The sequence below is a fragment of the Peromyscus leucopus genome, chromosome 2, assembly GCF_004664715.2.
Source record: "Peromyscus leucopus breed LL Stock chromosome 2, UCI_PerLeu_2.1, whole genome shotgun sequence".
Taxonomy (NCBI): Eukaryota; Metazoa; Chordata; class Mammalia; order Rodentia; family Cricetidae; genus Peromyscus; species Peromyscus leucopus.
Window position 1 is genome coordinate 40393861 of NC_051064.1, and position 72089 is coordinate 40465949.

Below are 72089 nucleotides of genomic sequence, written 5' to 3' on the forward strand. Positions count from 1 at the left end.
TCATATACCAGGGATGGATCCTGATCCTACTGCCAGGGGGCCTCTTAAGCAAATCAACAGAGGGTGCCTGAACTGGTTTATCCTAGTAATCAGATTGGTGAATACCCTGCCATCATAGAGCATTTCTCTAGTAACTGATGGAAGTAGATGCAAATGTCAGTGATATCTTAAGGAGACATTTTCTCAGTTGAGATTCCCTCCTCTCAGATGATTCCATGTCAAGTTGGCATGGAAACTTGCCAGCACACCAGTATATTAAACTTTAGACAGTTAGAATCAAGAGAATTTTCAGAGGGTATAGAAGCAAGAGGGGAAATTAGTGATTAGAAATTTAGAAATTAAAATCAACAGTTAAATTGTTTCTATTGTTTGATGGTAAATAAGGAATGATTTAATATCCACATATATGTCAGCAATTAAGTGGCAGTGGCTCTGAATTATTGACCCACTAATTTCAGCTTCCATTGTACTCTTCTTGTTAGAATTCTAGCAAGGATGAAAAAATTGGCAGTGGGAAAAACATAGCTAAAGGAAGAATAAGTTGTATCAAGGATTAGCAATTTTTAATTTTTTTTTTTTTTCTGAGAGTTGAGGTGTGGACTCAGTTTTATGACCATTTAGGTCTGAGCAGTAATTGTCACCAATAAACAGCATTTCAATGTGTAGTTTACAGTACATATTTTTTACAGAGATGAAGCCAATATTGCTCTTTTTAGCAAATTTCCTAGTAGTAGTTGACATGAAGTATGTTAACATCTGTATGAGTATATTAAAGAAAGTTTGCAAAGATGTAAACAAGTTTACTTCCCAATCTAAATTTTTTGGGTTTTTTTAAAGTAATTTTCTAAATAGTATAATATAATGACTTCCATTATTTAATTTTGAATTTATTTAAATAATTGATTTTATATGGAAATATGATTAATTATTCTATTATGATGTTCTAAATAACATTAAAATATAAGTTAAAATATCCTCTAAGTAATTCTGCCAATTTATCCTTATGTTAAAATTCCTGAGCATTTTAATACTAGCTTCAGGCATTCAATGAGAAGATTAATTACTTTTAAGTGACCACAATATTGTAATGTATTTGAAATGCAAATTATTTTGATACTTATGAATTTGGCAGACATCATTCTCTTTCTGTTTATATATGTCTTCAGTTTTTCCCCATTGCCAGAGGCTTGGGATTTTAAGAGTTTTACAGTAGTGAGAGTCTCCAGAATGTAAAGTAGTAAGGGCTGGGATTACAATAGCATGCCTAATTTCACCCCATGATAAAACTAGTGCCCTTTAAGCACAGGGCATAACAAGCAGCACTGAGTCTGTCTAAGAGAGATTTTAGCCATCTAAAAGATTCCCTCAGTAATGTCTATTTTGTTGCCTAGTTAGTATTGCTGAGTCCCCCAGGCTTCCATAGGGCACAGACAGACTGGGTTCGATCAGTGCAATACTTTGCACTCTCAAAAGACTTTGAGTATGTTGAGTAACATTTTGAAATTTGAGTATTTTAAGATCAGGTTTTTAAAATCCCTTATTAGTTTTTTTTAATCTTTTTTTTTTGAGGACTTTTTTCATGATCATAGTATTTACACTACTCTTTGCTATCCAGGGCGTCTTCTTCAATTGTAATTATATATGTGTGTGTGTGTGTGTGTGTGTGTGTGTGTGTGTGTGTGTGTGTATGTTTGTGTCTATGCATATATGTATATATGCATAACTATATACATATTTATGCAAATGTATATACAACCCACTGAGTCCATTTAATATTGCTCCTATGTGTATGTGTCCAGGGTTAACAAACTGGAATTGAACGTACTATAAGAGAACACACCGTTGCATAAAAGTAATTTTGCTTTTCTCAGAAGTTATTAACCACTTTTTCATCTAGGGATCAGGCCATGGGGAATTTCCCTTGTCCATGTTGGCATATCAGCAAGTGTTTCCATTATGCTCTTGTTCAGGTAACCATATTGTTGAGGTTTCAGTGGGGATGATTAATTTCCCAGATTAACGACGGGACACGATCAATCACTAGGCATCCTGGGATACTGGCTCATATAGTCATATTTTTTCTTTTATTTTTGAGATAATTTAATTATAATATTCCTCCCTACCCTTTTCTCCCTCCACAACCCTCACCTTGCTCTCTTAATTCATGCTCTCTCTCTTTTTTTTTAATAGTGAAATATTTTCCCTCCATTTCTTGAACTGTTGCCTAAGCCTTAGGTGTAGAGGTTACATTGCAGACGTAACAGTTTCAGTCTGGGGTCACACATGCACGTAATCTCTGTATTTTGATGAGTTGATCTGTAACATTCCATCCTGCAGGGAAATGCTTATGACAGAAGGTAAACAAATCTAAAATGGTTTCAGTAAGACCCTGAAACTGATCAGAATCACTGGGCTTCTCTGCTGTGAAATGTTCTTCTGTACTCTGTGAATGGGTATTACTCTCATTTGGTTGATAATAAAGCAGTTTTGGTCAATGAATAGGCAAGATAAGGATAGGCAGTACAATCAAACTGAAAACAGAGATGAAGAAGGGCAGAGTCAGGGATATGCCAGACAGCTACCAAGGAAGCAAAACATGTAGAAGATGAGGTAACAAGCCACAAACCACATAGCAAAGCATAGATAAGAAATATAGAGTAATTTAAATGTAAGAGCTAGCGAGTAATAAACCTGAGCCATCAGCCAAGCATTTATAATTAATATAAGCCTCTGAGTGGTAATTTGGGAAGGAAATGGAGAATGAAGTGGGACAGAAAAAGACTCCATGTACACTCCTCCCTCCAAAAAGAAAACAATAAAGACTGCAAACTGTCACTATCAGGCAAGCCAAGCCTCAAAGAAGACTGACACGGAACCAGATGACTGGAAAAAGCAGAGACGAGCCAAGTTGCCTTGAAGAAGTTTAGCCAAACCTGAAAAGGACTGTTCATTCTGTTGAGCTGCCTAGAGGTTGTGGAATATACTTCAGATTTTTCAGCTTCTGTATGCTCTCATCCATACTGGGATGGGATTTGATGATACAAATATCTTTTTAGTCATTTCGGCTCCTGTAGGTAACTCCTCACCTACATTCCTGTAAGTAACCCAATACAACTCATTGATTCACTTTGCTTGGACTTTGGTGGTCTCCCTTTCTATGGTGAGTAGACATGTAGTACGTCTGCCCGTGAAAAGTCTTGTCACACAATACAAAACAATATGGGCTATGGTGTTTCTCTTAATATACTCCCAGAATCTGAAAGAAAAGCCTCATTGCTGAAGACACCATATACTTCTGATACTTGGAGAAATAGAGCTGTAATTTACCTCAAAGCTAGCTCCCTTAAGGAATGGCTTTCATGGTATTATAAGTTCTCATGGAAGTTACAAAGGGAGAGGAGCAATCAATAGTACTACACAGCTATAATAATTGTGAATCACAGAAATGGCTGTATGTGCAAAATATTCACAGTAGTTAAATAGTGGCTGTTTTATCTTAAGGGAAACCGACTGCTGTCTAATTGGACTCAGGGGCCATATAACACGGGGAATAATGCCTAGTACTGGAAACTTAATCTACTATCTATTTTTGCAAATTTTATTTTTTTTACAACTGAATAGAATTCAGTCATGATTGTAGACTACATTTTTAGCACCCAAATCTCACTTTAAAATCATTTAGGTCATTTCTATTTCCTAGTTGTGAAAAGAGTAGCAGTTAACATTGCTAAACCAGGTTCTCTATTGCAGGACACCTTTGGGTGTATGCCAAGGAGTGGTCCAGCTATATGGGTGGAAGGTCCTATTTTAACCTTTTGGGAATGATTCACACTGTTTTCCACAGTGATGCACCCCTTTGCAATCCCACAAACAGTGAATGAGGTCATATCTCATCTCATATCTTCAATAGTTTGTTGTCAAGTATTTGATGAGTTTTTGTTCATTCATTCATTTAAATTTTGAATTTGTCACTCTAAACAGGGCAACATAAAATATCAAGAGTAGTTTCACTTGTATTTCTTTGACTGCTAAAGGTGATTCTAAGATAACTCTTAGCCACTTTTTCCTTCTTTTAGAACTCTCTGTTCAGAGACATATCTCATTTTTAATTTTGGTATAGTTTGTAAATAATCCCATTCTGCAGGCTTCCAATTCCTGATAGATTATTTTCTTTCATATACAAAAAGTTTAAACTTTTGTGAGCTTCCATTTGCAAATTCTTGACCTTGATTCCTGACAAAATGGAGCCATTACCAGAAAGTCCTTTCTTACATGTATACCATGTATATTTTTTCTAGCAGTTTTAATATTGTAGATTTGATATAGAGATGTTTATACAGTTTGGAGTTGATTTTGTGCAGGATGAAAGATGTTGACATAGTTTCATTCTTCTACATGGGGACATCTAGTTTTCCCATGACAATTTGTTGAAAATGCTGTCTTTCTTCCAGTGTACATTTTTGTCAAATATTGGATGTCTGGAATTTTATACACTCATGTTTAGGACTTCCATTTTGTTTCACTGAACTACATGTCTGTGTTTGTGCCAAAACTGTACTGTTTTTAATCACAATGGTTATGAAATGTAGCTTTGAATTTTATTTGCTAACCTGTCTTTTATTGTCCTTTTTAGTCAAGATTGCTTTATCTGCAGTTTTTGGTACTTCCATATGATTTTTATAAGTTTTGTTTTCTATTTACATGAAGAAAGATCCAGATATTTTGATTGTGAATGAATTATATATGTAAATAACACTTGTAGGATAGCCATTTTCACAATAACAATTTTACTAAACCATGAACATGATTGGTTTTTCTGTCTTCCATTTTTCTTTTCAGTCTCCTCAAAGATTTCCATTTTCCATTATAAGATCTTTGGCATTCTTGGTTAGGCTTATTCCTAGGTACTTTTGAATGCTTCATGATCTTTCTCTCATTGCCAATAATTAACATATATAAACACTACTAATTTTTAAGTTGATTTTTTTTATCCTTCTATTCCTGAAAGTGTTAATCATTTCTGGCAGTTTTCTCATAGAAATGAGAGAGAGGGAGAGAAACTTCTCATGTACAAAGATGAATAATCTCTTTTCCCCTTTTCTTATTCTGTCTAGCTAATTGCTTTCACTTACCTTATTGCTATAGTAGGGAATCAAGTACTATATTACAGAGGTTTGGGGATAGTGGACTATCCTATCTCATTTCTGATTTTAATGGAATTGTTTCAAATTTTTCTATATTTGGGATGATGTTGACTGTGGCTTTGTAATATAGAGCTGTTTGTTTTTTGAGACAGGGTTTCTCTGTGTAGCTTTGTGCCTTTCCTGGAACGCACTCTGTAGCCCAGGCTGGCCTCAAACTCACAGAGATCCACCTGGCTCTGCCTCCCAAGTGCCGGGATTAAAGACATGCACCACAACTGCCCGGCATATAGAGTTTTTATTATGTTGATCTATGTTCCCCACACTCCTGTTCTCTTCAGGATTTGTATCATGAAAATGTGTTGGAATTTGTTATCGGCTATTTATAAATCTAATGAGATGATCATATGATGTTTGTCTTTAATTCCATATTAAATAATTAATTATATCGAATTACTTATATTGTACTTCTATGATAAAACTAACTTGATTGTAATGAATGGTCTTTTTTGGGGGGGGTTGACTGTGTTCTTTTTTCTTCTAATAGATTTAGAAGAAACATTTTTTAATGTTATAATTTAATTTAATTTTACATATCAGCCACGGATTCCCTTGTTCTCCCCCCTCCCCCCCAGCCCACCCCCTATTCCCATCACCTCCAGGACAAAGACTCCCCTGAGGATTGAGTTCAACCTGGTAGATTCAGTCCAGGCAGGTCCAGTCACCTCCTCCCAGGCCGAGCCAAATGTCCCTGTATAAACCCCAGGTTTCAAACAACCAACTCATGCACTGAGGACAGGACCCGGTCCCACTGCCTAGATGCCTCCCAAACAGATCAAGCTAATCAACTGTCTCACTTATCCAGAGGGCCTGATCCAGTTGGGGGCTCCTCAGCTATTGGTTCATAGTTCCATGTGTTTCCATTCATATGGCTATTTGTCCCTGTGCTTTATCCAACCTTGGTCTCAACAATTCTTGCTCATACAAACCCTCCTCTTTCTTGCTAATTGGACTCCTGGAGCTCCACATGGGGCCTGGCCTTGGATCTCTGCATCCGGTTCCCTCCGTCTTTGGATGGGGTTTCTAGCATGACAATGGTCTTTTTGATACACACATATTCAGTTGTAGATATTTTATTGAGAATTTTCATCTATATTCATCAGTCTATTTAATGTTATAACTATACCTTGGCTTCTTTTGAGATTATAATTTAATTAAAACTGAGGTTTAGAACTAGAGTAACAGTTGCTTCATAGAAGAAGTATACAAGTATTCCTTCTGTTATTATGTTTTTAAATAATTTAAGAATTCTTGGTTGTAATTTTTCTTTGAAATCCTCACAGAATTCTGCTGGAAATCTATTTGGACCTGGGTACTTTTCAGTCAGAAGGCTTTTTATTAGTATTTCCATGGGTCTGCTCAAGTTGCTGATCTCTTCTTGATTGAACTTTGATAATTTGTATGCACTATGAAATTCTTCTATTTCCTTTATATTTTCTAGTTTAATGGTCTATAGTCCCTTTTAATATTCTTGATATAGATTGTGTGTGCTATAATATTTGCCCTTATGTATCTGATTCTATTGAGTTCCCATTCTTCCTTTTTTCTTTCTTCCTTTTTTCTTCTTTCTTTCTTTCTTTCTTTCTCTCTTTCTTTCTTTCTTACTTTTTCTGAATAACTGTGCTAAAAGTCTTTACTCTTGATTTTGCTTTTAAATAACAAGCTCTTGGATTTGCTGATTCTTTGAAGTTTTCTTTTTCATTTCATTAATTTTTCTTCTTATTTTTAATTTTTACTCATCTATTTGATTTTGACTTATTTTTCTTGATATTTAAATTTATTGAGTTTCATTATTTATCATTTATTTGTGCTCTTTTGACTATTTAATGTAGGCTCTTTGAACCAAAAATTTACATTAGAATTACCTTTAATGTATTCAAGAATTTTCACTGTGTTGTGTCTTTATTTTTATTTACTTATGGGAACTTTTAAATTTATTTCTTTAATCCATTCATCATTCAACAATGTGTTGTTTGATCTCCATGAGCTCATGTGCTTATTTGATAACCTTTTCTGTGAACCAACAGTTTTATGATGATATGATCAGATGTCATGCATGGAGTTATTTCATTTATTTGATATTTGGTGTGATTTATTTTGTGTCCCAGGCTTTAGTATACTTTAGAGAATCTTCCCTGGGCTGCCAAACAAATGTATATTCTTTAAAGTTGTGTGGAACAATCTGTAAATATCTGTTCCACTCATTTGATGCATGCTCTCACTTAGTTTATGCTTTGTCCAGATAGACTGTCTATTGGAGAAAGCTGGGTATTGAAATTACCTACTATCAATGAACAGAGGTTAATATGTGTCTGGAAGTCCAGCAGTACACTTTTCCTTAAATTGGGAGTATCAGAGTTTGGCTGATATATATAATATGTATATATATATATATAATATTATATATATATATAGTAATTTCTTCTTGATTGATTGTCTCCTTATCCTTGATGGTGAATGTATTTTTTTATACACACACACACACACACACACACACACACACACACTAAATAATTAAATAAGTATAAAAAGGGGTTTGTTTCTTAATCCATTCAGATAACATGTGTCTTTCTTTGATTGGGTATTTCAAGTCATTAATATGTAAAGTCATTATTGAAAGCTCTGTGCTCTTTGCCATCATTATTTTTCTGTTTGTGCTTAGTTCTCTTTTGTATTTCAGTAATAACTTCATTTACTTTTATGCCACCTCCTGGCTATACTTCTCCCCTTTTCACTCCAAAGTATTGCTTACAAATATTCTATGTACAGCTTCTCTTGAAGACAGGAACTATTTTAGCCTGTGTATATTACAGAAAATTTTTCTTTCTCATTAATTTTCAATTATGGCTGATGGTTCTGCTGGGTAAAAAGTCTGAGTTGGTACCTATGGGCTTTAGAACATGGAACACATTGCTAGAGGTGTAGCAGGAATCTTAACAGTTCTTATTAATAAAATCAAACCTGGGGCCAGTTATTGCGGTGAATACTGGAAGATCAGAGAGACAGAACAAGCCACAGCTAACCTCACCTGGCCAACTTCTCAGCTGATCTTGTTTCCTCAGACTGGAAGCCTCTGTGTCCTCATATCCAAATGGCTCTCAGCTGAACTGTGCTGCTCAAAACCTAAAAGCTTAACCAGCCAAATGCTAGACCAGCCAAATGCTTCTAGTTTCTGGTCTCCATGTCTTATATATCTTTCTGTTTTTTCCATCACTCCCTGGGATTAAAGGCTCACTTCTTGGGATTAAAGGCATGTGACACCATGTCTGGCTGTTTCCAGTGTGGCCTTGAACTCACAGAGATCCAGAGGGATTTCTACCTCTGGAATGCTAAGATTAAAGGTGTGAGTGCCACCTTTTTCTAGCCTTTGTATCTAGTGGCTGTTCTGTCTCTGACCCCAGATAAGTTTATTAGGGTGCACAATATTTTGGGGAACACAATACTACCACATAGAGGTCATTCGAAATTTTCTTTTTAACTTCTTATTAATTCTTTGTGGATTTTACATCATACATTCAGATCCCACTCATCTTCCCATCCTTTCGAATCAGCTCTCTGCTCTTTCAAGCCTGACCCAAATAAAGTTAAATTTAAGAGAAAAACAAACAAACAAACAAACACAAAATAAAACAACAAGAAATTTCGGCATGGAAGTTGTAGTGTGGCCCAGTGAGTCACACAGTAAAACCTTTAGTCTATACATCTTTACTTACAAGTGTTCGTAGCAGCCTGGGCCTGGATGCCATCATGGCCCTAGTTGGTATCACAGGTCACTCAGATCGGCATGGCCCAAGTGGCAGCATGGACCTCAAAGACCAACATGTCCCCAGGTGGCAGCCCAGACCCCAGACATCTGCTTAGTCTTCAATGGTTACAGGAGCCACAGACATCAACTCAGACCCCAACTGGCATAGGATCATGGACAGAGACATGGCCTTTGGCCGTAGTTTGGTTCCAGACTTTACCATGGCCTCAGGTGTCAGCCCAGAATACAGGTCTCTACATGGTCCCCTCTTGCAAGAGAAGCCACAGACATCAGCACAGAACCCGGCTGCATCAAGGCCATGTACCCAGACATGGCCCTCAGCAGCAGTCCAGTACCCCCAACCCCCAATCTCACCATGGTCCTTGTTGGTAGCCCAGATCTCTTAAATGAACATGGCCCCTGTAGGGGCACATCTCTTAGACATTGACATGGTCACAGGTGGTGGCCCAGACTCCAGGGAACCTCAGAGCCCTCAGTGGTAACAGAAGTCATGGACACCAACATAGACCACCATGGCTTTATCAAGAAAATGGACCCATACATAGCCTTTGGCAAGCCCAGGTCCAGACATCACCATGAACCTGGGTGGTAAGCAGGCCATCCACATCAGACCATTCCTCACGACCTTACCTCTTCATATCTGCCTCTTTCCCCAGCCCAAGAACCATTCTGCCTCTCTCTCTCCTTTCCCCCTCATACACTCGCTCACCACAATGGTGCCCAGTCACCTGGTGCCAGCAATTTCCAGGCAGCTTGTGATTGGTTTCTGCCTGCCCCGGACAAGTGGCCTGGGGCAGAGCTATGGCTGTCCTCCGGTGCCCGCTCCTCCCTTCTGGTTCTTGAAGTTTCCACTGAGAAATAAGTTATTATGATTTTTTTTCAATATGCTTTTCTTCTTTGGTCTAATTCTTGTATCTTATCTTCAAGTTCTGACATTCTCTGTCTTCCACTTGATCTGTTAAACTTGTAAGGCATTCTCCTGAGGTTTCTAATAGGTTATTGTGTGTTTTAATTCCGTATTGATTTAAGCTTGGGTTTCCTTCAGTATTTTTCTCTCTTTACTAAATTCAGGTTTTCTGGATTGTATTTGTCACTTCTCTCAGCTGTACATTTGTGTTTTCTTGAACTTGACTTGAGTTTATTCTTATTTTCTTTGAATTCACAATGTGTGTATTTGTGAGTGTGTGCCTGTGTGTGTGTGTGTGTGTGTGTGTGTGTCTTTTTCAAACACTTTGAATTATTTCATCATCCTCACAATTATTATTATCTTTTTGAATTCTGTGTCCTGGGGTTCATCTGAGTAATTTTCATTGGAGAACATTTCTATAGAAAAATGTCATAATATGGTCCAGGAATGGAGTTGTATGATTAGAATTCTAAGTGCTGTGAGAACACTCCTAAGAAAACAAAACAGGAGTCTTATGACCTTCAAGACACAAAATTGTTCTCAGAATGTATTTTTTGGGCTCCTCCCAGATGTAGCACATGGGAGTGAGTTTACTTCAAATTACTTACTTGCTGTTGTTATTCAATTATGCTTTTACAGAAAAAACATTTGCAGCTCATCCTTGTCATTGAACTCATGAGAAGTTTACTCATGTAATCCATCTTAGCCCTCAGAGTATAAATTTTCTGAGGCTCTGACTAAAGTTGGCCTGAGACTTTAGTCTGCCATTTATTGGCTTCATTCTCCTAGGTCCAGTCACCTCTAGAGTGTTGACAGGACTGGTGGGCATAGGGTAGACATCCTGTCTTGTTCTTTCATATATTTTGTGGTTTTGTGACCTGGGCTTCTGAGCTTCTTTTATTGCTTGAGTGTTACCCAGGGAAGGCTGATTGCAAGACAGGTCTGAGGGGGTAGTAGCTCAGTCCCTCAGATAATCAGTACCAATATTGGATTGCAGAAATGAGATTGATTCCAATTCACAGGAAACCAAGAACGCATGAAAACGGGATAGATAAGCTGGTCTATTGTGCAAAATCTACTGACTAAGCTATGCTTGGAAGTGTAAGGATGAGAAGGTTGTGCTATGGTTTTGGGTAATCATCAGGTTAGACTAGCACCCTGGGAAATAGGAATGGTGAACATGGACAGAATCTCAGAGAACGTATCAGGCTCACAAAGTACACAGGGTGTGTGTTCTACCCTGCTGGGGGATAATGCTCTTGTACACTGGTTTAATAAAATGCTGGTTGGTCAGTAGCCAGGCAGGATGTATAGGCGGGGCAAGCAGACTAGGAGAATTCTGGGAAGAGGAAGGGTGGAGTCAGGAGTCACTGTCCAGACACAGAGGAAACAAGATGATAAGGCAGAACTGAGAAAAGGTACCAAGCCATGTGACTAAACATAGATAATAATTATTGATTAATTTAAGTGTAAGAGTTAGTCAGTAATAAGCCTGAGCAAATGGCCAGGCAGCTATAAATAATATTAAGCTTCTGAGTGATTATGTTATAGGCAGCTGTAGGACCGCAGGTGAGAGTTATTTGTCTGGACCATGTGGAGCCAGGCAAGACTGGAGAAAAGATCCAGCTACACTACCCCAAACCTGAATCTTGAGAACAGCACAATCTGGGTAGGTATTAGAGAACTCACCAGAGTTTGCAAAAATTCCCTGCTAGTTTTGAGGAAAGATAGCAGTAGAAATCAAGGTGAAAATCATATTAACAAATATGCTATTTTCTCTAAAAACACGTCACGATGAAAGCATAAAAATATTTTCTTAGCCAACTTGTATCTATGTTAGTGTAGAGAACTGAAATTTTCCAGGTTTGTATATTCATCCAAAGCAATATTATTTACTTTTATTTAAAGTATTAAAGATAATTCAACAAAATTTAAATCAGTGGAAGTTTTATGTGATGTATATAAAATAGGAATTATACACCATTTCTAGGGCATATATGAAAAATGTTTGTTCACCTCTAAAAAGATAGAAATTATTCCACCCAACTCTAGCTTGGTGGACCAGTGAGTTTATTGCAGTTATGTCTATGTGTATAAATTAGGGGCTACTTAAGAGAATCATTGCTGACTTAAAAACAAAACAAAACAAAAAGGACCCCCTATGATTGTCAATGATGCCCAAAAGCTGCATCCCTAGGTCCTCCTCCTACATAACTTGGAATTAGCTTAGGATGTCATAGCATCTTCTTTCTCTCGCGATTTGTGGCTGCTTTCATAACTTTGAACATGGGACTTGTGAACATTATAGTTTATAGAAGGTTCCTGAGCCTTGCAAGTTCATTTTCTGGGGCATATGAGTCTCTCTTCTTCCTCCAGGAAGGAATGTTTTAATTTGGATAAAATTGCTACACAGACATCACACCTTCTTAAAGTTCTTTTACTATTCTACTCTCTCTTCCTCAATATGGCAAGATCGAAGAGCACTTCATATAGAAGTCTGATTCTTTTCTTCTATTTGTGGCTAAGTCTAGGTTAATTATTTCAGAGTAATAATCTTTATTCTTATGAACTTGAGAAGTTATGTGTCTCCACAGTAACCACCACCTACTGAAACAAAAAAGAAGTTTGTTTTCATCATCAAGGATGAATCCAGCTTGGGCCAAAAACATATTGTACTGTAACCAGAAGTGATTACTGATGAAGTGTACTCAGCTCACCAATTCAGATAGTTTTCAGGCCATTATCATGGTTCTTTCCATCAGCCACACCTGGCTGCTGAAAAGGCCAAAGACTAGGTGAGCAATGTTTACCTCCAATGTCCTTTTCCTTTTCTCATAGGAGAAATATTCATGGCATACTCTGGAGGAATAACTTTTACCCCTCAAGAGAAGATTCATCTTTTTATCTCTACTGTTTTACCTTTTATGTATTTCCAAGAACTGCTATTCCGTCTTTAAAGCCTTCCAAAAACACATTAGCATAACATTTGAATTTCTGCTATTTTTTTCCCTGAGAACTCTAGGTCAACATAAATCTACCCCAATTTTCTGTCAAGATCTGGACAGACCATTTTGTCTAGTTTGCCTTTCTCTTGTCCTGTTTTTCTTGATTGTGTACTTTAGTAATCAAATTCAATGTCATTCTAAGTCATTCAGATCTTCCAGCCACTCTCCTGCCTCACATCAGCTCTGATTTTCCCACTAAATCAAATAATTTCTTAATTCTCCTGAGAGCATGGACATATGAGGCATGGTGAAATGGGCATCCAAACAGTACTTCTTATGTTCAGCTTCATCAGTAGTCACACCTGTCTTCTCTGCTTCACTCCCTGATATTCATTAGGACTCCAGATGTTGATAGTAAGAATCCATAATACCTAATTTGAGCAGGTTTATCAAAGATTTATGTTCTTGTGATGCTTCAAGTTGTACAGCCTTTGATATAATATGTAGTTTTTCTAGATCAATAATACTCAGAGTGATCTCATCTGTTTCCTTGCCCCAGAGTCTCACAAACCAAGCTGTGAGACATTTACATTCATTGTTTTTTTTCACAATTCCAGTATTTCATATGCAGAATATTGCCTGAGTCTCATAATTTCCTCTACCAAACCATTACTAAGGGCCATGTCAGCATGCTGTACTGTGGGTTTTTCTCTTCCATTGAGTTACAAGTCAGACCTGAGGGTTTACCACCTTCTCTATCCCTAATGTTGAATTCTTTGCATGATTTCCATTTTTTAGAACTAAGGAAAAGCTCTTCTGCACGAATATTACTCGAATATTTCATGCCCCGTATGGTGGTATTTTATTTGTACTGAAATGTGATTTTAAATGTATGTTAATAAACAAAGTTGCTCGGGGGTCAGAGCTATTAGAGCCATAGCAAGAGCGTGGCGGTGTTGGCGCATGCCTTTAATCCCAGCACTTGGTAGAAGAGCTAGGTAGATCTCTGTGTGTTCAGGAATACAGCCAGCATTGGAGACACACGCCTTTAAGACCTGGAGGGCTGTACATACAGGCAGTGACAAGGCAGTCACGTGTTTGGGTTTACAACCAATGAGCAGGCAGAACAGAAAGTCTATGTAAAGACATACACACAAGAAGTAGCTCTCTTTTGGAGAGCTAGGAGCACCACAGGAGGAAGGGTAAGATTTTAGCTCTGAGCTCTGACCTCTTGGCTTTCTCTTTTACATTGGTCTGTGTTTCTTATTTAATAATACGGTTGGTTACATCTACAGACCTGCCCACTGTACGAAACAGAAAACTAACAACTCTTATTCAAACCTCCTTTTTGTACATTTGTTATCAAGCCCAAGGCTAAAAGTGGAGGATAGCATCCACTTGTCTTTTTCACATATGCATGCAAGTTGTGCTTGCTAGTTTTCTGTCAACTTGACACAAACTAAAGTCATCTGAGAGGAGGGAACCTCAATTAAGAAAGTATTTGCACAAGATTGGAATGAAGGCAAGCCTGCAAGATATTTTCTTAATTAGTGGTTGATGAGGGAAGGCCCAACCCATTGTGGGTGCCTGAGTTCTATAAAAAAGAAGGCTGAGCAAGCTACAAAGAACAAGTCAGCAAGCAACACCCCTCTATGGCTTCTGCATCTGATTCTGCCTCCAGGTTCCTGTCCTATTTTAGTTCCTGTCTTGATTTCCTTTTATGATAGTGTTGGAGTATCAGCCAGATAAACTCTTTCCTCTTCAAGCTATTTTGGTCATAGTCTTTCATCATCGTAGAAACCCTGACTAGGACATAAGATATATTGAGGAAGCAAGTTGATCCCCATTTTCATGTCTTAAAACCATCAATATATGTCATGCAATTGACATCACAGCCTGCTCATGATTTTTGTCTCATATATGCTACTTTCAGAAATTGCAATATGTTTTCTAGCCCATCCACCATTTGGGGGCATTGGAAATCTATATAGTCATATGTTAAACTCACTTCATTGGACAGAAGTGCCACCCCACATTAAACAGAGGAATCTGGCCAACTAGAGACCCACCCCTAAAGGATATTTTAATTTTAGATGGTTTGGTTCAAATCCTGTCACTCATAGTAGGGAGTATACAACCACTAGCAGAGCAACTAAACACATCAGCTTATACCATACAGAAAAAAAAAAAAAAGCAGTGTTATCAGGAGTCACCCAGCAGATGCTTGCCAACGTGTATGGGGCAACTTTTGCACATGTCAGCCCCCTTTGCATATCCCAATATTTGTGGAGGTCTCTGCAGGTGTCATGGAAGGCAGGGAAATTAACCATATATGGGTGAGAATGACAGCTTGGTTCAGTTTGACATAGTCAAACTTCAGGAGTCTGACAACAGGTGGTTTGCCGCCAGCATATTTAAACACAGTACAATTTGAGAAATACTTTCCTGATGTAATACTGTACCTGGTGTTCAAAGAGACATAATTACGTCAAAAATAAACTCACAATGCATGCCATTTCTTCCAAGAAGACAGGTTCTAGAGATAGGCTACCTGTATTAATTTAAAGGCCTAGGAAAGAATCTGGCATGGTTTCAGTCCTACAGATAGCATAAAGGTCCTTAGGTCTATTAACCAACTCAGGTCCTAGTTGAGGGAACCTGAGGAGTCTCTGGTTAAATGGATAGTGTAGATCACTGTTATTATATTATGATCTCCAATTCCCATATTTCTGGATGGGAAAAAAAGGTTATACATTCTTCCCTTTTAAACTTGTATGCTGAACATTCCTGGCTTCTCTGGTGATCTGTAGGTGTAAGGACCCAAAAAGTATTCATTGTATGGACCACCTCTCCCTGAATTACATTTGGTTCTTTGGAAACCATTTGGGCACTAATTGGGAGGCACGAAGAAACAACTGTTCATCTCAGATAGGGCACTATAACAGGCAAAAGAAAGGATTCCACCCAAGTCTGGCTTAGTGAACTGGTAAGTTTATTGGAATTATTTATGGGTGTATGCATAAAAAGTTACTTATGACATCATGGGTGATTCAAAGAAGCTGCATCATCAAAATGCTGATTAAAGTCCTGTGAAAATGCACAAAGACTGTATCTCTAGAGCTATCTGCAAAATTGTCAGGCAACTCAGACTGCCTGAGAGTCTCCTTACCCTTTCAACTTCTTATTGAATTTATAACCTTGAAAGGAGACCTAATGAGTCATAAATTTCATGAGCTTCTTAATCTTAGTGGACTTTATTTCATGTACCTCACTGTCTCAAAAGACTGTTCAAATTCAGAAAAAAACTAACTACACAAAATCATGACTTTTAAGTTACTGAAGAATCTTCATGAACATCAGCATAAATATCACCCCATAAGTCAAATAGTAAATATCCACTTCCTTTCTTTTCATTTTGAGTCTTATTAATATTAGGTTAATTAATCATTAAGTCATTTCCCCTCAAAACACTTCAAAACCACACAATGGTGATAGAAAAGAAATTTATTTCAATATTTATGCAAGTGAAATTAAATATATGAATACACTCATTTCTAATTTTTAGTTCCCACTTTTTCTAATATCATAGTGTTTAATGTGTATAGAGAAAGCATATTCATAGCAAAAATTATTTGAGACATGTGGTGATATTTGTAATCTAAGAAATAAAGCTTGTCTGAAGATAGGATAGAGTCAGCCACAGAGTTAAACATAGACGTCAGGCCCCAGCATTCAAGAGGCAGAGATTCTTCTGGATCTCTGTGAGCTCAAGGCCACATTGGGCTACATGAGATTGATCTAGTCTAGAAGAGAAACAGAGACAGACTGGTGGCACACACCTTTAACCCCAGTATTTGGTAAGCACATGTCATTAATCCCAGTACAAGGAAGGCTGAGACAGGAAGTGAAATGGCTGGGCAGAGGAAGGCATATAAGCAAGGCCTAAAGAGACAGGAACTAGAGAGCCTTTTGGCTGAAGACTGAGAGGCATTCAGTCTGAGGATTCATAGAGATTGGCTGTGTGAAGTGAGAAGTGGCTGTGGCTTGTTCTTTTTTCTCTCTGATCTTTCAGCATTTACCCTAATATCTGGCTATGGGTTTTTATTATAAGACCATTTAGGATTCGTGCAACAGAGGAATTAGGAAACAGCTATACAAAAACAAAGATCTAGTATGAAAATAGACCCAGTGATTACTGAAAACTCCACAGAAGATCTACTTTGCACAATGTGGTCCATTTACTCCTGGCAGGATTATATTCTTGCTATTAATTTTGTCTGGAAATAAGCCTTCTTTACAGTTTGGTATCCCCTAAGAGCAGATGGCTTTCCTGTCCTTTAAGTCCTGAAATGTGCATACTTCTCTTATTGCATGTTCACATCAGTTTCTAGTTGCTTGTTTGTATTTCTATGTCATAAGCTAAACATCTTCATAATGTCAACATCTGTTTTAGTAATTTTTATGTTCATCTAAAAAATAATACTTAGCACTTAGTTCAGACAGCTGTGAATGTGAGAAAGTTTGGGGTGAAAAGGGTTGCAGAAATCCAATCCCAACACAATTTTAATGGTTCTGGAAATTAAAAACAATTTCAAGTTTTTCTTGACACACTAGTAAAATAATATTACCACTATTATCCATTTTATAAAATTTTTCTATCTACTTTTCTGTTTATTGACATAATTCTCAGAGAAATTGAAGTTCTATGAAATATTTTTTTTTCTTTTTCCATATATTCATTCAGTGTACAAATATCAACATTTATCTTTCATTTTTCCATATGTATACAAAATGCTTGAAATACCTTTTATATTTTAAAGGTTATGGATAGATGACAAAACTGGGCAGAAAGAGGAAATGATATAGCTGGACAGAGAGAGCAAATGATATAGCAGAACAAAAAGGTATATAGGCATGGGTATACAGGAAGTAGGTCTCTTCGGAGACTGAGGTGTTTGTGAGGAAAGGTTAGCTTGTGGTTTTTCCTGTTCCTCCAATCTCAGTTTTAATCCTAATATCTGGCTCTGGGTTTTTTTTAATTAATAAGACCATTTAGAAATTTATCTATACCTTATATAAAAGGACTTTGCTCATTTTCTTTCTGTGCACAGAAAACTGGGACAATAGACACTATAAATTCAGAGGAAACTAGTGAGTGATACTGTCACCAGACTTACTTAAAGCAATGGGGTTATGAAACAGCAATTGTTAAACAATATTGCATTCATCTTCTCACTCCATTAATTTTATGCATTATGAAGCAAACATTAACAACTATTGAGACAGCTGACCAAATTAAAGGCGAGAAAGTGGGAAAGGAAAGCAAACCAGAAAAAAATAAGCATTGAATTTGACGTTTTGTGAAATTTTTTAAATGAGGATATGGTTAATTTTTAAAGAAAAACTAAAATTAAATTAAAATAGCTCTAAAGATGTCCTGGTATCCTTTCATTATTAAAATGTTATTAGGTACTCTCTCCCATGGTAAGATTGGTGGCGGAAAAGGTTTAAGAGTACAGAATTTGTCTGGTATGAAGGAAATAATGTTTCTGTTTGTGCACATATCAAATTTATTAGGAGTGCTCATTAGCAAAATATTTCTTCAACACTTATTATGGGTCAAGATTGCATTAGTAAATTAGCACTATAAAATTTATATTTTAATGAGATTTAATGTCTTGACAGGAGGTGCATAGTAAGTCAATACCTCAATAAAGATGCTTTTGTTGGTAGATATTCTTGTCATTACTATCTTCATCATTAAGAATTTGCTTTATTTAATTTTGTAAATAAGACTTTATAAGTTGACATAACTTACTACTCTTCCCTTATCAACCAAGACTCTATTTCCCTAAATTTTCCATATTTTTATTTGATTGTTAATTACCTCAATAATTTTAATATGATTATTTCCCTCTCTTTTTCTCTGTGTAAAAAAGCATATGTTCATTTTCTAATGTAAAGGAATGATTTTAAGTCATTTTTGCTGTCTCCTGTCATATATATTCAACTATTTCTAAGTTGAAAATAGAACACAGATAATTACTACTCTAAATGTACAATTCCAGAAGTATTTAAGTGTTGCTCATAGCTTTTGGTGGAGAAACATAAATTTAAATTTTATAATATTTTAATGTTTCAATAATCATGCTTACTGGCATTTACCAGAATACCCTACATAGAGAGGCATTCCTGTCAATGGTGAGAAGGTGATTCCACTCTTTGTCTTTTGTCTTGCTGGTAACAATCTGTGGACAACCTTTATGCCTTTCTGGACCTGGTCTAGACGTTTCCTCCAGCCCCAAAGCAACTGTTTGGCTTTATTCCTTTTAGGGTTCCCTCCTCTTCATTTGAAATAATACTACATGATACTGTTCATAATCTATTTGCACTTGAATAAAATTTCTACTTCTTTAGAATCAGAACACAATTTTGGCATCTGTAATAGCTTGGTAAATATATATTGGATGACTGATTCATAGCATTTGTTTAATATTTAGTATTAATATTGATATTAATACATTTTCTCAAATCATAGTTTACTGAACTCTATTTTGATATAGCTCATTTGAAAGAGTCTGCAGTGTCAAAAATCATATTAATTGACTAGAAAGAGAGCCAAAAATATTTGAAAGATAGTTCTTATTTCATAATCATAATTTACATATGAAAGACTTCCTAATATCAAGGAAGCTTATGAAACCTTCAATATTTGGGTTTGTGATTCCCATTAGGCAACAATAAATATTTTCAAAGCATTCCATTCATATTTAATTTAGAGGAAACAAAATTGAAGTGAGATTATATGTATGTTTGTTCAGTTTGTTAAGAAGACCTAGAAATGCATCATCTATACTATTTTGTTTTATAGTCAGCCATTGTACTAAAACCTGTTAAAAAATATAGACATTAGAAATTGGATGGAAGTTCAAAAGGAACAAAACAAGAGAATGAGAGAGAGGTGACTATTAAAGTCAGTGAAAACCTTATCGGGAACATGGCAATATGAAAAGCATAGGTTTCTCTAGACAGAGTGAGTCATCAGTACTGTAGTCATCAGGAATTTGTAAGACATTTGGATATTTGGCATTGTATAATGCCTAGCACAGACGTCCAAAGCCACAGTGAGTGGTGCAGAAGGAAGGGTGAGGGATAATAGTATTTTAAAAGTCATGATATATAGCTTTTATTTTCATTTTTCGTCTGGTAATTGTAATATCAAACTTATGCAAAAAAAGTTATATGAAAAAACACTGGGCAAATAGACTGAGCATCAGAAAGTTCAGATCCTCTCTTATAAAATCAAGAATGAAACTTTCAAAACTATTCTGTGTGTATAGTTTGTATGGAATTTCTTTGACTCTGGGTCTCCCCTGTGCAAGCAAACCATGCAAAAGCCCATTAGAGTCAGGGGCATTTTTTTTTCTCAAATTCATCTGCATATATAATGTTCTTTGATCAAAGTCTCCTCTTTTATTCTCTCCAATTCCCTTCCTCCCATCAAATCCCAACTTACCAATTCTCTCTCTCTCTCTCTCTCTCTCTCTCTCTCTCTCTCTCTCTCTCTCTCTCTCTCGTGTGTGTGTTTCCAACAGCCTTTAATTAGGGCTGTGAGCATGAGTGGGTATTATATATTTGAGGGAGGGCAGTGAATTAGTGGTTATATCAATATATCATTGCCTCCCTCAGCAATCACTATCTTCCTCTATGATTGACCCTTAGTGCTACCTTGTCCTAGCCAGGATAGAACATTGATGGGTCTAAACTTTGACAGGCATTTTGCAGGTAGCTAGTGCTTCTAAGAGTACATGGTCACAAATTCTCTGTCATTTCCATAACACAGCATTTTGCAACACTCCTTCCCACTCTTTATCTCTGAGATTCTTTCATCCTACTTGTCCATGATGCTTCTTAAGCCTTTGAGATGCTGAAGAAGATGTCCTATTTTGAGGTGAGCACTCAATAGTCACTTGTTCTCATCACACTGACAGTTATGATCCTCTGCATCCACTGCCATCCACTGCAAACAGAAGCTTGTTGGCTAAAGCTGAAGGGAGAAATAACCTATGAGTAGAAGAATACATAGTTAGAGTGCTGTTATAACATTATGTCCATTTAGCAAAACAACAAGAATAAGATCCCTCTAGTGTCTATGATCTCCATGGCAGCGGGCTGTGAGCCAATTTATAGTATCAGATATGAATTTCTCCTGTAGAACAAGTAAAATATCACTACATATTGTTGAGTAAAAGTGAACTGTCCCAACCTTTTATTACCACCAATTTGTCCATATAAAAGGGAAAAACTGGAAAGATTGTTACATCACAGGGCATTATGCCAAGTTTCCAACAGTTTGCTTCTCCAGTTAAAGATATATGTCAATGTAATTAAAAGCAGATTTCAATATCCAGGCTTTAAGAAAATTAAAAATGACTGTGGCAGATTACTATAATTGGTTTAACTTAAACCATTATTTGTTACACTTACTCAGTGTTTGTGATTTAAAATAGAGTTATATCCAGTTTCTGAATAATAATATAGTAAGATATTTTAAAATGATTTTACAAAAATCTAATTGCCATCAAGGATAATCTTGGTATGCAAGATTTCTGTCAATCAATCACCACAGACCACAGTATTGGCATGTCAAGAACATGCAAGGAAAAAGTGATGTAAAAGTACAAACAGTGGATCATTATTTGGTTTAAGTAGAATGAATAAAAGAACTCAACCAACACTTCTTATTTTATGCAATCTTTCCATCATTTTATTCAATCACAAGAGATTTAAACATGAAACCTGAAAATCTTTTTATGCTCTTCTCTTTACTTTGGCTTGCACATTGCTCCTAATTTCTAGCAATGTGGCCTACTTACCATTTCTAGAATTCATATTTTTTTTTCATTTCTATTGCCATTGCTTACACAATGCCCCTTTTATATAAAATATTACAATAATAAGTTTATGTTTTTTTATTTCTTATTGTTTGTAGTTTTTTTCTCTTTAGGGACCTTCTACCCAGCCCCCAAGTAAATACATGAAGACTTATCCTTAATTAGGCATGCCCAGCCTTAGCTTGGCTTGTTTCTAGGCAGCCTTGCTAACTTCAATTATCTTGTTTCTCTCTAACTACATTTTGTCTCTGGGCATTTTACCTTTCTGACCCAGCAAGGCAGCTTGGCCCTGCCCTCAACTCTGGTGGAACCTCACTGCTCTGGGGCCAACCCCAGCAGTCAGCCAGCAGGTGAGAGACCTGTAGGCAGACTGCATCACCACTGCTGCCACCAACCATACTCTATCCCCACAAAACCTACTCTTTGCCCACCCTCACCTACCCTAGCATCCTCCCCATGGACAGCCATCTCCTGCAACATCAGCAGAATTTGCACAATTCTATAGGCACAATCACTTTCTACAACAGTTCAAAGAAGAAATGGGTAAATGGCAGTATAAGAATACATTCAATAACATAAAGAGCAATATAGCACCACCAGAACCCAATTGTCCTATAACAGCAAGACTAGAACATTCCAATGCAGGTAAAGCACATGAAAACAAACTTGTAGCCAGGAGGTCGTGGAGCACACCTTTAATCCCAGCACCTGGGAGGCAGAGCCAGGCAGATCTGTGAGTTCGAGGAAAGGTGCAAACCCTGTCTCAAAAAAACCAAAAAACAAACAAACAAACAAAAAAAAAAAACTTAAAAATAATTTTATGAAGATGATAGAGGCCCTTAATGAGGAAATGAAAAACTCCCTTAAAGAAATCTAGGTAAGCACTAACAAAAAAAAAAAATGGAATAAATGAATAAATTCCTTAAAGAAAGCCAATAAAAAACAATCAAACAGTTGAAGGAAACAGCTCAAGACTTGAAAATGGAAATATAGACAATAAAAAAAGCACAAACTGAGGGAATTCTGGAAATAGGAAATGTGAGTAAATGAACAGGAACTAAAGATGTAACCATAAACAACAGAATACAAGAAATGGAAGGGAGAATCTCAGGCATTGAAGATAAGATAGAGGAAATAAATTCATCAGTCAAAGAAAATGTTAAATTCAACAAATTTTTAACACAAAACACCCAGGAAATCTGGAACACTATGAAAAAAACAAACCTAAGAATAATATGGATAGAAGAAGAATTCCAGCTAAAAGACACAGAAAATATATTCAACAAAATCATAGAAGAAAACTTTCCTAACCTAAAGAATGGTGTGCCTATGAAAGTACAAGGAGCTTACAGAACATCAAATAGACTGGATCCCCCCCCCAAAAAAAAAAGTCCCCTTGCCACATAATAATCAAACCACTAAACATACAGAATAAAGAAAGAATATTAAGAGATACAAAAAAAAAAAAAAACAACCAAATAACAACAACAAAAAAAGACCAAGTAACACATAAAGGCAGGCCTATTAGAATTATACCCAAATTCTCAATGGAGACTGTAAAAGTCAGAAGGTCCTGGGTAGATATTTTGCAGATAATAGAGACCATGGATGACAACCCAGACTATTATATCCAACAAAACTTTCAATCACTATAGACAGAGAAAACAAGACATTCCATGACAAAACCAGATTTAAATGATACTTATCTACAAATCCAGCCTTCAGAAAGTACTGGAAGGAAAACTCCAAACCAAAGAAGTTAGGTGCACCCATAAAAACACAAACAATAGAAAATCTCACACCAGTAAAACCCAAAGGAGGGAAACACACAACACTACCACCATTAAAAATAAAACAACAAAACAAAACAAAAAAACAAACAAACAAACAAAAAACCAGGAATTAACAATCACTGGCCATTAATATCCTTTAATATCAATGGACTAAATTCTCCTATAAAAAGACACAGGCTGACATAATGGATACAAAAATAGGATCCATTGTTTTGCTGCATACACAAGACACACCTCAACTTCAAAGACAGATATTACCTCAGAGCAAGGAGCAGGAAAAATATTTTCCAATCAAATGGGCATATGAAGCAAGCTGCTTTAGCTACCCTAACATGTAACAAAATAGACTTCAATATAAAATTGATCAAAAGAAATGGAGAAGGAAAATTCATATTCATTGAAGGGAAAACATATGAAGTTTCAATTCTGGATATTTATCCCCCTAATACAAGGGTACTCACATTTGTAAAAGAAATATTACTAAAGCTTAAATCATACATCAAACCCCACACACTAATAATGAGAGACTTCAACACCCCACTCTCATCAATGGACAGTGCTGCCACACAAAAACATAACAGAGAAATAAGGGAATTAACAGTTATTATGACTCAAATGGACTTAACAATATCTACAGAAGATTTCACCTAAACACAGAAGAATATGCCTTCATCTCAGCACCTCATGGAACCTTCTCTAAAACTGACCACATACTGGGTCACAAAGTAAATCTCAACATATACAAAAATAACTGGAATAACACACTGTATCTTATCTGGTCACCATAGCTTAAAATTAGAATTCACCAACAAAAATTATAGAATGCCTACAAACTCACATAGAAATTGAGCAATACTCAACTGTATTACCACTGCATCAAGGAAAAAAAATAAAGAAATAAATTAAAGACTTCCTGGAATTCAGTGAAAATGAATCCACAACATACCTAAACTTATGGGACACTTTGAAGGCAGTGCTAAGAGGAAAATGCATACATAAAGAATTTGGAGAAATCTCACACTAGTGGCATAACAGCATATCTGAAAGCTCTAGAACAAACAAAAACAAATGTGGGAGGCCTACCTATTTCTATGTGGGAGGCCTGCTCCCAGTTTTCCTCCAGGGTACTCTTGAGGAGGGAGGAGTGAGTAATATTTAGATAGAATGATAGAGGGGAGAGAAAGAGATGGAAGCACAGGATAGCCTCAGGAGAGTATGGATCAATATCCACCAACCCCCTCTGTCTCTTCAAAAGACCTTTTTATAGGAATGCCAAGGTGAGGAGTAAAAGACCTCCCAATAGCACAGCCAAGTGAAAAACCTTCCAATAACCTGGTAATGATGCATGTGGTCAAGCTATCCTCTAATGCAGCCTTGCTTAATTAATTAATTAAGCCAAGCTTAATTCTCACTAGGAAACTTCTGTGGGTATCCACAACTCCCCACTCTTGATATAATAAAGGGCCCCTCAGGCTTCTCAGATAGACTATGCCTGTCTTAATTTGTCCTTCTTGATTAGTTTTACATATATACATTCAGGAATATAAAGATGGACTATATTTTTTGGAATGGGTCTAAGATGACTACAGCAGTCTTAGCTGCACCAAGCCTTTTTCTAAATGAAAACTGCCTGTATTTTCCATAAAGGCAAGACTTTCCACATGATTATATTCATTAAAAAATTGAGTACAATAAAATCAGAATAAAACTTCATTAATTTAAAATTTAGAGCAATTAACTTTTTCATTGTCCATACACAAAGAACATAGGGGGCTAATTATTGATGTCAATAAAATTGTCAAGAGACTATTTTGATTCCCAAGAGAAAGCATTCTTTTTATTTTATTTTTATTATCCATTTATTTATTTATTTATTTATTTTATTATTTATTTGTTTGTTTGTTTTTTCGAGACAGGGTTTCTCTCTATAGCTTTGTGCCTTTCCTGGAACTCACTTTGTAGACCAGGCTGGCCTCAAACTCACAGAGATCCACCTGCTTCTGCCTCCCGAGTCCTGGGATTAAAGGCCTGTGCCACCACCTCCCGACGGAAAGCATTCATTTTTAAAACACTTTAAAGTATCCACTCAAGTAAACAAAAACCCATGCTAATTATAAAGACTTTTTAGCTGCTTAAGTAGCTCATTTATGCATGTGTTCCTACCACAGCAGTAGATTTTCTGTACAAACTAATCTGATTTTGGGAGGTCTATCCCTTTTTAAACAGAAACAGAGGAGGAATAGAAACTTTTAGGAAAAAGACAGAAAAGCTCCCCTAATTATAGCTATGAAAACTTGCTTAAGTTTTCCAGGGTCCACTGAGACCACAAAATTATATTTGAAGATATCGTAAAAGTTTTCAAATATATCTGAAGGTAAAGTGTAACAAAATCTTAAATATGCTTTTAATATGATTGATTTGGTTTATCCTTTAAAAATTAATATTATATATTTTGTCCATACTGGATAGATATTGATAGAATAATAAAAACAATTCTAGCACATATTTATACTTTTTACAAACTTATATTCAACATTTACACTTTTTACATATTTACAAGTAGCATGAATATCACTATTTGTTTTACACTCTTACAAACTTATATTCAAAAGGAAGCTCCACAGAACTATTTTAGCACATATCTAGAAGAGATTTCTCAACATCACTCATTACCATCTTAGTTACATCCTGACAGGCATCACCTGTTTCTCTTTTTGGGGAAGTAAAGCTAAGCTTTCTAGCAGTGCTTGGGAAAAAGCAGTATTTTTTTTTTTTTTCTGAAAAAGCAGAGGTTTTGGGCAGTGCAGTGCCAGCAGCATTTCCCTTGGTCTTTTGTTGTTCTATTACAGGAAACATTTAAAAGTTTTTGTGCCAGTCTATCTGCCTTTTCTCTGGGGCTGCTTAACTATGCCACATTGCTTTTATGAACTACATTTCCCAAGCTGTCTTTCTCTATAGCATCACAATGTTACAAACTACATCTCTAAAGCTCCCTTTTGGTTCCAGGAGTAAACTCAAATGAGGCCAATTGGCAGCTGCTGTTTGCCATGGGATGTTTTTCATCTTTCCTAAGCTCATATTAGGACACCTGAATTACTGTTCGACAAATATACCTCCCTTATCAGACTTTTAAGAGCTTTTTAAGAGAAATTTTCCCCCAGTAGGCCTTCTACTTGTCCCTGCTTGTCCCATGGCCCAAGATGCAGAGTACCTGATGCCTCAGACATATCTCAGTTTCTCTGCTAACTGCTTTTCTGTTCTGGGGATAGGGACTTGAGTCCCCTGTTCTATACAGCCAAATTTTGCCTCAGCTTTTTATCATATTGCAGCTACTGCTAGGAAACCAGACCCTGCTTTTTTTCACTGCATGGAGGATCCCAAAGCTTCCACTGTTTCTTTCAAGCCAGCAGCCCCTCAGGGGTCCCACACTTCCTCTACTGTGGGTCTACCCTGAGGGGAAGCTGTCCCTGCTCAGCTTTCCACCTGCAATTTCTTCGGTGTAGGCTCTGTCCAAAGGAGATTCAAGCTGCTGTTTTTTTAATACTGGGTTGAAGGAGATAGGACTAGGAGAGAAGATTCACCATGTTTCAAGAGGTTCCCCCCTCCAGGGCAATTACAGGTGGTTTTCCTATTTTGATAGATGTTATTTCCAGGTGAATCTAATTTTTCCTTTACAGGAAGAGAAGAAATCTGTGATGGAAAGACCTGAAAAGCTTTCAGTTTTTGAGAGAAAGAATACTAAGTTTTTTAAGTCTTTCAATTCCTCCTTTGTCTACCTCAGGGGAATTTTTTTTTCTGCTGCTCAGGGCTTAAAACTAAGCTATCCACAGTCCAAAATAAACTCAAGGCTGAAATTTAAAAAAATTGAAACAAAGAAAACAATATAAAGATTCAATGAAACAAATAGTTGTTTCTTTAAGAAAATCAACAAGATATACCTTATTCAATCTAACTAAAAGGGAGAGAGTGAACACATAAACTAACAAAATCAGAAATGAAAAGGGGACATAACAACAGACACTGAAAAATTTCAGAGAATCATTAGGTCATACGCCACAAAACTGGAAAATCTAAAAGAAATGAACACTTTTCTTGATAGGTACCACATACAAAATTAAATCAAGACCAGATAAACAATTTAATAAAACTATATCCCCTAAGGAAATGAAAGCAGTCATTGAAAGTCTCCCAACCAAAAAAAAAAAGGCAGGGCCAGATGGTTTTTGTGCAGATTCTACTAGAATTACAAAGAAGAACTAATACCAATATTCCTCAAATTGTTGCATAAAATACAAAGAGGAAACACTGACAAGTTTTTTTATGAAGCTACAGTTGTGATGATAACCAAACCACACAAAGATGCAACAAAGAAAAATGCAGACCAATTTCCCTCATGAAATTTGATGCACAAATAATAAAGTATTAGCAAACTGAATCCAAGAATACATAAAAATACCATCCAATAAGATCAAGTAGGCTTCATACCAGAGATGCAGGGATGGTTCAACATGGTTCAACATAGGAAAATCTGTCAATGCAATCCATCATATAAACAAACTGAAAGAAAAAAAAAAAAAACACATGGTCATCTCATTAGTTGCTGAAAAAGCCTTTGACAAAATCCAATAACCCTTCCTAATAAAGGTCTTGGAGAGATCAGGAATACAAGGAACATACCTAAACATAATAAAAGCAATGTACAGCAAGCCAACAGCCAACATCAAATTAAATGGAAAGAAACTCAAAGTGATTCCACTAAAATCAGGAACAGGACAAGACTATCACTCTTTCCATATCTCTTCAATATAGTACTCGAAGTCCTAGCTAGAGCAATAAGGCAATAAACAATATAAAAGGGACACAAATTAGAAAGGAAGAATTCAAACTTTTGCTGTTTGCCAAAGATATAATTGTATATATAAGTGACCCAAAATATTCTACCAGGGAACTCCTATAGCTGATAAACATCTTCACTAATGTGACTGAATACAAGACTAACTAAAAAAAAAAAAAAAAAAATCAGTAGCCCTCCTATATACAAATGATAAATGGGCTGAAAAAGAGATCAGAAAAACAACACCCTTTACAATAGCCACAAATAATATAAGATATCTTGGGGTAACTCTAACCAAACAAATGAAAGATTTATATGACAAGAACTTTAAGTCTTTGAACAAAGAAGTTCAAGAAGATATCAGAAAATGGGAAGACCTCCCATGTTCATGGATAAGCAGGATTAACATAGTAAAAATGGCAGTCTTACCAAAGCAATCTGCAGACTCAATGCAATCACCATCAAAATCCCAAACAATTCTTCACAAACATCAAAAGAATAATACTCAACTTTATATGAAAAAAAAAAGACTCAGGATAGCTATAACAATCCTGTACAATAAAGGAACTTCTGGAGGCATCACCATCCCTGACTACAAGTTCTACTATAGAGTTATAGTATTAAAATCAGCTTGGCATTAGCATAAAAACAGGCAGGTTGATCAATGGAATGAATTGAAGTCCCTAACATAAATCCACACACCTGTGAACTCCTGGTTTTTGACAAAGAAACCAAAATTATACAATGGAAAAAAGAAAGCATCTTCAACAAATGGTTCTGGTATAACTGGATGTCAGCATGTAGGAAGAATGAAAATAGATCCATATCTATCGCTATGCACTAAACTCAAGTCTAAGTGCATCAAAGACCTTAACATAAATTTGGTTACACTGAACCTGATTGGAAATAACCTTGAATGCATTGGCACAGGAGACTACTTCCTGAATATAACACCATTAGCTCAGATACTGAGATTGACAATTAATAAATGGGACCTCATGAAACTGAAAAGCTTCTGTAAAGCAAAGGACACTGTTGATAAGACAGAACAGCAGCCTACCCAATGGGAAAATATTTTCACCAACCCCACAGCTGACAGAGGGCTGACCTCCAAAATGTATAAAGAACTCAAGAAACTAGAAATCAAAATACCAAATAATGCAATTAAAAAATGAAGCACAGATCTAAACAGAGAATTCTCAACAGAAGAATCTCAAATGGCCAAAATACACTTAAGCAATTGTTCAACATCATTAGTCATCAGAGAAATGCAAATCAAAATGACTCTGAGATATCCTCTTATACCTATCTGAATGGCTAAGATCAAAAACACTGACAGCTTATGTTGGACAGAATGAATTAAAAATCAGTCTATGTCAATACTCAGCTACATCAAACTTGGATATCCCCAAAGGATTCTCAATCATACCACAAGGACACTTCTCAGCTATGTTCATAGCACCATTATTTGTAATAACCAAAATGTCAAAACAACCTCGATACCCCTCAACTGAAGAATGGATAAGGAAAATGTGGTACATTTATACAATGGAGTATTACTCAGCTGTGAAAAACAAAGACCTCATTAAATTTGCAGGTAAATGAATGGAACTTAAAAAAAATCACTTTGAGTGAAGTAACCTGGACCCAGAAAGACAAACATGGTATGTACTCACTCATAAGTGGATATTAAGAAAACCATCCTACAATCCACAGCCAGAGAGAGGCTAGTTAACAAAGAGGGCTCAAAGATGGATGCATGAATTTCCCGGGGAAGAGGAACTAGAATAGATATCCTAGGCAGGAAATGAGGGGAGTACATAGGGGAGGTGGGAATTTGAGGGAGTGGGTTGGATGGGCTGGGCATGGTAGGCTGATTGGAGGCAGGACTAAGGGAGTGAGTGGGGAGGGGACATATTGATGAAGGGCCATTTTGGGGGGATTGGGGAGAAACCTGTAACAGGGGAAACTCCCAGGAATCCACAAGGATGACCCCAGCTAAGACTTCTAGGATAATGGAGAGGGTGTCTGAACTTGCCATCTACTGTAATCTGATTGGTGATTACCCTAGTTGTCATCAAAGACAGTCTATTCAATAGCTGATGGAAGCTGGTACAGAGATCCACAGCCAGGCACTGGGCTGAACTTCTTCGAGAGACCTCCTGAAGAAAGGGAGGAGGGATTATAAGAATCATGAGTGTCAAGGTCATGAAGGAATAACCCATGTAGACAGATGACCTGAGCTCCTAGGAACACATGGACTCTCAAGGACCAACACTTAGGGAATCCCCTTGGGACCAACCTAGACCTTCTGCATGTGTGTGACAGTTGTGTAGCTTGGTCTGTTTGTAAGACTACTAGCTGTGTGATTGGGACCTGTTCCTGGCCCTTTGCTGGCTTTTGGGAATCCCCTTGCTGTATTACCTTGTCCAGCCTTTTTGCAGAGGGAGCAGCTAGGTCCTACCTCAACCTGATTACACGATGCTTTGTTCAAGCCCATGGGAGGCCTGGCCCTTTCTACATGGAAATGCAGGAGGAGTGGATGGGGAGGGGTAAATGGGAGTCTGGGTGAGGAAATGGGAGGAGAGGAGGGAGGGCAAACGGTGGTCAGTATATAAAGTGAATGAAAAGTGTTAAATAAAACATTTAAAAATTTGTTTAGTTAATATAACAAATGGACTAATAAAAGTTTGGATTATAGAGGTGCAGTGAGGTGAGTGGTATTTGACAACTCTCTGTAGTACTTCCAGTTTTAACATCTAAAATTCTTTGAAAAATTAATAGGCTTCCAAAAGTGTGACTTGTATTCAACTTGAAAACAGAAGAAACATTAATGTCGTTAACAGAGTCCATGAGTGCTGCATTTTTTAAGATATGAAGCTGAAGGTTAACAGGATCATTTGAAACTAAAATTTGTTAGTAACTGTTCAGAAACTGAGATTTCTAAACAATCCTTAGTTTTTTTTTAATTGTAGTGTAATTTATAAATCCTTGTAGGTCTTTATTGCAACAATGACACTGGCTTGTTCTGCTGCAATTAATTGGTATCTTTGCTTATCACAAAATTTTGTTGCAATTTTCTAAGTCAATAGCTGTAATAAAGATGACCATAGCCACTGCAGTTCTTTTTCAAAATGAAATATTTCTTTAAGAATACATAGTGAGGGGTAATTCATTTACTCATGACTGTATTTAGATGACATGGTGCAACTCTCCATATAGACATGATCCAAGACAAAAACAAAAAGTAAACAGATAGTCTTTCCAAAGTTATTGTCTATAGGCCACCAAGGTAGAAAAAGAAAAATATGCTTCAGAGTGGCTATTTTAATTGTAGGTTGCTGGTTGGAGTCTCCACTGATATTTATACAAATAGCACTTTAAAACATATAATAACAAAAGTGAATATTGGCAACTTTCTTGCCTTTTGCAGCTGTTTTCATAGGACTTTACTAGGTAAAGTTCTGGAATGTTTCTCCATATTTTGTGGCCTGGCTCAACCAATGTTTTTATAACTTTGTGTGTAGGTCAAAGGTCCTCTGTGGGAATTCTGTGGGAAATATGCAGACTGACCTGCACATAAGGAACAAGGCAAACATCACAGCATGGGATGAGAGGGAAGTTAAAATGAAATGTTTGCAGCTCTGTGCTTGGTTCTTTTAAAATCTTTCCATAAGCAGTGTGTGCTATGTTGACAGAGGAATCCCATTTTTACAGTTCAGGCACTGTTTGGAATGAGACACTGCCCAAGCATGATTCTCTGCAGATTCAGAATCCATTAAGCATTGTGTGAAAATAACCAGGGGACTTAAGACTTCACCACTTAAACCAATTTTCTTTGCTGTAAAATACCAAAGTAGGGAGTGGGAAAGGTAGGCTGTCTTTCCCAATCACTGTGATCTGATGTCTTAGTAATAAATGGGATCCAAAATGCGCTGTCAGAGGTCAATGTCAAATCTTTGCTGCTAGCTGATCAGCTGCCAACATTATCACTGACTGTTGCCTTTAACAACAGAAAGAATGTCGACATAAAATTATGAGCTTTTCTATTTGCTCAAGTTCTCTGAGATCTATTAAAACTTCCACTCCTTTGAAAAGAAAAGGTCCCCAAACACTTTTTAAAATGATACATAATTTAAAACAATGTAGCCATTACATATTTTTATGACAAAATGGAAAGTAGTGATTTTAAGGAGAATATTTTTGGAAGACACAGTAAGAGAAGGGTGCATGTACTATTGTTGGAGTCTCTCTTACATGAGGACTTATTCATTTTGTTTCCAAATTGTCAACTTTGTTAACTTCTTAGGGGTACAATTTAAAATAAGGATAGGCAAAGTAAATGAACACAAAATTAATTCAAAAAAGATAAGAATAACAGGAACTGCAGCTTTCTTTTTTATGGCTTACTATGTTTGAGAGCTAATTAAAGTCAAGCTACAAACCTGATAACAGATTCAACACTCCCATCTTGCTTTCCTTAAGTGATGGGCAATGAAGAGAAGTTTCTTCTACCCATATAATGTGGACTTGAATGGGCTTCCTTCTGTGGCTTATCACAGTCTATTGGGCAGATATGAGGAAATGAACTTTTCTATTGCTAGTTCTTTGTTTATTGATTGACTTAAGAAGCACAATCTTTTCCTTTTATAATAGCATTCTAAGGTAAATGACAAACAAATATGAAAACTATAAGTGAAAAGAGAAACTTTTTTAAACCAAGCAAGTATTTCTCAGCTGGTTGATAGTTTGATTTGATAAAGTGTTTGCTTAGGAATATTCCCACAGAATATTGATAAAATTTTAACTTTACTAATAAATAGAAAAACCTCCCTAAGTTCCTGAATATAGATGAGGGTTGTAACAGAAAAAAATTGTACTAACAAAAGAAAACAATATAAAACTCACAGGAAAAAAGTAACATTGACCAAACATACTCACACACACACACACACACACCAAGGTTGTTTTCCTCATCCCTCTTTGATACTGTGCTACTTTGTGAACAATGTCTTAAGTTACCAATCTTACTTTATAGTTTTTAGGTTTTCAGCACTTACTTTTACCTAATAACTGCAAATATTCTGCCACTTCTCAAATTCATATTGAAGAATTACATTTTTTACCATTGTGAAAATTGAGATTAGCCATCTCTCTTCATAATTTCTACTTTTGGAGGTGATGTGGGTGGAATTTATCAGGGGAGCAGGAGAAAGGAGGGGGGGAAACAGGGATTGGTATGTAAAATGAAAAAAATTTAAATAAAAATCCTCATTAAATCATTGTGGGATGTGTGTGCATGTGTGTGTGTGTGTGTGTGTGTGTGTGTGTGTTTGTGTGTGAGCAGCAGCAGTAAACAGATGATCAATCAATAGATCAGTGGCATCTGAAACCTATAGGAAAAGTTCAAGAATAAATCAGTTATTTTTCCCCAATGAAGATAATTTAATATAAATGCTCAGTGTGAGCCAATGAAAAGGAAAGATTTTAAAGAACAGTTAGAAGAGCACTTGGTTAAATGAATGCATTTAGCTATCTAAACCAAAGAAAGGCATCTGAACCCTTGACAGGAAGAAGACAGTATGGAAAATGGACCTGTAATAAATGTGAGTTACTAAAAGGGAATGAGCAGTGCTGTGGGACGGTCTGTATGTCAAATTGCTCTGATTGGTCAATAAATAAAACACTGATTGGCCAGTGGCCAGGCAGGAAGTAGGTGGGACAAGGAGAGAGGAGAATTCTGGGAAGCGGAAAGCTGAGGGGGGAGACACTGCAGCCGCCACCATGACCAGCAGCATGTGAAGATGCCAGTAAGCCACCAGCCACGTGGCAAGGTATAGACTTATGGAAATGTATTAATTTAAGCTATAAGAACAGTTAGCAAGAAGCCTGCCACGGCCATACAGTTTGTATGCAATATAAGTCTCTGTGTTTACTTGGTTGGGTCTGAGTGGCTGTGGGACTGGCGGGTGACAAAGATTTGTCCTGACTGTGGGCAAGGCAGGAAAACTCTAGCTACAGAGCAGAGATTTTTTTCCTCTGTTTTGTTTTACTCATGTCCTTACAAACTTAAAAAAAAAAAAAAAACACTGTAAATTACAAAAAAAAAAATAAGAAAATACTGAATACAAAATTTCAAAGAAATTTAGTTTAATTTCAAACATCATATTTTTACAAAGGCTAAAAAAAAAAAAAAGAACCAAATTCTTCACCTTCACAATTCAGGTTATCAACTGACAAGACAGTCAATAAATTTTTTAAAATTATAATTTCAGAAACTGATAAACAGATACATACACAAACCAGAAACACAAAGTAGATGCTGCACAAAATTAGAGAAACATTTTTACAAAAGACACATACTTTCTTGAATATATAAATTTAAGTAGTGAAACAAACTTCTTTTTAAAATTACTAGATGTAAATAATACTTGTTAAGCAAAGTAAAAAAATTTCATGAAATTTGAATTTTAAATAATCCAGGGAAATATTTTCACTAGGCCTAAGTGAAGAAATTTTTGGTGCATTCTTTTTCAATTATTCTTAAATAATAAAATAAGTATAAAAAATAAGAAGTTATATGTGGTCATATACTTGTATGTCAACATAATCTCTATGAAACATTAGTATAAAAATTAAAAACTTGTGAGAATTTGAACTTTTATAAATTGCTATGATGATATAGAAGTCACACCTTGTTACTCTGTTTTATCCAGCTGCAAGCACTATTCTGGTGGTAGATGACTATCTATCAAACATTTTGTAAAGTCATAACCATTGTTTATTCAAATAAAATCTGTAATTCAGGTCCTGAGTTTTACTAGATGTGTTGTACATGTTCAATAGTCACCAGTAGCCAGCAGGTACCAAATTAATATCTTGTCAACAAAGCATTGTAACATAAGAAAAGGTCCTACTGAATAATTCTTTTAAGATAACAGACAATTTTTAATCCAACCTCATAAAACATGAAAATTGCCACCATTGTAGGACCCACATAATCAAATGGTATGTGGGAAGAATATAATTCTGCTGTTGCTTTAAGAATGGCTGACTGAGCAAATAGATTTCTAAGAAAGGATGTAAAATTCTGGCTGAGAGGGCATGCACCCATCTTTTATTGAAAGTAGAATGTGAATATACTCTCATAATGAACCTAAAGTCAAATTTTGAAAGAATTTTATTAACATGAATGTCTCTATAAAAGTTGAAATAGCACAGTGACCTCTACATAACTAGAGAGTATAGAGATGAAGAAAGAAAGGTATGGATGAGATAAGAATTAATTAATTAATAGCCTTCAAGTTCCCTTGATTAACAAGTCATGGATTTTCAAAATTAATTTGTATAAGGTGATATGCTTTTTTTTATTCTACACCTGTGAAATGATGATAGCTTTTGAAATATAAAACACTTATTTAGGTTATTATTTCCCTGAGGGTGAGAGTTTAATTTCACACAAATTTCAAAAGGATAACTGATACTGGAGTCCTTCAGTGATGTTAATTACCTCAAGAGTAGAGCTTGAATGATGGCCCAGTAGGAAAAGTGTTTGCCAAACAAGCATGAAGATCTGAGAATGTATACACAGAATCCATGTAAATTTCTGTCCAAGTAGAATGTATTTATAATCCCATTGTTCCTACTCTAAAATACCGGGTGGAGCCAGGAAAATTGTCACAACTTCAAAAGTTAGCTCACCTGGGGTATATAGTAGAGAACAACACAAGAAAACTCTGTCTTATGACATAGAAATATAGGATATAGATATGATAGGATAAAGGGGTAGATTATTGAACCTACTTTTAAAGAGCAACTTGTTTAAAAATATTTTACATTAGTATAGATTTTAGTTTATTGATACAAATTTAAAGTTAATTTTGTTATACTGTATGTATATTTCTACTTTTGTTTAAGGTATTATGTTTGCATAACTCACTTAAATTGTCATGGATAATAAGAAATACAAATTAATAATTAGTCTTCTATGATAATCAAACATATAGTCATGTGACGTTTTCTAGGTATACATAGATATAATTCAGTTAGGTAGGTAATCTTCAAACACTTCAAAGACCTACAAAATATGGCATTTTAAATGTTTTGAAAATTTAGGCTCTCTGGACAGTGAGACATGTCTGCTCCTGGCAGCACTGATTTACTTCAAAGAGAAAGATGGACATTGAAAAAAAAACTCCATATAGAGTTTATCTTCTTCTTGGTAAAAATAACCATTTGGGCAAGAAACTGTTCTTGCCTGGACTGCTTAAAAAAATGTTGTGTTGACTGGACATACAGTCCATGAACCCATGGGAAGGTGACCACTGAACTTTGCAAGAAAAAAATGATCCTTCAGGTTTGTGCTTCACAGAAGAAACTACCAGATACTCTACAGAACACAGAGAGAAGTGGCTGGGGGACTCTAGGCTTGTGGCTAAAGAATGGATAGGTGGTGGCACACGCCTTTAATCCCAGCACTTGGGAGGCAGATCCAGGCGGATCTCTGTGAGTTTGAGGCCGGCCTGGGCTACCAAGTAAGTTCTAGGAAAGGCGCAAAGCTACACAGAGAAACCCTGCCCCAACATCGTTGCAAAAGAACTTTGGGTAACTCTCCAAATAGGCAAATGTCTCTGTCATTCTAGATTTTTGGAAGTTGCTTACAATGCCCCTCCTATTTACCTAGGTAATATTATATCCTTCTTAACTCTTTGATATAGTTGAAGACTAGATAGTTATAATTATGGTTTTCCTTGATTATGATAAGAGATAGGGTAGATACGAAACCTTAGACTCACAAATATAGGATAAATGGAATATTTTCTTTGAATTTGTCAAATATAAATAGACTAGATATTGTTACTGTTAATTCTTGCTTGATAACTGTTTTGTTATATATAATTTTACTATGTTAAAGTTAATACTTTAAAACAGAAAAGGGGAAATGCTATGAGGTAATGCTTTTGTAAACTGGTTTAATAAAATGTTGATTGGCCAGTAGCCAGGTAGGAAGTATAGGAGAAGCAAACAGACAAGGAGAATTCTGGGAAGAGGAAGGCTAAGTGAGGAGATGCCAGCCCACCATCCAGGAAGCAGCATGTAATGGCACACAACAGGTCATGGGACTGCAGGGCCCAGGCAGGACTGGAAAAACTTCAGCTACAGTCTTAAGCAAGGCAGAAGGTGAAGAGACACTTGATGTATCTGTCTGGCCTTCACACTGTAGTAAGTGAACACATGAAAACACACACACACACACACACACACACACACACACACACACACACACACTTAAAAGTAAAAATGACTTTTTTTTTTTTGAGACAGGGTTTCTTTGTGTAGTTTTGGTACCTGTCCTGGATCTTGCTCTGTAGATCAGGCTGGCCTCAAACTCACAGGGATCTGACTGGCTCTGCCTCCCAAGTGCTGGGATTAAAGGCGAGCTCCACAGCCACATGGCTTAAATTGGCTTTTTAATTTATATAAGAAATATTAAGTGTCCCTGTAATCTAATTTCTGAAGGGTTATAGCAATCAACAATGCCTTTTATGATTGTATTTGCTTTTGGGTTTTAGTGATTGATTGGTTATATTCTGTAGTGTAATGTTATAAAGGATTCTCAAGTGGCAAGATAATTAAAAATTTGAACCTTTTTCCCAAAATCTAGATGGAAAAAAAGTTCAGAAAATTCTAAAGAGATACAATAACAATATGAAATTCTTTAAGTGATGCCTTCTGTTTGTAGGGGTGAGCAGCACTAACTAAAAGATGATCTGGGAGATTGTCAATTATCTTTCATAAGTAAAATTAGTAGCTTCAATTTAAAACCAGTCAGTATATACCACAAACTATCATCTTGTGTGTGTGTGTGTGTGTGTGTGTGCTTTCTGAAATCAGATTAGAATTTTATTTACAGTTATAGTCTATAACATATCAATTTTTCTGTCAATTGACAAAACATAAGGAATATAAACTAAATGAAAGAAGATTAAGTTTGTTCATATTTTTAAAAAATTAATCTGTGGTTAATTGACTCCAATTCTCCTGGATCCATGGTTAGTCAGAACATGGTGTCATAGTATGTGGTAAAGAAAAGAGGAAGCTTATTTCACTACATCCAGGATAAAGAAAGAAGTGACAGGAAGGGATATTTCCCAAGAGGAATGCCAGTTACTTCTTCCATTCAAGCTCTATCCTCTGAAGTCCTACACCTCTCAGAATAGTTGAGGATCAAGAATCCATGTTATTTTCAGGGACTTTTTTTTATTTAAATCATAATATATATTATATATAATATTATATATAATATATATAATTATATAAATATATAATTATATAAATATATTATATATAAATATATAATATTATATATAATATATATAATATTTAAATCAATGAAGTAAAATATTAAATAGTAATAACACCCATGAAATGATGTGTGTTCATATATAGTTAATCTAGCAAAGTGTTCTGAGGACCCACACATTTTTTAGTAGTTTAAGATTCCAGTGTATTAAGTAGTAATTTTTACAGCTTTCATTGAATTTATTTTTTGATAATTTCACACATGTATACACAGTGAAATATGATTGCTATTTCCTCTACTCCTTACCCCTAAAGCCTTTACATTTCTACAAGTCTCAGTGACCGATTCATGTCTTTTCATCTGATTTTTTATTGGCTTGTTGAGTTAGTCAGTGTCATTTGTTTGACCATGGATATGGTTGAAAGTCTTTATTACCATAGTCCACTGTAGTAGTAAAAAAAGAAGCTACTTTTGAAAGATAAGGTAATCTATGGACGTGAAGATCCACAGATTAGGGAACAGTTTATGACCACGTCAATTTAGCAGAATAATAGTACTTAATTCTCATCACAGCCATAGCCATTGGACCCAGCTAGTCAGGATTTTGACCCAATTCAAAGTAAGAGACATGTAGTCTATCTCATGGAGTTGACTTTAAAGACAAATAAAAAGTACTGTGTTACAACAACATTTGTGCCAATATTGCATAAATGGGAATATCTTTCTAGACCAAGTCCTGATTAAAGCTCACAGTGTTCCTCAAAAATCAAACAAACAAAAGCTGGATAACCAATCATGGTGATAAAAAATTGGCTGTAGTTATCAATAGTGTGATATTGGCATAAATACCAACACATTTATCAATGGACTATAATTGAAAACCCTGACATAATCCTACAAACCTATAAATACATTTTTGTAAAGAATCCAAAAATACACACTGGAAAAAAGACAGCATCTTCAACAAATAGTGTTGGAAAAACTGGATGGCTGCATGGAGAAAAATGAAGATAGATCTGTGTCTGTCACCCGGGAGAAAATTGAGCTCTAAATAGATCAATGACTTCAACATAATACCAGATACCCTGACTCTGTTAGAAAAGAAAGTAAGAAATCAGTTTGGTCATCGGCACAGTTTTGCCTTTATCTCTTTATAATGCTATATTCATTTCCCATTGTTTGGAAGTCCCTTTCCTAAGCTCCACAACCTGGTCCCTTACTAGCTACCTAAACTCTGTGATTATTCTAACTGAAATTTATATATTTAAGAACATAAAAGTGAATTTCCACATATAAGAGTAAACAAGCAGTATTTGTCACTTGGATTCTTGGTTACCTCATTCAAAATAATTGTTTCTACCTCTGTCCATTTACCAGAAAATTTCATAATGTCATTTTTCTTAGCAGCATAATAATATTATTTTATGTATGTGTACTATATTTTCATTACCAATTGTGGAGATCTCTGCAAACACAAGGGCTGACAAAAAATGACATTATGGAATACAAGGATTAAATGAGGGGCAGAATAGGAGAGAGTAGAGAAGAGAATATGAGAAGGAACAACTAAAACTAAATGCCTTTGGAAAAGCAATGTAAACTTACAACACCTGATAAGCTTCCTAAATACACACATATAGGAAAGAAATTTTAATGAAGTCAACATATAATAATGATGGAGACAAGGCCCAACATAAATATCTTATTTAACCAGGTAAAACCCCAGTGTTGGGAATGTGTTGCATCTCATTGAGTCATTAGTCAAAAGCTTCCTGTTGACACCTTCTAGAAAAAAAAAAAAAAAAAAACTTACAAGCTATTGCCAAGGCTATTGGTTTCCCTGCACAAACTGATGGTAAGATCTTATTACTGAAGATATCACTTACTTATGTCATTAAACATAGATTAATTGAACTCATGTTCACCTAGATACTTCACCTCTACTGACTAGTATTCACGATTTTGAAAGGCACTTTGCATTCTGCAGGAGGAGAAAGGTAGTGATCCATATCACTCAGCCACTTACCTTGCAATCTACATCAGTCGGCTACCTGCAAGATATACTGTTGCTAGAGTGGCATACATATTTTAGAAGTACCAAAATTCTTTTTTATTTGATTCAAGGCCCACTCCATTATTTGGAATCCACATTCAACAATGGTAAAGTGGCAATAAAATGACACCTAGTAATACATTATGTGTCTATAGATCAATGCATCACTCAGCCTTCGTCATGAAGCTTCTTGTTGCAGTATATGATAATTAACAGGGCCCCCACAATATAGGTTGTTTCCATTCCTCTTGGTTTCTCACCAGAAATAGTTGACAAAGCCCTGTTGTTGAAGATACCACAAACTTTGGGAGGCACCTATACTGATCACTAATGTGACAACTTCAAATTTGTTTGCAAGATACAGAGAAATCAGGCTGGAACTGAGCTTGGTTGGTTTCCTAGTGAAGAGAGAAGCTATTTAGGCTGTTGAGGAAGAAAAGGCATAACAGATGTTATCTACTTGTGAATTCTATAATATATGATTCCAAAAGGTCAGGGAAGATTTGTACATGGGTACAACAATGGTATGACTATTATGGGGTAACCAGCTCCTCTGTGATTGATATGAGCCAGATTCCATAAAAGGCAATCATGCCTTGCAATTGAAACCTGAGTAAATGAAAAGAGAAAGGAAGGAAGTAAAGAAGATAGTTTAGATGGATAGATAGATAGATAGATAGATAGATAGATAGATAGATAGATAGATGATAGACAGACAGATGGCTGAAGAAACTTATGCTCTAGGTAGATTGTGAATACTACACTTCAGTTAAATTGTCACGGCACCAAGATTCCTTCTAAATGTTGATTTATATATAAGCAGAAAAATGAAACTGCATCCTTATCTCTCATTCTACACAAAACTCAACTACAAATTTATCTATAACTTCCACATAAGGTCTGATACTCTGCCGAGCCTAGTGGTATATGCCTTTTATCCCAGGACTGGAGAGGCAAAAGTAGATGGATCTCTGTGCGTTCAAGGACATCCTTGTCTACATAGTGAGTTCCAGGACAGTTAGAGCTACATAGGGGGATCCTGTCTCAAAAACAAACAAACAAAAGATCTGATACATTGTATGTGATAAAGGAGAGAAAAAAGAATGGAATACATCTTAATTTACAGAGGATCAGGGAAGAATTTTCTGAACAAGACTCTTACAATCCATCAATTGACAAATGGGAAGTTATGCAACTGAAACACATCTATATAGTAAAGAACACCATCATGTGATTGATGAGGCTACCTAAAATACAAAAAAGGAAAAGAAACTTTTACCAGATATACATATAGCAGAAGATTGATGTGTAGAATATACACAGAATTAGAAAAACTAAACACCCAGAAAACATACAACTAAATTAAAAATTAACATATGGAACTACCAAAGAATTACAAATGGCTAAGAAATACTTTGTAAAAGCTAACATATTTAGCTAACAGGAAAATAAAATTAAAACTACTTTCCTTTCACCTCAGTCAGAATGGATAAAATTCATATATAAAAATTTTTATACAATATATTTTGATTGTATTCTTTCCTCTTTACCAAATCCTCCAGATCCTACCTCTCCATATACCCAACTTTATGAGCTCTCTCTCTCTCTCTTTTTATTGCTCTGTCTTTCTCTCTGTCAATGAAGAAAAGCAAAACAAAAAAAGCCCAAACACATAAAATGCAGTAAGATTTAAAAAATACTAAAACAAAACAAAAAGCAAACAAAAAACATGAGTTATAAACTACTTCTAGGCATGTGTTCTTTACTAGAGTGTAGGTAATATACCCAGCCTCAATATATTAGAAAAAATATTTTTCCCTTTTTGAGCAGATACCAACGACAAATAGCTTCCTGGTAATAGCTGGGGCTTTAGTCCTGCACTATTTCTCTGTGCTGGAATTTTGTCTAGTCTGTACTTTCTATTTCCTTGGCTTCTATCAGCCTTTTAAGCTAAAAAAAAAAAAAAAGATTTAATGCTAGAATCTAGGGTTTAAATGATAGGTCCTTTGTCTTTATGGGCCAGAGTTACCTCAGTATAATTTTTCTCCATTTCCATCCATTTACCTGTTAATTCCATAATTTACATTTTCTTTATAGCTAAATAAGATTCCATTGTGTATAGGTATCATGTTTTCATTGTCTATTCATCTGTTAATGGACATATTGGCTGTACACTTTCTAGCTATAAAGCAACATTGAAAATAGTTGAGTAAATTTATGTGTAGTTAATATAGGTTCCTTTGGTTATGTACTAAGATGTGGTCCATATAGGGCATGGACAGCACTTTCCAAAATGGAGAAATGTTGATACTCTTACCATTAAAATCTGGAACAAGAAAATGATATTTACTCTTGTAACTCCTATTCAATATAGAACATTAAGACCTAGCTAAAACAATAAGACAAAAAAAATATATAAAAGGGATACAAATAGAAAAGTGTGTTAAAATATCTCTATTTGCAAATGATATGATTATATGCATAAAAGAATCTAAATTTTGAGCAAGAAAATTATTTGATATGATAAATATTTTCAGGAAAGAATATAAAATTAGTGTATAAGAATCAGTAGTGACAAAGAAATTAGAGAAACCATCTCAATGGTCACAATAGCCTTCACTGAACATGAGGTGATAAATGTAACCAAGAGAATGAAGGACTTCTACAATTAAAATCTTAAAATTCTGAAAAAAAGATACTGAGCAAGACACTAGAAGATGGAAAGACCTTCCCCATTCATGGATCAGAGGAATTAATAATGTTACAAAGAACCATGTTCTCAAAAGATCCAATGAATTCCAATCAAAACCCCAACAAAAAATGTTAAAAAAAAAAAAAAAAAAGAAAGAAAGAAAGAAAGAAAGAAAGAAAGAAAGAAAGAAAGAAAGAAAGAAAGAAAGAAAAGAAAAAACTGTAAAAATGTTATGGCAGCATAAGAAATTCCCTATAACCAAAGGAAACCTCAGAAATAAGTGCACTAGAGGTACATAATACCTGACTTCAAATTATTCTATGTAAACATAGTAATCAAGGCAACAGGGCACCGGTATCACAGAAATGTAAACCTGTGAGGTACAACAGAGTACTCACATGTCATTTCACTGAAATTTACTCACCTGAATTTTTTTAAACAAGGATACAAAATATACACAAAAGTCAGCTTTGTCACCAAATTATGCTAGAAAAATACTCGACTTGTAAATGTAAAAGAATGAAATCATGCCCTTATTTCACAAACTGCATGCTATTAATTCAAAAATGGATTGATGTTCTCAATATTAAACTTGAAGCTCTGAAATTTCTAGAAGAATAGATCATAAAACAATATATAGGCATAGGCAAGAACTTTTTAAACCGTACTTTACTCATGAAACCTGAAAGCTTCTGTACAGCAAAGAAACCTGTGAATAAATGAAGAGGCAGCCCATGAAATGAAAGTTTTTGTCAGCTCAACATCTGATATAGGATTGCTATCTTCTGTTAATTAAGAATTAAAACAGCTAAACTTTAATATTTCGCTAATTCAAAAGATAAAAGAAGTCACAAAAAGAATTGTAAAAATTGATAAATTAGCAAGGCTTCATAAAAGCAATTTTCATTCTTTGTATCAAAAAAATAATCAAAGAAAGCATTTACAACTTATACAAATAAATTGAATAACCAATAGTAAAACGATTTCAGGACACATTGAGTCTATAAACCATAATTATTATTCCCCTGAAAATTTCAAAGAGCAAATTTCACATCAGACAAATAGACCATAGTTGTCTTAACTAAAGTTGTAATATCAGCATATGACCAGTTTTTAATTTACTAAGCATTGAGTTATGTAATCAAATATACAGTTAATGATTAATATAAGTCTATGAGCCATTCCTAAATATGAAAATATTCCTAACATTCACAGTCAAATAAATGGATACATGGGTGTGTAAAAGTATATACTTGCATATATGAATATTTATCAATACAAATTGTAAGTAGTATATAAATGTTTTATATAATAGTACATTAATATTGCATATTTTATATTCATTTTTATGTTTCCCCTAAAAAACACACGTAAGAATGGGACAGCTAGTTGACATATACAGAACATAGAAGAGTCTCAAATCCCAAGGGTATTACAAAGTTCTCTTGCTCTTAAGACAAGCTTTTACCCAGTAGGGCCTGGAGAAAATGCTTGAAAACACATTTCATATCTATGTACAGGTGCATAGCCAATATATATATATGAATATATATTGTTCAATATTATGGTTGTGCAAATGTCAATTAAAACTAAAACTCTGATCACCATGTTAAATTAAAACAGTGAGCACTTCCCAAGAGTTGTAATTTAATGAAAATTATTGTACATTTCTGATTGAAGTGGAAATTGATGGTTCTATGGAAAGATTTTTGGCAATGTTTATTAAGCTGAACACATTTTTTGTGTGCAATCTCAGCATGGAGCCAAAAAAATTATATGATCATATCACAATAGCATGTGAATGTTCACACATACATCAGTAAGTTCAACTAGTATCCAGACTAGAAAGCAGTTTAAAGGTGCAATGCACTCAGATAGACAATTGAATTATGAAATTTTCACACAACGACTAATGAGTTACCAAGGATTCTGTACAAAGATAAACAGACTCAGAATATTTAGTGGAAGAATTGAATTAGAAAGTCATATGTGTGGATAAGGGGGCCTCAGTGATAGAGCAATAGCCTGGCAGCTTATGCTCCCAAGCTCTCTGATAAACACAGACAAAATGAAAACAGAAAGCACAGGAAGTATGGGTATCCACTAAAAGGAGTTTCAACCTGTGGTTTTCATCCTTATATTTAAGAGTACAAAATGATTTAGCAAGACAACATAGAATAGACACAGAGTCGAGGTATCTGCTAACATTGGAAGAGTAGAAGAGAATGTGACTGGGAAAGCAGAGTCTGCTAGCTACTGGCTGTGTCTTTATATCTATGATAAGACACAATTACTTTGTAACCATTCATAGCTTACATATTTTATTGTATACATATCTGAATGAACTTTATATTTTTGCAGTAAAATGAGTGTTTTTTTAAAATACAATTTAAACCACTCACAGAAAAGTGTCCCTGTGTCTACCTGGGCCATTTTCAAAAGGATTGGAGAACAGGAATCTGGCAGTAGTTAGCCAGAAGGTCAAACTTTTAATCATATTGTAGCTTTTGTTTGTTTATAAGACTAAATGAATAAATGAAAGTTATACCCTGGGGTTTGTATCAAAGATCAAAGAAGAGGAAGCCAAATTCAGCCACTGACAAAAACATAACACTAGAGAAGCTGATGATGGAAAGATCAGAAAGCCGAACAAATGCTAAAAGTAAAATGCTTGTTCACTTTTACTGAGGACTTATCAACCATGCTGTTTGAGAATTTGCCGACATAGCTCAGAGTCACAGAGGAAAAGAATCATGAATTATAAACGTAATACTGTATCATATGGACCCTATTAAATATTTGACCACAGGTTTTCATAAGTTATGTAAAAACATAGTTTGTTGAATATTGTCAGTTATCTTAAGGTCCCCAAAAGAAATATATATACAGACCTCTAGACTAAACTTGCACATTCTTACACTATTAGACTTCACCACCAAAGCCCAGCATGATCCTCTAGAGCTAAATCACTTCTTTGTCTGGGTTACAGGCAAACTTAAAGGATTTGTTTCTATGTTTTTGCTATCTCATACCTATTTTAAGACAGATAGTAAAGGGAATTAAATCCAACGCAAAACATATCAGCATGTTCAAAGACCAGAGACAGTGCCTACAGTACTATCCTCGGAGAGCCATCTTCCACTGGAGAAGAGCCCAGGTCTTATAGGTGGAGTATACAGAAACACTCATGAGAGATGGAGTCCCAGAAGTACAGGATCTACGTCTAACACTGTTGGTCTGAGGTTTGAACTAGGGATGATTGTGTATTTTCTTGGAAGTGGATTGAAGAGAGAAAAGATCAAAATGCAACATTATATAGCACTGTGCCCAAGCATCTTGGGCGCTATGCTTTTTCCTTGTTTGTGCTGAATAATAACGGTTGTACATTGTTGAACTGCCTGACAAGGTTCCCTATACTGCTCTGAATTGCTTTCAATGCTGTCAACTGCCAAAAGTTTAAAAATGGAAGTCCAAGATAGTAAATAAATATGTAAGTCATTTTTGACAAGGAGGGAAAATGGGGTTACATTAAAAGCTTACTGACTCTAACACCAAGTCATATTCTTTTCATGTATCAGTTTATATACATCATCACTTGAACATTTTTGAATTACATTTATTTTAGTTTAGCTTTTGATTTACTTTTTGTTCTTTGACATTTGCGTATATATATATATATAATATATATATATATATATAATATATATATATATATATATTTGAACTGAACCCATTTAGTTTAACAAGGGCCAATTATGTGACCATTGAATTGGAACTTTCCACTGGAAGCTGAATGGATCCTTGGTGGGTAAACAACTGAAGGCAATGACTCTACCTCTCACTAAATCTATTGCTAACTGTTCATTGGAGAAGAGAAGAGCACTTTGAGCTGCACTGCCCCAATTCATGACTGGTTACTGATCGAGCCAATTCTTGTGTAGATCCACTAAAGGCATCCAGGGATGTTGTGAGTTAATGCTTGCAGTTTCTGTATGTTGTCTGGAAGATGGCATTTCACAGGCCTTCTCTAAAATTCATCTGCCCCAATGTTGTACAATAATCTATGAGATTAAAGGGGCTGGGAATGTCTTTTTTTTTATTTTTATCACAGTACATTTATTTATTTTTCAAAAGAGAAATATTGGAGAAATTATTTTGGCCACTCCACGTAGTTAAAAGGATATTTATTTAATGGCGAAACTCACAAATTAAGTAATGGGTAGGTCGCAGGGTCTGGGGAAGGTGTAATGCAGTCCAACGGTGTTCTCCGGAGCTCTACACAGTCAATCTGCACTGGTCAGCGTCCCGGCACGAGAGAGCGCCCAGAGCGAGCGCTGGCCCATCCAGCTCCCGGGTCCCCAGGCGCCTCCCCTCGTCCCGCCTCGTAGGCGTGACAGTTGCCAGAGTCTCAATGGGGGTTGGAACTTCCAGAACCAAGTTGGAATGGCTACCCACTACATCTCCCCTTTTTGTCTAAATAAGAAGGTTCTAAACTAATACAAGACTATATACAAAGGAATAGTTATCAAATATTGTCCAGAAATAATGAGAGATAATGACCTAGATAAGATGTAACTACAACCAATGCAAACAATATCAAGCAAGAAACACATACTAAAATCCAGAGAAGTATAGAGCATAGGTAAACAGCATATTATAAAGATCATTCAAAGGTGTCCTATCCTAAAGAACCTGAACCTAATACTTAATAAGTTCTATCTAAGATATTATATATACTAAGTTGTAACTATAACTGCTAGTCTTCAATCCATCAAAGACCTGAGAAGGAATATAACGGTACCTGAGAAATGGAAGACGGATGCAAGCAACTTTCGGGAATCTTGCAAGAGTAGACCAAGACAGCTGGCAGCCTGGACAGTCACCTAATGTTTCTCAGCATTGTTGGTGCATTCAAATTGGCTACAGGCCTAGAGTATCTGACAGACCATTTTCAGAAGCAGGATTTCTGAAAGACCATCTTACTCTGTCTTGGCAGAGTACAGTGGTCGCTTTCCTTGTGTCCCTCTTGTCCAGAAAGGAGAGCATTGCATTTGTACTGTCAGCCATCAAGGCAAGGGCAGTTCTTTGCCCAGTAGGCCATTTTGTGCCAAAAGACAAACTTCCAAATGGAAATGTCTTAGAAGCCCAACATTCTCTCGGGATCAATTGGTGCAGCCAGGAGCAATTGTGTCTCACGTCAACAGAATTCTAAGTTATTTAAATGCCATATTCTCCAGGTCTATGAAGTGTTTGAAGATTACCTGCCCATCTAACCTATGTATCTGTAAATCTGGATAACTAACTAACGTAACTATAGAGATGACATAGCGACTATAAATCTATAAATCTTATCTATCAAAATAACCTAAGGACTAAGGCTTCACATAAATAAGGTAAACAGTCTATAAGCAAATGTATGGTGAAGAACGATGACTTCAAATTGTGACAATACACAAGATATTTATAAAGAGTAGAATATATAGTGCGATATGAATATGACAATAATATAAATATATATAATATACGAATATTAAAAAATAGAACATATATAAAGTATGACAGATATAAATTTACATTTGTATCAAATTAGAACCTGTCTGTAAAAGTACCTGTAAAAACTGTAGAAAGTGCCTGCTTATTTTGCAATCAGCACGTACACAGCTTTCTGAGCCAGTACAAGGGAATAACAGGGATATTTTTGGAGCATTTACAAGAGAAATGACCTTCAATAGGTTTATAGTATGAAAATATGAATAATTACCATTGAATTTTAGACAATACGGAAACAGTGAGCACTAAATATAACTTGAATTTTAGTCTCTTATGTAAGTGTTACATTTCAGGTCTCTATAATGTTTATTTCATTTTCAACATGCATAGACATAGCCATGACGATATGATGATATTGGAACTAATGATTCCACAGGATAAGCACCATTTAATTTCATACCCTGCCCTAACTTCAGGCAAGCTGTGTTCATAGCCTGGAGAACTCATGCTTCATTCATATGCTTATGCATTCTGTAGTGAGGGCATGCAGTGGGGAGGTGCCCTGTGCTGAGTGGGCTAAGGCTGGGCAGACTCTTATGGTTCTGGTAGACACAGAGTTTGCAGTGTGTGAAAGAACAACTCAGAGATGGGAATGTCTTTTTAAGGCTGAATAATCATCTGTCACTTATCAACAATTTGTACAACCATGAGTCCAAATTTTCTACTGCTAAGTGGAAAGAGATGTTTCTATAATTAGGACTAAGAATAGTATTTACCTAAAGCTATAAATATAAATATTTAGAAAACAATTTTTATGTTATTTAAAGTTATTTAAACACCAGTATTCAGTTTCGTCCTAGAAACTATGACCTCTCTACCCTCGGTTTTTAAATAGATTTACAAGGATAGTCATGGATTCCTTCCTGTGAAACAGTCTTCAAATTCAATAAGACAGGAGCTGACCTGACTCATAATATCAGTGTCACTATTGTACAAGTAGCCATATCTTCCCTGGAAGATTGGTTTCTAAGTTTTTAGAGTTCATAATTGTGCAAGACCACTCACAACCTTTTCTTTCCTCAAGAAGCCTACACACTTCTTTCTTAGACTGTGAGTGCCCATCAGCAGGTGAAAAGTTTCCATCTCAGTTTTAGCATCTCTCTACAGAGTGCAATCCAAATGTGTCGGTTTTCAGCAATAAGATCATATCAACTAGTTCTAGTGGGGAACCAAGAGGAATAGCAAGAGCCTGTTTCATTCTGTGGGCCTCTGTGAATTCCCAATAGGTGGTGGTGCAAGCCTTTAATCCCAGCACTCGGGAGGCAGAGCCAGGCGGATCTCTGTGAGTTCGAAGCCAGCCTGGGCTACCAAGTGAGTCCCAGGAAAGGAGCAAAGCTACACAGAGAAACCCTGTCTTGAAAAACCAAAAAAAAAAAAAAAAAAAAAAAAAAAGAATTCCCTTACCTTACTCACAAGGAGGTATCCCACTCCTGAAACTAGTGGTTTTACTATAGCCCATAGCTTTTATTAGCAATGCAAGGAGTCATATTCTTTCAAGTCTTTTTAGAAAAAAAAATTAAGATTTCTAATTTGGTTGTAATTTGGTTCCACATTTTTTAAATTCCCTCTTCATTATGGTTAATCCTTTCCTCTTCCTCCTATTTCTCCTCTTTTCTTCTCCCTCCTTACTTCAACCTTCTAATCCCTCAAATCCCTCTTCTCTACAGTGAAATTATCCCTCTTTACTTAAGGTAGACCTTTGTCACCTTGGTCTGTTTCTAGTCCACTCACTTCTGTAGAAACTCAAATGTGAACACATAGACTCAAAGCTGAGATCCACATATGAGAGAAATATATGGAATTTGTTTTCTGTGCCTGGGTTACCTCACTGATTATATTTTTCTGGTTCCATTACACAATTTTTATAATCTCAGCTTTTTTCACAACTGAATAAAAATCTATTGCACATATGTATTACATTTTCATTACCCATTATCAGTTGATGGACATATTGCCCAATTCTATTTTACAGTTATTCTGCAAATAGAGTGTCAATGAATAAGGATGGGCAAGTCTCTCTGTAGTAGGATGCAGAGTCTGTTTAAGTTTTTTGAGAAATCTTCACATAGGTTGCCATTATGGTCTCATCAGTTTTCACCTCCATCACCATCCCCTCAAGTGTCTATTACACTTTGATATGCTCCTGATAGCCACTCTGACTGTGATGAGGTTGAATCTCAGGGTAGTTTAATTTGCATTTCTCTGACAGCTAATGGTCATGCAGATATTTATGCAAGTGTATATGCATTTCTTATTTTGAGAATTTATTATTCAGATTGATAGCTCAATTTTTGGCTTAGATTGTTTATTTTCTTCATATTTTGCATTTTTATTTTTTGTGTATTCTAGATGTTAATCCTTTCCCAGATGTATAGCTGGCAAAGACTTTTTTTTCCAGTTCTGATAGGCTGCCTCATCATTTAATATAGTTTCTTTTGTTAAGTAGAAACTTTTAAATGTCATGAGGTCTCACTTGTCATTTGTTAGCTTGATTTCCTGAGTGACTGGAGACCTATTTAGAAAACCCCAACCTATGATTGTACTGTAAGGTAGTTCTTACCTTCTCTGCTAATAGTTTTAGTTTTACATTGAGGTATTTGAATGATTCTGACTTATGTGTCTGTGGCTGCACAAACACAATGGTTCTTCTTACTGTTAGTACTATGGCTCTATAGTATATCCTGATATCAGGTGTGGTAAAATCCCCAGCATGGTTCTTCTTTTCTCAGGATTGGCCTGGATATCCAGGATACTTTGCATTTCCCTATGTGTTTTAAGATTGTTTTTTTATATATCTGTAAAGAATGGGCAAGGGTTCATGATTGGGATTTTTGAAATTAGTTTGTTTCCACCATCTAGTGTCTTCCTTGATTTCTTTCCTCATAAATTTAAAGCTTCCATTGTAGGAGTGTTTCAGCTTCTTGGCTAGTATTGTAGTTTGAATAAGGAATATCTACCAGTGGTTCATGTGTTTGAATTCTTGGTACCAGTTGGTGGTACTTTTTCTAAAGAGTTTTGAAATTTTTGTGAAGTGGAGCCTTGCTGGAGGAAGAATTTTGCTAGGGATGGACCATGTTCTTTCTCCAAGCTTCATATATGTTCATTAAAATGTGACCACTAGATTCCTGCTTCTATCTCCATTTTTTCTCTATTGCCATGTCTTCCCCCTCATGATAAACATTTACTCTCTGGAATTTTTAGACAAAAATAAAACCTCTCTTCTTTAAGTTACATTTGCTGGAGTGTGTAATGGTATGGATGATAATGGCCTCCATATTCTTATATATACATTTGGTGAAACTGTTTTAGAAGGATTGGAAGGTGTGACCTTGTTGGAGGAAGTGTGCCACAGAGGTGGGCTTTAAGGTTTCAAAATCCCATGCCATTCCTAGTTGGCTTGTTCCGTGTTTCTGCCTCTTTCTCCTTACTTCATCAGTTTGCCTACCTGTTGCGTGCTCCGTGCCATCATGGGCATGAAATCCAACCCTCTGTAACTGTTAGCCCCCAAGTTAAATAATTCTTTTATAATTTTCCTAGGTCATGGAGCTTTATGGGATCAATACAAAAGTAACTAAGATAGAAGCATGTACTATGGAGTGGGCTATCGTTATGACAGGCTTAACTATGCTGTTTTTTAGAAAGATATGGAAGACTTTGGGACTTTGGACTAGAAAATCTTGGGAAAGCTAAAAGTGGAGCTAAATGTGCCATTGTAGTAACAGTTTGGAAGATATTAATGCTGAGAGAAACATGGACTATGGAGACCCAGCTCAAGTTGATTTCAGAGGGAAATAATATTAGAAACTGGAATAGAGACCATTCTTATGATATTTCTTCAAAGAATGTGGCTGCTTTTTGCCTCTGTCCCAGGAATGTACTTTAGTCTAAATAAAATAGCTTCAACGGATTTTGAACTGATTTTACTCATAGATGAGATTTTAAATATCCAAAAATATATACTGGAGAAAAGATAACATCTTCAATAAATGATGATGGGGGAAATGGATGTTCACATATAGAAGAATGAAATTAGACAAGTATCTATCAACTTCCACAAAAACCAACTCCAATTTCAAAGTTTTAGCACAATTAGTTTATAGTTTTGTTTGTTTGTTTGTTTGTTTGTTTTTTAGTAGGTGAATCATTAACCTATTAGTGTATGGAGCATTTAGAAAAAAATGTTTCACTCTATATGTAACTTTAGGACTTAGATGTCTCATTGAAATAGCCGATCATCACATGAAGAATTTCCCGCTCAATAACCAGAACCAATTTATGCACATATATCAAAGAATATGTCCTCTCCCTGCTCCATAACACCCCTTTTAAACAGGTGACTGATATTGAAGTGCTAGGGACTTCAAACGTATAGTTCACACCAATAGAGAAAGTAAGTTTAACCAAGACAAACCATTCTCCAAGCCTCAGATGGTCTCAGAGAATTGAGTACATTATTGCAACGAGCTTTGAAGAAATCAAACAAGCACCAGGACACAAAAACAGCTTTCAAATCCTGTAGTAAAACCCACAGCTTTGAAATAGAAATGAAACAAAAAATGTTAATGATGGGGATGGGCCTGTATAAAGGTAAATTTAGTGCAAAAACATAAAATATTTCAATATTTCTAAGAAAACTATTATTTCTATAAATATGAAAATACAGAAGAACAATATTTGAGTGCAAAATGAGAATCAATTTTATTCAGGGAAGTGTGGTTTATTGGCTAGACATTGGGACTATAGAAGGTGTGTAACCTTCTACCTCTATTTCACTCAATAATTTTAGAAGCATTAGTTGTAGTTCTTTAATGGTCTTACATAATTTCATAGTGAATTCATATGAACCTGAGTATGTTTTAGTTGGGAAATGACTATGATGATGATGATAATGATGGTTATGATGATGATGATGATGATGATGATGATGGTTATGATTGATTCATCTTCTTTGCTTATTATTGGTCTATTTAAATTATTTATTCTGATCTTGGTTTGACTTTCATTTTATGAATCAGATGTACCTAGAAATTCACTTATTTTATTTCAGTTTTTCAATTTAGGGGAATATGCATACTTCAGGGATGCCCTTTTTAAATTTTATGTTTGTCTCTAATTTTACAATTTGGCTGTTTGCTTTTAGTTAATTCAACTACGGTTTAATCTATTCCATCTTTTCAAAATAGTCAAGTCTCTTCATTGTTGCTTCTTTCTGAAAATACACTTATTTATTGATTGATTTGTATGTACATGCATGTGCATGTGTGCTTACACATATGCAATGTAGCACACATAGAAATAGGAGGACTGTCACAGGAGTTGAATTTCTCCTTCCATGTGTGGGAGCTGAGGGTAAAACTGAGGTCGTCAAGCTTGACAGTAAAGACTTTTATCTACTGAGTCTTTCCAGCCTTCATGTATTCTTCATATTGCTGTTTTTCCTTTCTTTATATTGGTTTCTGCTATAGTTTTAATTATTTCTTCCTTTAGACTGATTTTTATATTGACTTGTTTCTCAAACTCTTGAAGTATATCGCCTAGTTATTTATCTGCATTTCTTCTAATTTTTTTCAATATAGAGACCATGTAGAACTATTAATTTACCTTTTAGAACATCTTTGATAGTATCTTACAAATTTGGGTATATTAGGTTTTCACTTTTACTTCACCCTAAAATTGAATTCCCTCTCAATTTTTCAATAACTCGGTCATCATTAAATATTATGTTGTTTAGTCTATGTGAAATTGTTCATTTCTAGTGTTTTTCTGCTGTTCATTTCAAGATTTCTTCAATTGTAGACATATAGGTACATGAAGTTATGGAGTTTTTTTTTTTTCAATTTTCATCTTCTCCTTGAGATTTGCTTTGGATTCAATCTGTAGGCTATTTTATATGGAAATGTCCATGTGTCCATGTAAAAAGAATGTGTTTTCTATAGTTTTAGAATGGGCTAATATGAAGATACATGTTTGGTACATGTGGTATAAGGTGTCATTTAGCTTTCTGTTCCTCTATTTGTTTGTTTGTTTATTAATTTGATATACAGATGGCAAGACAGTCCGTGGAAACAGGCTGCTGAAATCACCAATTATTACTGCTTTGCGGTCAATCTGTAGTTAAATTCTTACTTGTTTCATAAAATAGGTGCAAATAAGTTTGGTGTATAATGTGTCAGTAACGTTTTTGTTGGTGTCGTAAAATACCAGGATGAAAAGCAATGTGTAACAGGCTTACTTTTGGCCATCAACCAGTTGCCAAATCATAACACAGGAGATTTATTATTGCAGTTATGAATGCTCAGCCTTATCTTATGCTCATTTCTTGCTAGCTTTTATAAGTTAACCTGGTTCTCTTCATCTACATTTGCCTCAGAATCTTTTATCCTTCTTTCCTTCTGCATGTCCTACTCTACGTCTAGCTGCCTGGCTGGCTGGCTGACCCCAGGCATCTCTTTCTCTCTAGTTCTCTCTTCTCTCTCCTCTCAAATCTAGATTCCTCCTCCTACTTATTCTCTCTGCCTACCAGACCAGCCTATTCCCCTACTGCCTACATATTGGCCATTAGCTTTTTATTAGACCAATTGGGTGCCCTAAGGTATGCAAGATGAAACAGCAACACATCTTTACATAATTAAACAGATGTAGCATAAATAAATGTAATACATCTTTACATATTTAAAGTAATATTCCACAACAGTAGTGTATGGAAGGAAGGTATTTACTGCTTCTGTTGTTCTTTAGGGGTAGTCTATAATGGTGACAAAGAAGGCATAACAGCTGATAGCCAGTGCAGGAAGCTAAATCACATTTAGTCACACAGGGATCTAAAGGAGGAAACCGTAAGTGAGGTAAGCTTAGAATCTCTCAAAGCCCACCTCAGGTGACACACTCCTCCAGCAATGCGCTACCTACTCTAGGTCTAATAAGCATGACCAACTGGAGACCATACCCAAGAGCCTAGGGGCAATAGTTTTCATTCAAACCACCACATTCTATTTCCTGGTCCTCATAGGCTTATATCCTTCCATGATCCAAAAGGCACGTTGTTCAGCTTTAAACTCCCTATAGTCTTTAACAGAGTCAAGACTGTTCAAAAGTCCAAATCTCTTCTGAGATTCATGATACTCTCTTAAATGTATCCCCTGTATAATAGAAAAAGCAAATTACATAGTTCTAACGAACAATGACATAGAATTTACCTTCTTTTTCCAAAGGGAGGAGTGGCATATCTTGGGTTGACTATCCTTGGAATGTATCTGATAGCTCTGGAATTTCCACTATCTTTGAATCTCAACATCAACCTAAGCTTTTCCTTCGAAGCTTTACACCATGGTCTCTCAAGGACTCCTGGCCTCCCTAGACTCTGCAGGAAGTCTGAATCTGCCACACATGTGCCTGGCCTCAGCAGCTCTCTGAAACATAGAATAAGAATCCATAACATCCCTCAATGTTTGAATTTTTCTTGCTTCCAAAACAAGTACCACGTGGAAAACACTGTCAAGTTTGGCTGCTAGCTTAGGAAGGAGTCTGCTATTTGGAACACTTTTGCAGCAGGCTTTGTATGCATTCTAAGGGAAAGAATTACTTAGGCTGTCTTTCACACATCAGGGTTTTAGCACTGTGGAGTCATTCCTTTGGGATACACTACATCCTATGTCAATGAATAGCAGTCTCTCCTTAACAGTGGCAATTGCTTTAACAACAAGCACTTTAGGCACATATCTTGGAGGCTCATTAATATTCCTAGTACTCTTTTTCTTTCAATACTTTATATTTTGTATTTCTTCTTGACACATTTGTTCTTCCTATTGTGGATATGGAGAAGAATAATCAGTAATAACCATGCAGCTGACTCAAATTTAAATGATCTTAAAATCTTTTAAGAAATTAGCCCATCATATTTTAAGTCAGCCATGAGAAATTCTAAGGACACAGGCAGAAAATAGTCACTCTTTTTTCCAAAGTGTCACACAAATATCCACTTGCAATTACTAATAAAGTCTTTACTTTCTTCTGAAACCCCATGAGCCAGACATCAATCACTCATGTTGCTCTCAGCATAACTGTTCTCCAGACTCCAACCAGAATGGTCTATTAGTCTCTCTAGTAGTATTTACTTAGCTTTCAGTCCAAAATTCAAAGGATTTCACATTCCCCAGTAAAACATAGAGACAAGCCCAGCTCCCCTGCTATCTTGATCTGTATCAGTTACCTTTCTCTTTCTGTGATGTCACAGAATGCAGTTTGTTAAAGGAAGAGTTCATTTTGTCTTACAGTACCAGAGGGCAAGATGGGTAATAATGTAAGTAAGAAGCATGGCAGAAGGTGGCTGAAACAGGAAGTTGCTGCTGCTGTTGCTGCTGTTGCTACTGCTTCCTCCTCCTTTCCTCTTCCTCCTCCTCCTTCTTCTTCTCCTCCTCTTCCTCCCAAGTGTGTGGTTAAAGGCATGTGACACCCCAGCATGATTTTCTGTAAAATACATTCTATCTATTTTTCCTAGAGTCCTTTTTCATGTGTTTGGTCTTTTTGTGTTGTCTCATACTTCTTGCATATGTTCCTGTTCATGAACATTTTTAATGGTTTTAATTTTTTCATTGTTTTGGATGATTCCATAGATGTACACAAGATATGAGCAAGATATTGTACCTCTCAAACCTCCCTCCACAGCTTCCTATATCCCCCTCAAAATGTTCCCTCTAAGCTTCATGCCTTTTTTCACTATGTTTTTTCTCTTGAATTATCCAATTGTTCTACCTTGTCCTTAATCTTGGGTACTCTGTCTTTTATATGATTAATTCTGTTGTTGAAAGCTTCCAATTAGTCTTTCATCAGATTGTTGACTTTTTACACTTCCAGTTGATTTCAATTTGGGTTTCCTTCAGTCTATCTCTTTACTGAATTTAATATTCATAACCTGAATTGTCTTCTGTATTTTACTGATCCATTTGCTGGACTTCATTCAGTTGCTTATTTCTGACCTCTTGATATATTCAAGTGTTTATTCTCTTCCTATTTGAATTCCCCTGACTCTTTAAATCTGCTTATAATTGTTCTTTTAGAAGCTTTGTTCTGAGTTTCATTTTAGTTGTACTTGTGGGTGAAAATTACTAAGTAAATGTTCATCATTGAGGAGAGATATTGTCTTGATGTTTTTATGGGGTGAATGAAGTATTATGAAGAAAACAATTAGGGTCTTAAGTGGTCTATGGAGGAGAAAGGAGAGGAGCCAGACCAATGGTGCAGATGCTGAAAACTGGTGGGAGCTAGACAAGATATTGGGCTGCCTCTGAAGGAGATAACAAAGGACTGCAGGTAGTAGCACGGTCTAGCATTGGATCAGGGAATTATTTTCATTTATTAATAAACTAAAGTTAAAAAAGAAAAGTAAAATGGAAGAGATTTACACAGAAAAATCATGAAGAAGTTAAAATATTTTGTTGTGGCATGGGTCAAAATAGTTTTACTTTAGAAATATAAGTTTGAATGGACCACATTAGGTAAAATTACAGAACTATGAAGATATAGTTCTGATTTATGCAATATTATAAGGTCCAGGAATACTTTAAGGAGTACTTTTTATGAACCGTAAGAAATGCCATTTTAGAACAGTCAAATTTAGACTTTTATAGACACATATAAATTCCTATAGTACCAAATATTACACAGAATTAAAATCTACACTCTTCCTTGATAGATTTCATAGATAATTACAATCTGTGTTAGCGTTTTAACTTTGAAATTATAATTTTGTTCTGGAAATATAAATATATACCATCAAATAAAGTCAATAAAAGATGGATCTTTGGCCCGACCAGAAAGGCAGGTTTTCTCTGTGGAGGGATTCATTTTTGAATTGTCATACCTGAATTATTTGATCTTTCTCCTCTGAGTCTTTTCTACCATACTCTTCATGTGATGAAAATATAAAATTCTACTGTGGAAGCAGAGACTAACCATTTAGAACTGCATTCTAAATTACTATGATGAATAAGTGTTTAATAGTTGTAATAACTTTATAACCCTTCACAATCTTACAGGTAATTATTATTTTAGACTATAAATACTACCTCCAAAAAGGCAAACTGTCATCTAGTTTGAATCATGTAATTGTCAGTCTTCTGTTCAATGTTCTAAACCATAGCAACAGAAATGTACTTACAATTTTAAGGAATACAGGTAAGAAACCAGAGAATAATTACCAAAGAGACCAAAGGTGTGCATCTAAGTCTATTTAAATGTTCTATATAAATTCATAATTTAGTTTACATATGTTTATTATGTGCATACATGTGCATATGCACATTTTCTATACTAGTACATGCATATTCCAAATATATGAACAGGTATCCCCTTTACAATCAATGCACATAGCCTATAAATGTGTCTAATATATTTTCCATACATGTACTAAATGAATATATATTCTCTCTGCCTACCAGACCAGCCTATTCCTATTGATACAAACAAAGAACTTTCTTATTTTTGTTAGTTTTTAAAGTTTTCACTTTCCCATTGATATATAATTATGCATTATATTTATTAAGTTGTATTCTGTAGGAGTACTTTTTCCCAACATATTAAGTGATTATCTAGAAATGTGAGATACTGTAAAAGTGAAGAGTATAATTATCCATTTGTTCACTGAGAAGGAGCTTAGAATTTATTTGTCACAGAGTTTTATTAAGTTTTCTACCTTTTTTAAATCTTTCATTTGTGCAAGAGATTGATGGAAATTATATGCTTAGTCCAATATTCCTTAGACTAGTAAGCATTGCAAAGCATATTCTTTTCATAATCTTTCCTAAATCTGAAAATAACGACATAATTTATAAATTGTATATTGTAGATTTTTCTTTATAAGACGAGGGGTTCCATTTATAATTTGAAACCCACAGTACACTTATGGTAGATCACATGTACCAAATTAACTAAATTAAAAGAAGAATTCGGTATTGTAAAGATTAGTAATGGTATTCTGGATTTCTCAGTATTGGAAAAATTATTTGACCTTTTAAATCCTTATAATTATGGATACTAATGCTCTGCTCTCTGCCTATCACTGGTCCACTGTACATAATGGAACCAAGGTTCCATTTTTAATATTTCTTACATGAAATTCATTTCTAAAATTTCACAAAAAAATTTAATTACTTATGAATTACACTGCTGCACCTTTCATGATTTCATGGGTTTGACATGACTGGGACTTTGAGGGAGTGGAGAACAGACAAGCTGACACAGGGAAAACTGAGGCTGGGTAGACTGGGCTCTTGATGGAGAAGGCTCAGCAACCTATCATCTCAGTATATTTATCATATAAAGTTGAACAAAGAAGGGGGAGTTACTGCATGCAGATGAAACTAAGAGGTAGGGTTTATGGTATACAGATGAATCGAAGAGACAGTTTTAGCTTATTATGCTAGGAGCATTCTCTGTAAAGGAACACTCAATCTTCAGGCTATAGACTGGAGTGGAAGGGGTAGAAAGCTAGGTGGGCATTTTCTTCTGCACATGCAAGCAACATCTGTACATGGACCAAAGGAAGACTTTGGAATTCTTCCAAGCCTCACCAAGTGGGGAAGTCTTTACTCTCTTCCCATGAGTCTAAGTTTATAACCCTTGACATGGCTCAGCATGTCACACAGTCAGGGTTTCTTCTGCTCCCTAACTACGCATAATGGGAAACTAAAGACTTACATGAATATTTCCTTTAGTTGGGATATTTGTCAGCAATGGTAGACTGCCTTGATTTTGGTTGCAGAATATAAGATTATATATTTTAGTAATTGTATACTGTTAGACTGGGAAAATACTGGTTTTAACAAAATAGTCAAGAAAAATGCTTTGAACAATTTTAAAGGGTAGCTTTAATACATAGTTCAACTGAGTTGATACAACATTTACTTTTTATTATAAGTGGTAATTTCTTAATTTCCAAATTCAAACAGAAATTTCCAACATTCTTTGTACACAAAATTGGACAAAGAACAGCATGGCAGACCAAGTTCTACTATAGCTTTTGGTGTCCTCTGGGGAAGAAATTCCACTAAAATTAAGAGATTTCAGCTTAGAAAAAGAAATTATGATGTCTAACTGATATTTTCACTAAAAATATTTTTAATTAATGCCAGACCCCAAAAATGTAAAAAGAAAAAAAAAGGACAGGAAAACACAGAAATTCACTAACAGACCACTTCACAGATGAGAAGAATGGAAGATACTGAAACAGTCTCCTGTCTAAATTCATTGACATTCTTTTTTATGTTTTTAATCAAAATCACTTTAGTGCCTACTTTCATTCATTATGCTAGAAGCAATTGAAACTGTCTCATGACACTGCAAAATACTCAAGTTCTGAGTGTTAAATAAACTGCAACTTTGTATTCAGTGTAAAACTACATGAAAGCATTCACTGCCTTTCCTAGTAGGCTGGATAAAAACCTGAAAAGTCCTCATGACCCATTCTATTAGAACTTTCTCTGGTGGTTTCCTTTTATTATATTACTGGTTTTATTTTATTTTATTTTATTCATAAAGGCCATTCTACTAACACAGACCTCATCATAAAGCAAGCTTTTGTTTTGCTTTGTCCCTAAGAGAGATTCTTTAGTAACTCAACTGGGTGTGTAGATATTTGAGTTATGGGCCCTTCACACTGATGATAAACCCATAACATTCAGACTTATCCAGTGAAGTATATTAATAGTACATTCAACTTGACATTATGACCAATCTGGCCCTCAGGAATTGGCCTATAAATGTCAGGGATTGTCAGAGTTAAAGCTGTGTTTCTTATAGACTGCAACAACCAAATTTTATTCTTTGCCCTCCTACTGCAGATGTCTTATATGTGTTCCCTGAATACACATATATCACATACATATAGTTGAAATATAAAGCACAACATATTTTCTTAATTTGTGACTTCAGGAATCTTATACACTTACTGTAAAAATAAAAACATTTTTAAATGATGAAAAATATGGTTGAATGTGTTATTCTAAAGAAAAGAGTGTGGGGAGTAAAGAAGACTTTAACACCAAATTGTCATGTAACATCTCTCAACTGAAATAAAAAAAAATATAGTTTAAATTATTTAGATCATTTAAAGTATAAAAGCACAAGGGCCCAGAACTCTGAGATAACCAGTTATGTGTTTGCTGAACAAGGTCCTTGAATTTAGTTTCCATTCCAGAATTAAGTCAATATCTTGTTGGGGACACATCTAATGTCTTTGCTTAGTTTTGTACTCCTCAGTCTTCTGGGCACTGGTGAAAGATAGCAAGAGAAGAGCATCACTAGTGTTCATAGTCCCTCTTCCTAAATTAACACATTCAAGTGACAAGACGAAGACATCTGCAGTTTCCCCATCTTGGTTCCCAGGCATTTCCTTCACGACATCAAGCCAAGAAGCAGCACTCCTGAGACTATTTGAGTACATGTCTTTGAATGGTTCAAATTTACGAGGCAAACTTCAACTTTTTTATGTTCTAACACATTATAAAAATTCCAAGCAAAATTTAACCCCTTTATGCTTTCTGCAAATTCTTTCTTTTTAACCTACTCCTTACCAAGTCAGGCAGACCGTTTGGACTATACCTCAGTCTGCTATTGGATAAAGCTGTCTACAGAAAAGGGAGTGGTCTTGTTTATGGCCTGTTGGAGTTTTCTCCTTTGGGATTATCCCAAACATAGGAGGAGTGCAGCCAGGTAGCCTGATAAAACACGCAGCTGCCCTGTTCCAGGTAGTGTGAATAGGCATGTGTGCTAGTTACTTCCCACTAAGCCATCTTGGAGTCTGCTGATACACCTGGTAATTGGTGACACGTGACCATCAGAATGTTGGGGGCCAATGAGAAAGAGACAACACAGCTAAGAGTGTCTCTGGCTACCAGTGGGAAATTGGGAAGGTTAACCCCTATCAGCAATAAACAAATCTGCTGTTTGCTTCTTGTGTCTGTGTCATTGACACACATCGTCTCACCTCGTCCCCCAAGAGGTGTTCAGGTGGTTCAGCCCATAACATCTGGCACCCAGCAAGGGTTCTGGTGCCCATGCAGGCATGAGCATTGATCTGGTGTTTGGTTACAGTCTCTCGTTTTTTGGGTCCTGATTTTTGCCCTTTGCTGCCAGCACTGCATCAATTGATCTTAGACCTGGTGTACTCCTCATTGGCTTTCCTCTGAACATCTTTTCTTCTGTAGCATGGTTCCGTGCCCCCTGCTTGGTGATTGTTTGGTGAGTTGGCTCCTTTATGTTTTATGTTTTATGGTCCCTTTGGAGGTGAGTGCTGGGAGCACTTCTCTCTTTCTCATTCCATCTCTGTTTCTTTCCCTTTTGTCTGTTCATCTGTCCATCAGGCTAGGGAGGTACATCTTTCAATTTTGGTTCTCCCAGCACCTCTACATAAGGGCTGACCCCCAGGGGGTAGAATCCAGGAGAAGCTCCCAACCACCATTCCCTGTCTAGAGACACTGTGTTGGCATATGGCTGTGGCCTAATGAACCACAGACATCCTCTACTAAGCACCAGACACCTGTGAGTGACATATTCTCTGTGACCATTTGTCCATGTTAATAATTATCATTTTCAAAGTCTCCATTGAGAAATCAGGTGTTATTCTGATGGGTTTGCCTTTATAAGTCACTTGGCCTTTTTCCTTTGCTGCTCTGAATATTCTTTCTTTATTCTGTACGTTTAGTTGTTTAATTATTATGTGGAGAGGGGACTTTTTTTGGGGGGGGGTCTAGTCTATTTGGTGTTCTATAGGCTTCTTGTATCTTCATAGGCATTTCCTTCAAGTTGGGAAAGTTTTCTTCTATGATCTTGTTGAATATATTTTCTGTGCCTTTGAGTTGGTATTCTTCTCCTTCCTCTATCCCTATTATTTGTGGGTTTGGTCTTTTCATGGTGTTCCAAATTTCTTGGACATTTTGGGTCATGACTCTGTTGGCTTTAGTGTTTTCTTTGACTGATGAATCTATTTCTTCTACTGTATCTTCAATGCCAGAGATCCTCTCTTCCATTTCTTGCATTCTGTTGGTTATACTTGCACCTGAAGTTCATGTTTGTTTATTCAGAACCACCAACCACATTATTTCAAAGATGTATTGACTTCAGAATGGAAACCAGGATATATCCTACCTTGGGTAAGGGGTTTTTCTTTTGTTTCTGCAGGAGAAAAAAAGCTATGGATACCAACAAAATTAATAAAAATTTGAATCAAACAGGAGAGACCCCTTGATGAGAAAAAGTAAAAGCACATCCACACATATGACATCTCTACAAGATGTAAGAAAAACTTAACAAACAAGGGCTGGGGCAGGGTTCTGTTTTTTGTCTTCACAGTACAATAGAAATATCCATCTTCCAGAAATGATAAGGCCTTAGATATCCAGACATCTACAACAAAAGAAAAGAATCTATTGGTACCAATCTACACATGGTAAAAATCTCACTTCCCAACATCTATTTCTCTTTTTTTAATTTAGTTTTTATAATATTTTATTTATAATTAACTTAATTTCATATATCAGCCACTGATTCCCCTGTACTCCCTCCTCCCACTCCTCAGCCCTCCCCCTCAATCCATCCCCCCATTCCCACCTCCTCCAAGGCAAGGTCTCCCCTGGGTAGTCAGTCCAGACTGGTAGACTCGGCTGAGGCAGGTCCAGTCCCCTCTACCCTACAACAAGGCTGAGCAAAGTGTCCCATCATAGGCCCCAGGCTCCAAAAAGCCAGCCCATGCACCAAGGACAGATCCTGGTCCCACTACCTGGGGACCTTCCAAACAGTTCAAGCTAATCAGCAAGAAGAAGAGTGTTATAGAGGTCCCCAGAAATCCACAAAGATACCTCCACTATAGACTACTGGTTATGGTCAAGAGAGTGCCTGAGCTGACCTGTTCTGGTGATTAGATGGCCGAACACCCTGGCTGTCATGATAGAACTCTCATATAGTGTCTGATAGAAACTGATGCAGAGATCCATGGTTGAGCCCCAGGTGGATCTCTGGGAGTCCAATCGGTGAGAGAAAGGAGGGATTGTATGAGCGAGAGATATTAAGACCATGATTGGAAAAAGCACAGGGACAAATAGCCAAACTAGTGGAAATGCATGAACTGTGAATCAATGGCTGAGGAGCCCCCATGGAACTGGACCAGGCCCTCTGGAAATCTGTATCTCTTTAACTATAGAAAAGTTATGGTTTCAATTCAATTATATATTAAGCTTGCTTTTAAAATTTGCCTAGCTCCTTCTCTAAACCCAAGCATATTACTAAAGAGAGAAAAAGACAGACAGACAGACAGAGAGAGAGAGAGAGAGAGAGAGAGAGATTCTGTCTCATTTCAAAAGAGTCACCTGATATGAGACAAAAAAAGACCAGTACAAAGAGACCATTGTCACCAAGATTCTATTTCTCTCCATGCTTATTCTTGATTTCTCAAGATTCTTTCTTACATGCCATGTCATCTTTAAATACAAACTTTCCATTTTGATATTAATAATGTTCAAGTTTTCCACAGTAAAAAAAAATAAGTCTTCTCCAATAAAAATCTCTAAAGTCTCCCCCTCAAAAAAGAAAAAAAAAGATGGGGACTCACAACAACTCTGCCCAGTCCAGAATGATGCCACGGTACGTAAGAATATTACTCAATAATCAGCTTTGGACTGAAAACTCTTCAGGGCAGTTCTAAGATGAGACAGTCCACCATACTACACTTCTAGCCAAAATCTCAGACAATCTTATCTATTTTTGGCACTAGCTGCAGACTCTACAGCTAGCCCTATTGAGTCCTAACAATCTAAGCTTTCTTATAGAACCCCACAGAGATACTATTGCCCCCTAAATAGCAGGAAGTAACCATAAGAAAACGACACCCCTCTCGCAAATGTTTCATTGTTCTCAGGGTGATGAATGGATGGATGTAGGGTTGGGAGTAGAACAATAAAATTTGGACTCAATATTCTTTTTTAGAAAAGAAAAAGGGGAATGGATAGATATAGGATATTAAGGTAGATTATTGTATTTACTAGTAAACTAATTCAGCAAAATATCAGCCTTATATAATTTGCACTGATATGAATTCTTATATATTAATACAAATGTAAACTATCCTTGTATTCCTATTTAAGATAATTTGTATATTGCTACAGATACAAAACTATATTAATTGTATTGTACACATATTCCTACTACTGTTTGAAATATTTTATATATTGATACAAATGTAAAATTATATTTGTCATACTATATGTATGTTCTACCTTGTAGCAGGGTCCTATGCTATTATTCCTTTGGGTGAGGGGCCAAGTAGGCACAGAGTCAATGAGACAGTCTCTAGGAGAATGTCAAAACAACAAGTTCGGTTTATTCAGGAAGAGGCAAGCCTTATATACATCAGGGAGGTCTGATGAATATGCATCTGCTGGAGTGACATGGCTGCCTCTCATTGGTCCAGGTCATTTCCAGATCATGTCTCAGCTGCTGTTGCTAAAGCCCTTAGGCAGACCCAGATTAGCTTCAGAAAGTATCTTTTTTTACTGGTTTGGGCCAGCTGGCCCTCAAGCCTGTGAGGGATGAGTCATCCCACACTAACTCTGTTTAGGATATTTTGTATACATATATATATGTGTGTGTATATATATATATATATATATATATATATATATATATATATGTGTGTGTGTGTGTGTGTGTGTGTGTGTGTGTGTGTGTATGTGTGTGTTTGTGTGTGTATATAAGTATATATATACATATATATGATAATTGCCACATTGCATATTACACTATATATACATTACTACCTCTGTTTAAGCTATTTTATGTATTGCCACAATCTTGAGGCCATTGTCCTTATACTGAACATCTGCTTACAGACTGTTTATCTTGTTATGTGAGCCTTAGTCTTTAGTTATTTTAGTAGAGAAGACTTACTGACCTATAGTCACTCATGCTTGTCATTTCCATAATTATGTTAGTTACGTTCTTCAGACTTACAAAACATATGTCAGATGGATGGGTAATCTTCAAACACTTCATCGACCTACAGAATATGGCATTTAAATGTTTTGATAACTTAGAATTCCGTTGATGTGACACATGATTGCTCCTGGCAGCACTGATCTGATCCTGAAGAATGTTGGGCTTCTGAGACATTTCCATTTGGAAGTTTGTCTTCTTCTTGGCACAAAAAATAGCCTATTTGGCAAAAAAGCTGTCTTTGCTTTGACTATTAACAGTACCATTACTGTCCCTTCTGAACAAGCAGGACATAAGAAAAAGTGACTATTGAACTCTGCCAAGACAGGGTAAGATGGTCTTTCAAAATACCTGCTTCGGAAAATGGTCTGACAGATACTCTAGGCCTGTAGCCAATTTGAATACACCAACGATATTGAGAAACTTTAGGTGACATTCCAGCCTGCCAGCTGTCTCTGTCTACTCTCCCAAGACTGAAAGTTGCTTGCATCCTTTTCCCATTTCTCATGTATTATTATATTTCTTCTCAAGTCTTTGATGGGATTGAAGACTAATAATTAAAGTTACAATCTTCTTGTATCTTAGCTAGAACATATTAAATACTAGATTCAGGTTCCCCAGGATAGAACACTTTTTGGAATGATTTCTGTAATGTGCCATTTTACCTGTGCTCCAGATGGTATTTGTCTCTTGTTGGATGTTATTCTTGTTGGTTGTAATTCCATTTTTGTTTATGTTTTAACCCTTTGTTTTTTTTTCTGGGCAATGCTTGATAATTATTAATATTGTATACAGTTTGCATTAAGATTAGAACTTTCTTATTTAGACAAAAGGCAGAATTGTAGTGGTATTTGCTCTGCCCATGACCCTGTGCTATATGGTCCAAAAGAAGCATTGCTTGCTGCCGTGGTTCTTGACCTCTGATAAGGAGCTGAAGATGGAACATAGCTCTCTCTCCCAGCTCCTGGCTGTGAGGTGGATTTGCTCCTGGTCAGATCAGAGAACAACTTCTACTGTCTACTCCATTCTATAATTGTGAGTGTATTTCATCAATTTATATCTTAATAAATTCTGTTACCCATTTAATATTCTCATGTTGATTTATAATAATATCTTATCTCCCTCTTTTATCTGAATGTGTTGTTTAAGCCTCCAATGGAGAAAAAGCCATCAAAATCCTAACCAGCTGCAAGTTTACATACTTCAACAATGACAGCACCCAACAAAATATCTGCAGTGGTATAATAGCAGTGTTTTACTTTGTGAGGTAACAAACAGCTGTCTAATTGAGCTTAACACCACTCAGTAAGCAGAAATTCATGTGGAGATTTGTAAACCTAGCCAACTACTCTTGCCTAGGGATGTCATTGACTCTGGATGAGAACTTAATCTTGTCATTTTCTCAAACCAATATAATTTTTAATTTTATTATACATTTCATTCCTTATACACACACATAAGCTCTTCCTTCTCATCAAAGAAGCTTTTTTCTTTAAATGATAGATACTGTTACTATCCATAACTGGCCAAAGTGCAGATAATAAGTAAATATAGAGTGTCCAATCCTAATTGATGTATCTACAGTGTACCCCTTATAGTTAAAGCTCATGGGGCAAAAAGATTGTAAGACCTAAATGGCTATAGCTAGACAGTATCTCCTAGACATAAAAGGAAAACCAAACTCATGCAATCTCAAAAATAGTGTTACCTAAACAAGACTCACAAAATGTCAGTATTAGTCTGCATGCTAATGTGGATGGAGGGAATTCCCCAAGATGCCACCCTAGATAAAGAGTTGTTTATTTATTTTTATTTGTTGTAATTTTTGCAGATGAAAAAATAATAAATGATTAGCAACAATCTTCAAAAAATGTTAAAAATTATCCTTAGTGAAAATTGTCAGGTAACTAAGAATATTTAATATTTGTCCATGTCATTTTTCATATATTCTTTTAGACTATGCATCTTAGTGACCTCTATTTTTGCTTATCTCTCTCAGGTGTGTAATTCAGGTGCTGTGACAGGCTTTTGTACTTGCAATAATGTTATACATGATGTCTTCTTGTACCATTATCCTTTGTTCACCCTCCATACATACATTTGTACTTTGCAAATATTTCAAACATGGTTTTCTAGTGGTTACTTTGTAACTCAGACATAATACTCACTTGACTTTTAGAAATATTGAAATTACCAACTAAGTAAAAGTCATAATATAAAGTGTGCATTTTCTTGTTCTCCCTTATACTTGCTGAATCCCTCAGTGGTTGCTCATTGTAGCCAATGTGTACATAGGTACATTTAAAGTATGTAAGAATTAATGATATTAATAATTTTATCTCATAGATTCTAAACTTATAACATAAAAGAAGTTGTGAATTACGATATTGAAATGGAAGAAGGACTCACCCAACTATGTCAAAGTAATTGCCACCGTAACTCTAGATATTGTTTCTGAATGCACTGTGCATATCTTTTACTATTCCTGATCATAATAGAGTCATTTTAAACATAAAATTTAGTAAATCACACCACTGAAAATGTACTAAAGTCTCCACAGTGTGGAAGCCATTACACATGACTAATGGGTGACATAATTTTGGCTTGAAATAAAGCTGCACTGCTCTAAAAGGCACCCGGGTAAGAGACAGTTCTGAAAGTTAATTTTTAGGTAAAAATCAGGAATGCTTCTGAAAATAAAGTACATTTTTTGTTTTGATGAGATGAAACGAAAAGCTGTGAAGTTGCCAAATCATTCACTAAAATAGAAATCAAATGCAATAACCCTGGGAAGCATTTTGTGAACTAGGAACAGTATAGCATTAAAAAGTTATAATGAGTGGATTTCATTGTATGCCAGGTCTCCTCAGGACAGGGTAGTCATGGTTACAACAGGACATGCTTTTGCATCATCCAAATCAAGACACTGACTGCTTCTCAGAGAGTTTTGAATATCGCCTGATGATAAAGAGCGCAGTGCATAGTACGACACCAGCAACTAAACACAGCACCCTTTCTACACAATCTTTGTCTGATTAACATCATTGCAGTAAAGCTGTCAGTAAAATTTCTTCTCCTTCCTGTGCTTATTGTCAGCTTCAGTCTTATGCTAATTACATAACCATAGTCAGGGAGTCTCAAATGTACACAAACATTTTCTTCACACCTCTTCTTCTTTTGTGAAATGGCAGAATGTGGCCATGACCTACTGTGTCCTCACCTCGTGCAGCAGGGAAGGGAGCAGCAGTGCTGTCTGGAGTTATGGCTACACAAAGAATGGAAGCGTTAGACTAACAAACACATTACAGCTCATAACTCCAGCAAGAGCTAAATGAGGCCTTTATTTTCTTCAAGACAAAAAGAAGCTCAGGCCCTGCAGCTGCTCCATAAAATATAGTTTAAAAAAAAAATCACCCAGAATTTGAATAAAAAGGATATGGAACAGAACAATCTATTCACAGTACATTTTGAGAAATGGCATGTACATGGGTTAACAGTGACAGAGAGCAACTATCTACTACCTTGAATAATCAAAAAGGTTTTTTTTTTTTGTATAAAAGATATAGAAACAACTGTTGCTTGTACTGAACATAGTTACATGCCTATAATTATTTTCCATATGATGTTACAACAGTAGGTATTGATAAAAAACAGCTTTGATAAAGACTACATATTAACAGCTTTCATGCATGAAGAAATTAAAAAAAATATATTTTTAGGAACTGGATGGACTAATAGGCATATACTTTAATTGAAGTAATATTCTTTAATGAGGAATAAATGAAAGGTGATATAAATGTGTCACAACAGTGTCAATAATTGTCTTTGATATTATCTCTTTTCTTGACATAATGACAAGCAGTGCTACTTTTATTTCTATTATATTCTATTATATTCATGTCCAGATGTTGGTGTGGTGCAATTTTTGACCGAAATCACTACATTGTGTAAATTTCCATCCCATGAAATTAAGTTGCTTATAAATTGCCTGTTATTGTTCAGTATCAAAAATCTATACTAAAGGACTGTGAGGATGAATGTTTTAGGTTTTCTTTTTCAGTGTTCTTTTCTACTTCACTCTTCTCTTGTGCTTTATTGTTCGTGTCTAATTTATTTTATGTGCATAGATGTGTTGCCTGCATGTATGTCTCTGCACAACTTGCCTGTTGCCCACGAAGGCTGGAGGAAGGCATTGGGTTACTTGAAATTGAAGTAACAGACCTGTGAGTCTCAATGTGGGTTCTGGTAATCAAAGCAAGATTCTCAGAAAAGCTTTCAGTGCTCTTAACCACTGAGCTTTCTTTCCAGCCCTACAAACTACCATAATTACCATAGTCAACCCATGGTGGTCTAGGCAGGTTTGGTGCACCTTGTTGACTTCTGTTGACTTGGTCTACTTAGGGCCAGTGACTCTGAAGCCTGGTTTTTCCATTGAAATCTTGCTATCTAAAGAGGTGCAATGGCCGAAACTGACATGCAGCACATACAGGAATCCATGAGCTTTCCTTCAAAATATTGTATCATAATCATTCCATTACATTTATATTAGAAACACTAGTGGTTAACAAAAGTTTTAGACTATTTTCTTTAATTTTCTATCTTGAAAAAGTATTACAAAACAAGCTTACCCTGTTAATATCAGTTTATGCAGGTGGCTGATACATTAAATGTTATAACTCTTTAAAAGTTAACTTTTAATAAATTGAATTTAGTTTATAAAAATGAGTATATTTGATTTGTTACCTTAGAGGAAAATTCTATATTTTAATTTAAGATTGTATTTTCAAAAGCTATTCATATTGATTCTATTTCAGCTCAGTGACAGAAGTTTTTGAAAGCTGAAAATAATTTTTCAACCCTGTGAATGTAAATATCTAAGCTTGAAACAGGATAGAGCCTACCATGGTAAGTAGGGGATAATAAAATTTATCTTTTTCATTCTTTTATCACAGTCCAAAAACCACAGTGGGATTTCTAGCCATAAAAACATTAAACATAAAAGTAATATTTCAGTAAAATAAAATCATCATTCTAGACGTGTAATAGTATGTAAATTAACAATTTTAGGCTACCAATAATATAAAACAAATAACTGAGCTTAATTTAGAAGAAAAGAATCAAAAAATGTACTTGTCTACTAAAGTCCATAGGTTGAATAATTTCATAACCTGA